Source organism: Podarcis erhardii, assembly GCF_964252035.2.
Source record: "Podarcis erhardii genome assembly, chromosome: 15".
Classification (NCBI taxonomy): Eukaryota; Metazoa; Chordata; class Lepidosauria; order Squamata; family Lacertidae; genus Podarcis; species Podarcis erhardii.
The window spans coordinates 197,018-266,582 of NC_138505.1; the positions used below are offsets into that span (position 1 = coordinate 197,018).

Sequence of the window (69,565 nt, forward strand, 5' to 3'; positions counted from 1 at the left end):
CCTGTCCCAGTGAGCAGCTTTTGCAGCAAGAGGCTGGCCAGGGAGCCTTGAGGAGGATGCTGAGCAGCTAGAGCTGAGCTGCCTGCCCCCATCTTAGGGGAGTGAAGAATGAAGAGAGAGGCAGGCATACAAGGGGGGGGGGGCAGGAGGAGGCCACATACCAGCTGGTGAAACTGAAGCACATTCTTTACCACTTTGAATGCTGACAGATGAGGGCCAGAGAGATACAGATGGCTGTTGCTGGTGAACTTTGTTCCCCAGGGAAGAAGAGAAGGGGAGCGAAAAGGCACCATGGAAGCTGGTGGGTTGGGGGGAATGGGGGTGGGGGTGGGGAGGACTCAGGGAATCTGTGGGGCAGGAAGGCGTTTGCCATGGAGCTGCACAGCAGGCGGGGCTTGCCCAGCAAGGCTGGATTGTCAGGAGGGGGCTGTGTGGCAGGAGTCACCTTGACCTGGACCCTGTTGCCACCATCTCTGCTCCTGGACGTGAGCTGGGGCCAGAGAGAGGGCAAGAACAACCCTCCTTGTGAGAAACTAAGAACTGCCTCCTGGATCAGGCCTAAGGGGGCCCATCCAGTTCAGCCTCTTGCTCTCACAGTGGAATCTAGACAGAGTGCCTTTGGAGCTGGAGGATTCATAAGAACATCCAAAGAGCATGCTGGATCAGGCCAATGGCCCATCTAGTCCAGCTTCCTGTTCTCACAGTGGCTGACCAGATGCTTCTTAGGAAAGCCCACAAGCAGAATCCAAGCACAAGAGCATTTTTCCCCTGCTGTGGTCAGAAACACTTCTGCCTCCAGCAGTGAGGGGCAGAGCCCAGTCATTGGCTGTGACTTTAAAAACTTGAGTAGGAGCTTGGTTTTTCCCTCCCTCTTCCTTGTGTGTCATGTCTTTTTGAGCTAGGGGCAGCAATCGCCTTGGAAATGATTTTTGTAGGCCTCCCAGAGAGCCATTGTGGTTTAATGGGTGAGGAATTCATGCTGTAAACAGGTAAATTATCTTAACATGCATTGATTGTATGTGGGCCACTCTGGGAGCTTCTTTGGCTGAAGCGCAAACGCTCTGAATAAATAAAAATAGTCTGCCTGCCTGAAGTCTGCCTGTTCCTCCATGCTAGGATATCACAAGGGAACAATCCAACTCCCGCTGGTCTGAGGGGAGGAGGCTAGATGGCAGCAGGAGGAGCTTTCTGTACCTGGACCCGGACCCAAAATGTACTAAGGATGAGGTTTCCTGGAAACAATGAGCCCCAAGGCCGCCCCCACCTTTTTTGGTCACAAGGAGCCACTGGAGCAAATGTAAGCCTCTTTCATGGGCCAGGACAGACGGTTGGGGATTGTTAAATGAAGCCGCTGGGGCACACTTAATCTAATTTGCAAGTGGGTGTGCATGTGTCTGCAGCAGAATTGTGGGATGCTTGAGGAAACAGTAAACACAGCACTGTGCAAATGTGCGCGGGGTGCGGACCACAACACAACCGCACTTAAGAAGTGCCGCACCTGACAGTCCTTCTCCTGATCTACAAAAGTGGTTTTGGAAACAGCTTAAAAACGGCACAAAGCCACCCTCAATGCAGTCCATAAATCCGTGACATTTCAACCTAGGGGAACGAGAACTCTGTGGTCCTGAAGTTCAAGGTGCAAAGTGGGCCATTTGTCACCCTCAGTTTGGCATTTCCAGTTTTGACGTCACAGAGAAACATGTGCTTTGCAGCCTGAGAGATTCTAATGAGGTGACTCCCAAGTTTTAAATGTCCTTATTTTAGCTTAGACACACAAAATCTACATAGCAAGAACAGTAAGCACCCAAACCTGGAGGGGCAGGAGTAAAATGGAGCATGGTCCAGGGAGTCATAATTCACTGTGTAGCTGCATCTCGCTAACACAACTTCTTTTTTGTTTTCATTGCTGCTCACATGAAGTAATACTGAAAGGAGGGAGATATCTAACCCAGAACAGCCACCTGTGGGAGTGGACCTTGATGGGAGAATCTGCCTGATTTGCACTTTCTGAAACAACTCAAGACTGAAACACAGACACCCTTCAAAATTTGCATGCAGTTCTCCAGTCAAGTAATGTGTGAAAAAGTGCATGTGCACATGTGAAGCATGAAGAATGACATACAAAGATGCATGATATCAGGCGGAATAGCCCTGCATAGATGGGTATGGGAAAGGCAAGATTGTGGTGGGCATGGGGAGGAATTTGCACAAAAGTGATGCTGAATTTTCATGAGGGCTCATCCTTTTAAAAAACCCTCAGTCCGATGTGGAGATGTGGGGAAATGAGAGAAAGCAAAATGCCCTTCTGTACTTCCAGGGGATCTTTGGCTGTGGCCTCCCTCCGAACCAAACCATCCACACCCCCTCCATCGTCCCACCCAAGGACAAGGCCACATCGCCATGGAAAATGGAGGGAAGCCTCCCTTTCCAGCAGGCAGGCGGCTGATGCCCCCCCCCTCTTGGCCCCAATCCAGACAATTAAGAGCTTTGTTTCCTGTGATGGCTGCTTCAATGGAGGCCCACACAAAGAAGCTCTGCAGGGGGAGGATGGGATGGGGATTGCGGGGGGGGGGGGGGAGGAGAGACGATGACCTCAGTGCAATGACCTCACTCAGCACAACTCCCCAAATCTGCAGGCCTTATAAGGCTAGATTTGGAGGAGGGGCAAGAAGGGAAGAAAAAGACACACACACACCCCACCACCAGTCCCCCCCATCCTTTGGGGCTTCTAAATATAAGTCTTTTTCTTTTCTTTTCTCTGGAATGAGTTTAACATCCTGCTATTTCGTCCAAGTCGTCTGTTTGCGTGAGATGTTCTGTTTATTAGCCAGGTCTTTCTTCTTTCTTTTCTTTCTTTCTTTCTTTCTTTCTTTCTTTCTTTCTTTCTTTCTTTCTTTCTTTCTCTCTCTCTCTCTCTCCCCCCCCCCCAATTCCTTGAAAAAGCCTCCCCCCCCCACTCATTCCCAAATAGGGACTCAACAATGGAGGCCCCTTTGTTTCAAGGGATGGGGCACTGGGGGAAGAGATGTGAGGAAGCGTCCCGGGCGGATTCCCTTCGGCCCCTGAGGAATGTCGAGGAGGAGGAGGAGGAGGGGGAGGAGGAGAGGAAAAAAATGAAGGGAAACGAAAAATGGTAAAGGACAACATTGTCTGGGTGGCTGGTTTGTTTTTCTCTTCTCCTCCCAACACCAAGACTGGCTGTTTGCTGCATACTGGTGAACAACTGTTCAGAGCACAGCCTGAGCTGCAGCAGGGAGCATGCATTGCATGGGATCTCCTGAGCATGTGGGGATTTCAGTCCCAAGAGCCGGAGTGATGCCAGGCTCTTAATGGAGCCAGGAGAATGAGGAGCCACAGCCCAGTCATGCCTCATCCCTAAAGAAAGAGCACACCAGAATATAAAAAGATCATAAGCATTTTGCAAATTCAGAGTGATATATATATATATTGTCACTGCTCTCCTTCTGCTGAGTCTCCCATTCATTCTCTCATTCATATATATATATATATATATATATATATATATATGAATGAGAGAATGAATGGGAGACTCAGCAGAAGGAGAGCAGTGACAATGAATGAGCTATCTGGGGAAAACCCACAGTATTGCACTTTCCCCGACTCAAATTATGACTTTGCAAAATGTGATAGCCTAGAAAACAGCAATTAATGTTTACCATTTTGAATTTTATTGTGCTATTATCTTCTTCGGTGGGTTGTGGAACGTCTGGAGAACGTTGCTCTTGGGTTTTTTAGGGGGCACTGGGAATGAGTTTCCAGAACCAAGGGACAGTGGTCCTGAAAAAGGTTCGGGAACCACTGGACTAGAGCTTTTGTTTACCATTTCCTCAGCAACTCTCATTCATTGGAGGTTTTTACGCAGACCTTAGGTGACCATCTATTAAGGATGTCATGGCTGCGATTCCTGTGTCACAGGGGGTGGGACTAGATGATCCTCAGGGACCCTTCCAACTCTACCATTCTAGTATTCTATGCTTCTACTGAACAGGAGTTTCTTTTCAGGCACTGATCATGATGAAGAAGCGAGGGAGGGTGGCTGTGTGAATCCCACCCTTGCCGTGTGGACTTTCCAGAGATGAGGGATCTCTCAGACAGCTTCCAGGCAGCCCACTTGGTCTGAGCAACAGTGAGGAGTGATAAATCAGGAGACAGCGATGGAGATTCTGGCCAGAGCCAGAAAAGGCAGGTTAGCTCAGCCTTTGCTCTCCCCTCTCTCTCCTAAAATAGGGCCTCCTTTGGAGCAGGGGGGCTTCCCATCCTCCAGTTGATCCCCTGGCAGCCCCTCCCTATCTGCAGCTGTTGCCAGCCCAAGGCCCCAGAAAAGTTGAAGAAGGAGGGGGGGTGAGGTTTATTATTTTTTTAAAAAAATATTAAGTGTCTAAACCCCAGAAAGCAAAAGATCACAAGAGGCCCCCTCACCTTTGACTGGACTCCATGGAGACGGATTAAAGCCCCTCAGCTGTGGGGAGGGGACGCTTTCTGGAATGCGCTTTCGGAGACATCCATCAGCAGCCCCCCAGGGGTGGGGGGAGAAGGGGGTCGAAGGAAGGGGAGCAATGGAGACTGACAGAGCTCTCCAGTTTCATGGAAACTGGGGGGGGGGGGGGAGATGGACCAGGCAGCAGATGTTGCTCCTCTGTTTGGAGACCCAGGCCCCTCTCTCGCACTCCAGATCAGGCAGGGGGAGGAATTGGGGAGGGGGGCACAATGGCGGGTCCTGCTGCTTCAGCTGCTCCAGTCGCTCAGAGGTAGCAGAACGGCTCACAGTGGAGAGTTTGCAGAATCCAGGATGGTCCAATAGTCCAATCCCCAGCAATGCAGGAATCTCAACTAAAGCATCCCTGACAGGCGGCCATCCGACCTCTGCTTAAAAGCCTCCAGGGAAGGAGAGTCCACAGTTTCCAGAGGGAGCCCATTCCACTGTCAAACTGTTCCTAGAACTGTAGAGTTGGAAGGGACCCCTTAAGGGCCATCTAGTCCAGCCCCCTGCTATCTTGGGTGCACCTTGCATGAGGAGCGGGGGGGGGGGGAGAGAGAGAGAGAGAGAGAGAGAGAGAGAGATGAGTCGATGTTGCTAAGAAGCTGCCACTGAGTCCTGTGTCTTCAGTCCACTGAGAGCTAGGAGACTGGTGGATTTTGGCAAACGTAAAACAAGAGGGCAAGATAAAAAGAAAGACCTTTCTGTGTACCTAAGCATCTTCTCAAAGCTCCTTCGTTGCCATCAGGAAACAGTAATTTCTTGAATAGTAGTAAACAACACACAGAATCTTAGTATGGTAGAGTTTGGAGGGATCCCCTGCAATGTTAGGAGTCAAAGCTAAAGCATCCTGGACAGGCGGCCGAAATGGCCCCCCAGCCTTTCTTTAAAAACTTTCCGGGAAGGGGAGTCTACCATGGTTTCCCTGTCATAGTTGGGCTCTGGGACCGAAGTCCTCCCAAGGGAAAGAGGAGGACAGAGGAGGGGGGGGGCAGAGGGCAACTAAGGTTCCTTTGAGGCAGTGGGCTCCTCAAAGCTCCACTGGGATGCCCAGAGGCTGCCCCCACTGAGAAGAAGGTCTGTGGGTGGATGGAGGCTTGTGTGTCTCCAGGCTCTTAAAAGATTTGGGACAAGAGTTCAAGGCCACAGAATCGCAGGTGCAAATTTACAGAGCCAAACTTTGGCTTCAATTTATTTACTGCATTTATTTCCCACCTTTTCCTTCAAGGAGCTCAAGGTGGCATTTAATCCCCACAACAACCCTGTGAGGTAGGCTAGGCTGAGGAATTGTGACCGGCCCTCAAGATAACACCCAGAGAACTTTCTGGCCAAGTGGGGGGATTTGAACCCTGGTCTCCCCCAGGTCCTCGTCTGCTGCTCTAACCACTAAGCAACATGGCCTCTCTAACTCAAATGCCAGAGAAGGCAAGCCAACCAACTTCCCATTTGCATTGCTCTGGCTAAATCATAGAATTGTAGAGTTGGGAGGGACACCAAGGGTCATCTAGTCCAAACTCCTGGAATGCAGGAATCACAACTAAAGCATCCCTTCTTAAAGTGATTCAAACTTCAGCCCAGTTCACTCCAAACCAGGTCCTTTAACTCTTTCCTCAAGAGAGCCTGCTCCAGACCAACCCACTTCCTTTCAGTTGCCTCCAACTGTTCATCTCCTCCCTAGGATCCAACCCCCCCCCCAATTCATCACACCCCCCCCAGAAATGTTTGAGGTCCCAGGGAAAGAGCCAGGCCCACTGCCCCCCCAGGGGGTTTGCCCCTCACAGAGCCCCTAGTGGTGAGAGAGGAGCACTCCTACCCCAACACCAGCACCCCTGCCCCAAAATTCTATTTCTGTCAGGGAGTGAGCTTGGGGAGGCCAGGAGGGCAGAAAGCAGCTGGCTCTCTGCTGCAGAGCAAAGATTAGACTGGAATGGCATCCCATCCCAGAATGCCTGGACTCTGGGGTGGGCTGCTCTGCTGCACCAGCAGCACACATGGCCCCCCACCCCATGGAGGGTAGAGAAGAGACTGGACTGCAGGGAGGCCTTTGCCCCAGGGAGCAGGTGCCAAGGGCCTTGTGGAGTATTTGCCAGCTGGCGCTTGACTCTGTTTGGGGGTCAGGGATGGGCTGACTGCTTCACACCAGCTGAGCCAGTCCCCAGTGAAGCTGCAAGTCAGCAGCAGGGGGAGACCCCCCCCCCCATATGGGGCCAGACACATACCATGACAACAGGCCCTCTTCGCTTTGTGGAAAGGGAAATCTAGTGTTCCTTGCCTCTGAAAATGTGGAAAGTGGTTCTGTGATTTAAAATTTGCTCAGTTAATCATTTCTCCTTTTTTACCCAAAAAGGAGGAGGGAGGGGAGAAAACTGGGGCAGCTTTCCTGCATTGTAGGGGTTGGACTAGATCTACCTTGTGGTCCCTTCCAATTCTAAGATTCTGGGATTTCAGGGCAGCCTTCCCAGATGAGATTTTGTTAAGGTCTCCTCCAGATTTGGGGGGGGTGGGGTGTGGTTTTTTTTTTTTGGAGGGGGGCACTGTACTCGGCCACTTGTTCTTGACACAATAAATGTGCATTAGTGGTGTATTTGTACTGGACAGTCCACACATCACTTTGCTTTGTTAGTGGTTCTGCTTTCCCTGATTCTTCTGCATTATTGCTGTTTGGAGGTGCAGCAGCACAAGAAAGCAGGGTAAGAATAAGCACAAGAATCCCAGGACATTTGTAGGACGAAAAGTTCCAGGATTTCAGCGGGAAGGGACAGGACGTGCCCTGATGGGCAACGAAGCAGGATGTTCATTTCAAACATTTCGCAGGTGTAAACAAGCGTTGGAAGCGAGATCATGGGTGATCACCCCGATAGCATCGTGGGCACAAATAATCTTGAATGCACAATAGGAGGCCTGGAGGGGCCCTCACTGGACATGGGAACCAGTAGCAGGAAAAGCTTGGCTGCCCCATTCATCCTAAAGCAGGACAAGGAGGAAGCCATTCTTGCACAAGTGGCAGCAGAGGGGATGAGTGAAGGTGAGGTCCACATTTTAGGTGGGGGGGGGGCTGTGGGGGTCCTGCAGGAGGCAATGACGGCCACCAACCTAGACGGCTTTAAAAGATTAGACAAATGAGTGGGAGATAAGTAGCTACCAGTGGCTACTTGCCATGATGGTTAGCTCATGATGGCTGGGTTAGGGTTCAGATGTTTTCTGGGTTAGTTAGATGACCCCAAACTCAGCCAAAAAAACAACCCCAAAGCCACTTGCTTTGAGAGGGTAATTGGGGCAGCTTGGTCTGATCATATCCCTTGTCATTGGCAAGGTTGGCTAGCCCAGCTGCAGATCGTAGAATTGCATTGGAAGGGACCCCAAGGGTCATCTAGCCCAACCCACTGCTGCAATGCAGGAATCACAGCTAAAGAATCTCCGACAGGTGGCCACCCAGCCTCTGTTAAGAAACATGCAGTGAAGGAGAGTCCAGAGAGAAAGCCAAGAAGCCTCCTTCCAAAGTATCACAAATCACAGAAGCTGCCCCCCTCCCCACCCCTGCAAAAGACACATGAGTGAGACTTCCAGCTGGTCAGCTCCACTGAGGAGAGACAGGGTTATTTTCACACCAGTTGGCTGCCAACTGTCTGGCTGGGTAGGGTTTCAGTTCTGGGCTTGTCGAGAAGTAGAGATGGATAAGCTTCTTTTGAGCAGGGTGGAAGCCGCGGTCAGGCTCAGAGCAGTTGGGCTCCTTTCCTGCTGCGAGATGGTTTTGCATCCCCAGAGATCTCTGGGGGTATTTGGGAAGGGGTCAGGGCTCGGCCCCACCTGCTGTCCCCCGGCAGGAAGGGGGCAGCCCTCTGCATGTGGTGCAGGATCCCTCTGTAGTGGCAGCTAGAAAATGGCAATAATGAAGAATTATTGGGGGTTTGCCAGAAGGAGATGTTTGCTGCAACACTGAACCGTAAAAGATTGTGAATGTTGATTTCAAGTTTTACTGTTGGGCAGTAATTATAGTGTTTTTGTGTAGGGCTAACCGCAAAGTGTTCCTTGATGAAGGGCAGTCTATAAAATGATTGTGATGGCAATCAGAAGACATTTTTCCCAGGTACCAGCTGCCCCGTGGATGCATTCTGGGTGGCAATTCTGTTTTCTTCATCACTGGAACCCAAGAAGAGCCTGTTGGATGAAGCCATTTGGCCTACCTAGTGCAGCTTCCTTTCCTCACTGCGGTTGAGCAGTTGCCTGTGGGAAACCAGTAAGCAGATTCTGAGTACAAGAGCACTTTCACCCTTCCTGCAGTTTCCAGCAACTGGTATTACTCAGAAGCATTACTGCAGCCAATGATCACCAGGCCATGTAGCCATCAAGAGTGCTCTCCTCCTCCACGAATTTGCCCAGTCCTCTTTTAAAGCCATCCAGGTTGGTAGTCCTCGCTGCCTCTTGTTGCAGACAGTTCCATAGTTTAACTATGTGTTGTGTGACGAAGGACTATCTTCTATCTGTCCTGAGTCTTCCAACATTCAGCTTCACTGGAAGTCCACAAGTTCCAATGTTAGGAGAGAGAAAAACTATTCTCTCTCCACTTTCTCCATGCCAGAGAGCTGCTTGATCTATCGCAGTTTGCACTACAGTCAGTTGACAGAAAATCAGGCGGGACGTTTATTTTGTGCTTTGTGGGGCTGGTCAGAGTCCCCCTGACCTGCTCTGTGTCTTTAGCAGGGTTTGTGGTCCTTTCCCTCTGAAGTGGACCCCTTATTTATGCCATTGTGTCTTCATGACCAGGGAGCTCAGTCTAGGCACTCTGTGTTTTCTGCCCACACACACTCTGGGACCCTTGTACATCAGTGTTTAGGGAACATAGATTCTGCCTTCTACCGAGTCAGAACATTGGCCCATCCAGCCCAGTACTGCCTACACTGATGGGCAGCAGCTCTCCAGAGTTTCAGGCAAGGAGTCCCTCCCAGCCCTACTGGGAGATGCTGCCAGTGGGGTCTGAGGCCGGGACCTTCTGCATGTCAAGCTCTACCACTGAGCTGCAGTCCTTCCTTGGGGGGTTCCAGTGGTCCTTCAGGCTGTAAACTGGATTCCAGGAGTCATTCATGGTAGTTTTGACTTAAGCCCCATAAAGAAAACCAGAAGAGCCCTGCCTTGCTGAACCAGGCCAAAGGGGGCCCAACTAGACTTCCGGGTTAGCGCGAACGGCTAATGGCGGATTCCCTCCGAGCTCCGGAGGGAATCGGCTCTGCTGAGGACGGGTCTTGCCGTGCCGGCGACACGGGGACCCTCAGAAACCGCAGGCGCGGAAGCCTGCGGACTTGGTGACTCGGTGGGCACCTTAAGCGCCCTCCCCGACCCACGAAGAGCCTTTTTAAAGGCTGCGGAGAGGGTACGGAGAGTGGCGTGGTGCTGAGAGTAGACCGCTACCTCAGTAGAGCGAAGCCGCAAGCCATGGCCGGAGAGCGCTGACTTTCTTCCCAAAATTTGGACTGGATAACAAAGGACCCGTGAGTAGTGGAATTTGGACTTTAAAAAATTTTATCCTGTGAATTCGGCACGATCGGGGGATGTGTTAAAGGGAAGTCCGCACCCCCTCTACTTATAGACGTTTTAAAGCAAGGAACGGAGAATTAAGGCGGAATGAATACTGTTTTGAGGATTTAAAAGTTTCTCACAAATTTGATAGAACAAGATTTTTGTGCTGGAGAGAAAGGGAATTTGGAACTTGTGTGTATCCCCGCCAAAAAAACCCGGGAGTGTCCTATTTGGGTCCCGGAGGAAGAAGTGAAAGGAGTTTGACAGCTGTCAAAGAAGCTGTCAAACGGGCGGACAAAGTAAAGAATTTTGCTATTTAATAACTCGTGGAATTAAAGCTGATACATTTGGACTGAGGCGATTGGAAATAAAGTATTGATAACAACAAAGTAACAGATTATTGGAAAAGGACTACTAAATAACTGAAAGCCCCCTAGGGGGAATTAGTGACATTACAATGGCTGCAGAGGGAAAATTACTGGCGGAGATAGAAAAAATGTTTTTTCTCGTGGGAATCCTGCAGGAGCAGAGTATGGCTCTGAGTAAAGTTTTTATGACCTTGAATCCTGAAACAAACAACTCTGCTGAATGCACAAAGGAGATGTACGATAAAAATTCTGCAGCTGAGCAGGAAGAGATGCCTTTGGAATTGACAGAGAAAAAAGAAGGAGTTCAGACACTACAAGTGGAAAATATCAACCAGAAATCTGCAGCGTTAGAGTATGAGCAAGAAGACCTCTGGATTACAGATCTGCGAAAGATGAGAAAGAAGAAGAGAGAAGCCCCTGGAGTACTTGGAATATTAAAACTAGAAAGAACAAAGCAATATGATTGGGACTTTTCTCTTGAGTATGGAAAACTAGATGGTCTTTCGCAGCAAACACTCTTCAACATTCTGAATGAAAGAAAATATGATCTGACTCTGACTGAACTTCTTCGGGGTCTTAGGACCATCAAAGAGGACTACCAATATAGCTGGCAGAGAGGGACTGACAGAGAATCAGACGCCTCGGACGTGAGGAATCCGGGCTAGAAATATTTTTTTGTTTGTTTTCTGGACATTTGTCTAGGAAGGGACAGAAACCGGGGCAGGGGGGGGAGAGAATAGAATTATAAAATGTTATGTTTTGTTTTACTTGGTCAATGTGACCTATAATTAATATAATAAAGGGAAAATTTGTGAAGGGGAAGTTAGATCGACCTTAAAAAAAAAGAAATTAATGATTATAAGAGAATTGGATAGTTGAATACAGATAAACAAAAGATTTTAATTTTTAAAAGCAATGTGAATATCTTTAAGAGGTTAGGTAAGAACTTGCTGAATTAATTTTGGAATTGGGATGTAAGAGGAGGGGGTGGGGGGAAGTCAATGAAAGTGGGTAAAGAAACTTAGGGTATGTAATTGTATCTGTGTGTTTGTTTGTCTTTGTCTTTGTGTGTGTGTCTGTTGTTATAAAATGTAAAAACCCAATAAAAATTATTTTAAAAAAAAAAAAACAAAGGGGGCCCAACTAGGTCAGCATTCTCTTCCCACAGTGGCCAACCAGATTCCTCTTCTGGAAAGTTCAGTCTGTACTGTGTCCCCTCTTAACTGCCTTTTCTCTGAACTGAAAAGCCCAAGATATTTCAGCCTTCCCCTTGATTGTGCAGGTTGCTCTTTTCTGAAACTTTTCCAGCTCTGCAATGCCATGAGGTGAGGAGGGCAGAACTGGACACAGGACTCCAAGCGTGATTGCTCTGAAGATTTGTATAATGTCACAAATGTCCCAAGCAGTCAGTCCTGCCTAGTTAGGAGAGTTTATGCTTAACTCAAGAGTTAAGTTCCAGCAGCAAGGGCAAAAGCAGCTGGCAAGGACCAAACCCCAAAGAGGAAATGTATCACCAGTGCGAAGCCAAGACTTGATCTCTCCCCCGACCCCCCCCCCTTCAGCCCTTTTCAGATAATGGGATGACATCAGACTCTGAGTAATGCTCTCTCAAAGGTCTGGAAATGCCTTTATCCTGAGAAGCAGCAAAGAAAGAAAAGGCAGCTTCTGGTTTAATTTGGACTCTTTCCTGTTTTCCACTTTTTGCTTGCAGGTGGAAACAACATAACCCCAAATACAAGGTTTATTTATTTTATTTTAAAAATGTACATTCTTATTCATAGAATCATAGAGTTGGAAGAGACCACAAGGGCCATCGAGTCCAACCCCGGGCCAAGCAGGAAACACCATCAGAGCACTCCTGACATATGGTTTTCAAGCCTCTGCTTAAAGACCTCCAAAGAAGGAGACTCCACCACACTCCTGGGCAGCAAATTCCACTGTCAAACAGCTCTTACTGTCAGGAAGTTCTTCCTAATGTTTAGGTGGAATCTTCTTTCTTGTAGTTTGGAACCATTGCTCCGTGTCCGCTTCTCTGGAGCAGCAGAAAACAACCTTTCTCCCTCCTCTATGTGACATCCTTTTATATATTTGAAAATGGCTATCATATCACCCCTTAACCTCCTCTTCTCCAGGCTAAACATGCCCAGCTCCCTTAGCCGTTCCTCATAAGGCATCGTTTCCAGGCCTTTGACCATTTTGGTTGCCCTCCTCTGGACACGTTCCAGTTTGTCAGTGTCCTTCTTGAACTGTGGTGCCCAGAACTGGACACAGTACTCCAGGTGAGGTCTGACCAGAGCAGAATACAGTGGCACTATTACTTCCCTTGATCTAGATGCTATACTCCTATTGATGCAGCCCAGAATTGCATTGGCTTTTTTAGCTGCCGCGTCACACTGTTGGCTCATGTCAAGTTTGTGGTCAACCAAAACTCCTAGATCCTTTTCACATGTACTGCTCTCAAGCCAGGTGTCACCCATCTTGTATTTGTGCCTCTCATTTTTTTTGCCCAAGTGCAATACTTTACATTTCTCCCTGTTAAAATTCATCTTGTTTGTTTTGGCCCAGTTCTCTAATCTGTCAAGGTCGTTTTGAAGTGTGATCCTGTCCTCTGGGGTGTTAGCCACCCCTCCCAGTTTGGTGTCATCCGCAAATTTGATCAGGATGCCCTTGAGTCCATCATCCAAGTCGTTGATAAAGATGTTGAATAAGACCGGGCCCAAGACAGAACCCTGTGGCATCCCACTAGTCACTCTTCTCCAGGATGAAGAGGAACCATTGATGAGCACCCTTTGGGTTCGGTCAGTCAGCCAGTTACAAATCCACTGAGTGGTAGCATAGTCAAGACCGCATTTTACCAGCTTCTTTACAAGAATATCATGGGGCACCTTGTCAAATGCCTTGCTGAAATCAAGGTAGGCTACATCCACTGCGTTCCCTTCATCTACCAGGCTTGTAATTCTGTCAAAAAACGAGATCAGGTTAGTCTGACATGACTTATTTTTCAGAAATCCATGCTGACTATTGGTGATCACAGCATTCCTTTCTAGGTGCTCACAGACTGTTTGCTTAATGATCTGCTCCAGAATCTTCCCTGGTATTGATGTCAGACTGACTGGGCGGTAATTATTTGGGTCCTCTCTTTTCCCCTTTTTGAAAACAGGGACAACATTTGCCCTCCTCCAGTCTGCCGGGACTTCGCCTGTTCTCCAGGAATTCTCAAAGATGACTGCCAGTGGTTCTGAGATCACATCTGCCAGTTCTTTTAATACTCTTGGATGCAGTTCATCTGGCCCTGGAGACTTGAATACATCTAAACTAGCCAAGTATTCTTGTACTATCTCCTTAGTTATTCTGGGCTGTGTTTCCTCTGCTGAATCATTTGCTCCAAATTCTTCAGGTCGGGCATTGTTTTATCTATCGGAGAAGACTGAGGCAAAGAAGGCATTGAGGAGTTCAGCCCTTTCTGTGTCCCCTGTTTGCATTTCACCAGCTTCTCCTCTGAGTGACCCCACTGTTTCTTTGTTCTTCCTTTTGCTACGAACATACCCATAAAAGCCTTTTTTGTTGCTTTTAACCTCTCTAGCAAGCCTGAGTTCATTCTGTGCTTTAGCTTTTCTGACTTTGTGTCTACACGTGCTGGCTATTTGTTTGAATTCCTCTTTGGTGGTTTCCCCCCTTTTCCATTTTTTGTACACATCCTTTTTTAATCTTAACTCAGTTAAAAGTTCTTTAGATAGCCACCCTGGCTTCTTTAGGCACCTTCCATGTTTCCGTCTCATTGGTATTGCCTGAAGTTGTGCTTTTACAAATCCTGCTTGTGGGTTTCCCACTGAGGCATCATTTTCACTGTGAGAAAAAGATGCTGGACTGGATGGGGGACCTTTTGGCTTGATCCAGCTGAAGGGCTCTTCTTATTTATCTTGTGGTTCTCTGGACAACATTCAGCCCTCTAACTCTTAACTTAACTCAGGTTCTAAAGAGCTTTTGGCATGGCACAGGCTAACACATCCTATTTAAAGGCAGGCATTTCAGAGTGTCTCAGGGCACACCAATGGTGAGAAAGACTTCTGCTCCCCAACAACTCAGACACCCAGCCCCTTTAATTACCGCTTTGTATGACGTGGTCCTAATATATTCTTTCTCCTAAAAAACAAAAACTCTTCTTTGAGGTGGCTCAATCCAGATTCTTCGGCCACAGCCCTTATCTGCCAGCAAAGTATTTTAAGCATCTCTGCCAATTTGACACAGCTGTCTGAGTGATGTAAAGCTGACAGCTGATTTAGAGGTGAGGAAGGGAGGAGGGTGCCGCCTAGTGGCTAACTCCAACTAGTTGAATGCACAAGGGCTTTTTAATTTGGGCCACTGCATGGTTGGAAAGCTTAAAAATTTTCTTCCCCGTGCTCAAGATTTTGGAGCAAAAAAAATAAAAATATTACAGTAAATGATGACAACTAAATGTTTACTTCACCAGGAGTACATGGACCTGCCACCAGGATATTCTGGTGGACTCTCCTTCATTTGCGGTGTTTAAACTGAAGTTGGATTGGCCAACTACCAGAGATGCTTTAGCTGTGATCCCTGCATTGCGGGGGATTAGACTAGATGACCCCCAGGGTCCCTTCTAGCTCTACCATTCTATGATTCTATAAAAAGCAAGTTTAAAGGCTTTCCAGAACTGTTGCATGAAGCATCTTACAAACCTTAAAATACAAATGCGAGTTGCTGGAAACCACAGGAAGGAACAATCTGCTCTTGAATCCTGCTTGCTGGCTTCCTACAGGCAACTGTTAGGCCACTGAACACCACATGTTGCTGATTGAACCCTGGACCTTCTGCTGCTGAGCTTACAGCCCTTCCCAGAAGGGCTGTGGTGGAGATGGAGTGTTTGTTCGAGGCAAGAAGCCCCTTTGGGATCCTAGGTAAGGGCGGCCAGCCTGAAGGTGACCCATCTTCTTGACACCCCATTGTCTTGTGAATCTTCTCAGCCGTTGGCTTCCAGGTGGCTCCAGGGGGCCTCTTCCACCCAGCGAGGGCTGCCAGGAGGTGATCAGAAAGGCATCTGTCTGGGTCTGCTCAGAAGCTGTTTGCAAAATGACAGGCCTCATCCTTTGCTGCCCGCCCAGCACCTGCCCTCCCTGACCCCCGTTGCCGTGGTCTTATTTGCTGGGGGAGAAGCAGCTCTCTCACGCCCGGTTGTTGCTTTTGAGAGCGAGCCAAGCTGCCATCTTGCACCACCTCCCCACTCAGTCCCTGGGCTGCACCCACTTTCCCAAGGGCTCTTTCTCCCCCACAACTTGATTACTGCCCTCTTAGGTCACCTTGCTCTCTTTGCCGTCTGCTACAAAAAAATTGCTTTCTTCAAAACTGGTTAGACACACAGAGGACTGGCTTCCAGGTCCTTAAAGGTACCAGGACACCACACATATCTGCATGCAATTTACATATGCTAATCTATATACACCGACGGCTGGGGCAAATTAAGATTGGGATAGGGCAGTAGCTCAGTGGTAGAGCATGCAGAAAGTCGCAGGTTCAATTTTAACATTTTGTATTACTGTGTCTTTGTCCATGGAGTTTTCTTGGCAGGGATACTGGAGTGGCTGGCCGGTTCCTGCTCCAGGTGGATCACGTTTAGTCAAAACTCTCCACTATGACCTGTCCATCTTGGGTGGCCCTGCACAGCATAGTTCATAACTTCTCTGAGTTATTCAAGCCCCTTCGCCACGGCCAGGCAGTGATCCATGAAGGGGATCGTATAGTTAAAGCCATGGTTTTCCCAGTAGTGATGTATGGAAGTGAAAGCTGGACCATCAAGAAGGCTGATCGTCGAAGAATTGATGCTTTTGAATTCTGGTGCTGGAGGAGATTCTTGAGAGTCCCGTGGACTGCAAGAAGATCCAACCTCTCCATTCTAAAGGAGTGGCTCATTAGAAGGACAGATCCTGAAGCTGAGGCTCCAATATTTTGGCCACCTAATGAGAACAGAAAACTCCCTGGAAAAGACCCTGATGTTGGGAAAGATGGAGGGCACAAGGAGAAGGGGACGACAGAGGACGAGATGGTGGGACAGTGTTCTTGAAGCTACAAACATGAGTCTGACCAAACTGCGGGAGGCCGTGGAAGACAGGAGTGCCTGGCGTGCTCTGGTCCAGGGGGTCACGAAGAGTTGGACACGACTAAACGACTAAACAACAACAACAACAACAACAAATTACTGTAATTTTTTTCTTGATTTTCTTGTTAACTTTTTGCAAACTTGATTGAGGTTACTGTTGTTGTTTTGCAATCAAGCAGCATATGAATTTTATGAAACAAATAATAAACAAACAAATCCTGACAGCATCTCCTGGTAGGCCTGGGGTCCCAAGCACCCACAAATTTCAGTGCCAGGGCCATGCATGCTGCATGGCACCCATGGCCCCAGGCCCCCATGGTCACAGGGCCAAGCTGGCATTCCTGATGGGACCCGTGTCATACTCTACACAAGGTGCTTCCTGCGTTCCTAAGGCAACAGTGGCTGGGTGCTGCCAGTCACCCTGTAAAGGAAAACCTTCTTGCTAAAATAAACACACTCTCTTTTAAAAGATTATGTAATCCATGGCAACAGTAGTGGGGTTCAGGCCCCCAACAGTAGTGGGGTTCAGGCCCCCAACAGCATCTGATCCAATCTGGACTCCTCCAGCAAAGGCTGGCTGGTCCAGAAGAAGGCAGGTGCTGCCCACAGTGGCCACATTCAGAACAACACCCAAGCCCAAATCCCCTAAATTAAAGAAGCAACAACACTGTACATTTAGCGTGCTCCCCCCCCCCCCGACCAAAGAAACCTGGTAAGCTGTATTTTGCCCCTCACAAAGCTGTAATGCCCAGCACCCTTAACAAGCTACAGCTCCCAGAGTTCTTTGTTTTGGGGTTGGTGAGGAAGTGCACCTTAAATGGATGCCATGTAAGCAGCACAGCATCCTACATTCCACTTCTGGATAATCTAAAATAAATCCAAACTGCAAGTGGACGAAAATATACTGATTGCTGTATTGTTGTTGTTGACACCTGTCTGTCTCGAGAGACACTGGAGTGTGCCTCTGGGGGTGAAGTCAAACCACTGGAGAATCACAGCACCTGCTTTGGCTGCAGACACTTGTATCTTCTGCCTCCTGCGTTGCTTTTGCTGCGTGGGCAGCATCAAAGTGACCTCTTCGGGGTGCAAGCCTGGGCTGCCCAGACTACAGGACTCACTGATGTGGTCCAAAGGAAAGCAGAGCAAAACAAAACATTTGGCATCAACTTGACTGCATGTTATGGCTGTGAAGGCAGATGAAAGCTTCAGCAAATAAGAATCTACCAGTTGACATGATACTCGTGCCATTGGAATAGAGCCTTACTGCTAAGGCTGCGCAACAGTCAGCATGCACTCATCTACACACATAAAACAAGTTCACGCACTGGCGTCTTCCAAAACCCCATCCCAAACCCAAAACAGTTCCATGGTTGGCAAATGGTAACGGGGGCAGGACCTTGAAATCTGGAAGTCATGAACCAGCACATGGGCGGTGGATATAGATTCAGTCACAGTGATTCAAGGAAAACATGGATCACTTCTAAACGTTATCTCCAACTCTTTGAAAGGTTCTATCAATGGTGTCTTGAAACATTTTACACATCACCTGGGAAGACAGGTGAACTAATGCTAGTGTACTGGAGGAAGCAAAGATCACCAGTGTTGAAGCAATGATTCTTCAGCATCAACTTTGTTGGACGGGTCATGTTGTGCAGATGCCTGATGATCGTCTTCTAAAGCAACTGTTGTTGTTTAGTCATGTCCACCTCTTCGTGAGCCCCTGGACCAGAGCCCGCCAGGCCCTCCTGTCTTCCACTGCCTCCCTCATGCTGGCAGCTTCGAGAACACTGTCCCACCATCTCGTCCTCCGTTGTCCCCTTCTCCTTGTGCCCTCCATCTTTCCCAACATCAGGGTCTTTTCCAGGGAGTCTTCTCTTCTCATGAGGTGGCCAAAGTATTGGAGCCTCAGCATCACGATATGTCCTTCCAGTGAGCACTCAGGGCTGATTTCCTTAAGAATGGATAGGTTTGATCTTCTTGCAGTCCATGGGACTCTCAAGAGTCTCCTCCAGCACCAGAATTCAAAAACATCAATTCTTCGGCGATCAGCCTTCTTGATGGTCCAGCTCTCACTTCCATATATCACTACTGGGAAAACCATAGCTTTAACTATAAGGACCTTTGTTGGCAAGATGCTGTCTAGGTCTTTGTCACTGCTTTTCTCCCAAGAAGCAAGCGTCTTTTAATTTCGTGACTGCTGTCACCATCTGCAGTGATCATGGAGCCCAAGAAAGTAAAATCTCTCACTGCCTCCATTTCTTCCCCTTCTATTTGCCAGGAGGTGATGGGACCAGTGGCCATGATCTTCATTTTTTGATGTTGAGCTTCAGATCATATTTTGCGCTCTCCTCTTTCATCCTCATTAAAAGGTTCTTTAATTCCGCCTTACTTTCTGCCCTCAAGGTTGTGTCATCTGCATATCTGAGGTTGTTGATATTTCTTCTGGCAATCTTAATTCCGTCTTGGGATTCATCCAGCCCAGCCTTTCGCATGGTGAATTCTGCATATAAGTTAAATAAGCAGGGAGACAATATACAGCCTTGTACACTTTCCCCAATTTTGAACCAATCAGTTGTTCCATATCCAGTTCTAACTGTAGCTTCTTGTCCCACAAAGAGATTTCTCAGGAGACAGATGAGGTGATCAGGTACTCCCATTTCTTTAAGAACTTGCCATAGTTTGCTGTGGTCGACACAGTCAAAGGCTTTTGGATAGTCAATGAAGCAGAAGTAGATGTCTCTCTGGAACTCTCTAGCTTTCTCCATAATCCAGTGCATGTTTGCAATTTGGTCTCTGGTTCCTCTGCCCCTTCGAAAGCCAGCTTGCACTTCTGGGAGTTCTTGGTCCACATACTGCTTAAGCCTGCCTTGTAGAATTTTAAGCATAGCCTTGCTAGCATGTGAAATGAGTCCAATTGTGCGGTAGTTGGAGCATTCTTTGGCACTGCCCTTCTTTGGGATTGGGGTGTAACCTGATCTTCTCCAATCCTCTGCTGAGTTTTCCAAATTTGCTGGCATATTGAGTGTAGCACCTTAACAGCATCATCTTTTAAAATTTTAAATAGTTCAGCTGGAATATCATCACTTCTACTGGTCTTGTTATGAGCACTGCTTTCTAAGGCCCATTTGACTTCACTCTCCACACTGCCTGGGGTGTATGAGACATCCATATCTTTCTGGTATAATTCCTCCGTGTATTCTTGCCATCTCTTCTTGATGTCTTCTGCCTCTGTTATAGGTCCTTACCACTTTGGTCCTTTATTATGGTAATCTTTGTACGAAATGTTCCTTTCATATCTCCAATTTTCTTGAACAGATCTCTGGTTTTTCCCATTCTGTTGTTTTCCTCTATTTCTTTCATTGCTCGTTTAAGAAGGCCTTCTTGTCTCTCCTTGCTATTTTTTGGAAATCTGCATTCAATTTCCTGTATCTTTCACTATCTCCCTCGCATTTTGCTTGCCTTCTCTCCCCCGCTATTTGTAAGGCTTTGATGGACAGCCACTTTGCTTTCTTGCATTTCCTTTTCATTGGGATGGTTTTTCTTGCTGCCTCCTGTATAATGTTGCGAGCCTCCATCCATAGTTCTTCAGGCACTCTGTCAACCAAATCTAAATCCTTAAACCTGTTCCTCACTTCCACTGTGTATTCATAAGGGATTTGATTTAGATTGTCTCTTACCGGCCCCGTAGTTTTTCCTACTTTCTTCAGTTTAAGCTTGAATTTTGCTATAAGAAGCTGGTGATCTGAGCCACAGTCAGCTCCAGGTCTTGTTTTTGCTGACTGTATACAGCTTCTCCATCTTTGGCTGCAGAGAATATAATCAATCTGATTTCGATGCTGCCCATCTGGTGATGTCCATGTGTAGTCGTCTCTTGTGTTGTTGGAAAAGAGTGTTTGTGATGCCCAACTTGTTCTCTTGGCAGAACTCTATTAGTCTTTGCCCTGCTTCGTTTTGAACTCCAAGGCCAAACTTGCCAGTTGTTCCTTTTATCTCTTGATTCCCTACTTTAGCATTCCAATCCCCTATAATGAGAAGAACATCCTTCTTTGGTGTCATTTCTAGAAGGTGTTGTAAGTCTTCATAGAATTGGTCAATTTCAGTTTCTTCAGCACCAGTAGTTGGTGCATAAATTTGGATTACTGTGATGTTAAAAGGTCTGCCTTGGATTCGTATTGAGATCATTCTATCATTTTTGAGATTGCATCCCAGTACAGCTTTTGCCACTCTTTTGTTGACTATGAGGGCCACTCCACAGTAGTAGATATGATGGTCATCTGAACTGAATTCGCCCATTCCTGTCCCTTTTAGTTCACTGATGCCCAGGATGTCAATATTTATTCTTACCATCTCATTTTTGACCACATCCAACTTACCAAGGTTTATGGTTCTTACATTCCAGGTTCCTATGCAATATTTTTCTTTACAGCATTGGACTTTCCTTTCGTTTCTAGGCATATCCGCAACTGAGCGACCTTTCGGCTTTAGCCCAGCCACTTCATCAGCTCTGAATCTACTTGTACTTGTCCTCCGCTCTTCCTCAATAGCATGTTGGATGCCTTCTGACCTGAGGGGCTCATCTTCCAGCGTCATAACTTTTATATGCCTGTTGCCTTTGTCCATGGAGTTTTCTTGGCAGGGATACTGGAGTGGCTTGCCGGTTCCTGCTCCAGGTGGATCACGTTTGGTCAAAACTCTCCACTATGACCTGTGCATCTTTGGTGGCCCTGCATGGCATGGCTCATAGCTTCTGTGAGTTATTCAAGCCCCTTCGCTACGGCCAGGCAGTGATCCATGAAGGGGAACAAAGCAACTACTCTATTCCAAACTTAAAAATGGAAAGCATAATGCTGGTGGTCAACAAAAGAGGTTTAAAGACTCTCTCAAGGCAAATCTAAAAAAAGTAGTACTGTATAAACATCCAGGACAAGTGGGAAACATTGGCCTGTGATCACCCTGAGAACAGCCTTTACCAAAGGTGTCATGCCTTTGAAGATGCTCAAACTCAGGCAGAAAAGGGAGAAACGTGTTAAGAGGAAGACACACCTGGCAAACCCTCACCATGATCAACTCCTGATCAGAAACCTCTGTCCCCACTGTGGAAGGACATGGTGTGGATCCAGAATTGGCCTCCCCAGGCACTTACAGGCACCCTGTTAAAGCCGTGTTCGTGGAAGACAATCATCCTTTTTTTAAAGAAAAGCAGGTGCTGGTACTCACCCTGCAGTGCCGCACTTGGAACATCTGGAAAAGGGGCCGGGAGTGAGTGCATGCTCTCCAGGAGGGAGGCCTGGATTCTCCCTCAGTGTTTGCTCCCGAAGGCTTCCTCACGAAAGAGTCGAGCTGCAAGGCAGGGGAGGTGGAGGGTGGGCCTTTGCCTTCTCCCCGCCTGCCCCGCCTTCCCTGCAGCCCCCCAGGAGACCCACCCCGGCCTGGCTGCCTGGCCTGGTCTGGATCCGCAGCCCGGCCCGCCCTGGCCCGCCGGCCTCCTCCTCCGCCGCAGGGGGCGCTTCCAGCCGCCTCTTTTGCTGCAGGGCTTCCTTGCTGGGACAGCCGCGCTCTCTCCTTTCAGTTACAGATAGGTAGCCGTGTTGGTCTGCCATAGTCAAAACAAAATAAAAAAATTCCTTCCAGTAGCACCTTAAAGACCAACTGAGTTAGTTCTAGGTATGAGCTTTCGTGTGCATGCACACTTCTTCAGATACACACTCCTTTCAGATACACTAGAAAATGCCGCGAAGGCTCTCCTTGGATCACCCCCGGGTCCCTTCCCAAAAAGAAATATTTACCAAAATAGTAATAATCAATACAATATATGTGGATATCCTGGTTCTGGGTGCCAGAATGGGAGGGCGCAAGTCTCCCTGGATTTTGGGGTTCAGGCCAGGTTAGGCTTCCTCCCGCTTCGGCCCGACGGCGCTTCTCCCCACAGCCCGGCCTGAGGCTGAGGCGCATGCGCGGGAGAAAAAGGCGGGAGTTTCAGCGCTCCCCCCCCTCCCGCGCCCAACCGCCGCCTCCTGACAGGAAACCGGCGACAAGTTCCCGCTCTTCTCGCTCAAACCGAAGGTCGCCCGTTCAGTGGCCGCCGTGCGGCTGACGAGCGTGGAGCGCAGCCAATCGAGAGCCGCAGAGGAGGCCCGGCCGCTCTCGCCGCCGGCCAATCGCGGGGCTCGGAGGCGTGGCCTCTCCGGGCGCGAGGGAAGGAAAACAACCAACCCTCGAAGAGCTTCTCTCCCTTTCTCCGAGGGAAGGGGCGGGGCTTCCTCGGGAGGGCGGAGCCTTGGCTGCATCCGCCGGCCAATGGGCGCCGAGCGGGGCGGGGCGGGGCGGGGCGGCGCTTCCAGAGAGTTCCTCGCGAGGAAGGAAGCGGTCGGAGCGCCGGAGGGTGAGCGAGCGGGGCGGGGGGGGGGGGGGCGGGAAGCTCCTCGGACGCCGGGGTCCCTTTCCCTCTTCTCCCTCGCCACGCCTGGGTCCTCTGGTGGGGGGGGCGGGGGCGGGGGCGGGGGGGGGCTCCTCGGACGCCGGGGTCCCTTTCCCTCTTCTCCCCCGCCACACCTGGGTCCTCTGGTGGGGGGGGCGGGGGGGGGGCTCCTCGGACGCCTGGGTCCTTTTCCCTCTTCTCCCTCGCCACGCCTGGGTCCTCTGGTGGGGGGGCGGGGGCGGGGGCGGGGGGGGGGCTCCTCGGACGCCGGGGTTCTTCCCCTCCTGCGCTCACCCAGCAGCCGCTGCTGTGCAAAACTCCCTTCTTGGGCCCTGGCTGGCTAGCTTGACGCCTCCCTCGATTTAGTGTCTTTCTTTCTTTCGTAAAATGTACACACCGCCAGAGTGTAAAACAACCACCCTCAAAGAAATAAGTCAAGGATAAATAAATCAAGAGTCTCCTTCTTTGGAGGTCTTGAAGCAGAGGCTTGACCACCAGATGTCAGGAGGGCTCTGATGGGGTTTCCTGCTTGGCAGGGGGTTGGACTCGATGGCCCTTGGGGTCTCTTCCTACTCTAGGATTCTATGAAGAAAAATATACGATGGTACTTTAAAACATACGAAAAGTCAAAATATTAAAACAGATTCTAAGGATCTGGTTGGACTTACCTAAACAAGAATGTATTTAGCATTTTTAAAAATGTATTTTTAAAGAGGGTTTTTTTGTTTCTGTTTTCTTTTTCTTTTTTAGCTATGGGTTTTTATTGCTTTCCTTATTGTGTTCTCGCTGTTTAATCGTTGTGAAGTTTATTTTGTTGTGCCTTTTTAATTCTTAATTTCTTACTGTATAAGCCGCTGTTAAATATTTCACTGGGGGAGGTTGAGGATTTAGGGGGCAAAAACGCAAGCGAGGCCCTTCTGGTGGTTGCCCCTTAGAGGCTCCCACTCGTGTGGTTTTTCCTTCTTCATTAGAGACGTTGAATAAACTTCCTTTATCATCTGATGAGAAACTAGGGCCCAGGAAATCTCCTGTAAATGCCATAATAAACTTTGTTCGGTCTTTTAAGCTGGAGCTGCAAAAATCTTGCCTTGATTTCTGTTGCAACTTTGGCTACTTTTGAGCGAGTCCTAGTTGGAGAGAGAAGGTCACACATAGAAGAGAAAGCAAACAAGACGTCCTGTTGTTGTCCCTGCCTGATAAGAGTCTTCCTTTCCTCTCCCAGACTCCTCCTCCTCGTGCCTCTGGAAGGGAGCCCAGCGGACCTCAGGGGGACTTGCTCCCAGCTCAGTGCGCACAGGATTGCAGCCTGGGTCCTTCAGTATAGGGCTACGAGCCATGATGTTTCAGCAGCATATTTTTAAAATGACTTGTTGCAGATGAAGCTGGAGCAAAATAGGCTCTGCCCGTGGGCAGCGTACAACTTCCTGTCTCCGCTTTAATTGTGTTGTTCCTCCATGCATCTTTCTTGGGCTTGGACAAGATGACCCTTGGCTTCCCTTCCAATTCTATGATTCTGTTGCTGAAGTAACCTTAACACTGTTAACGGAGAAATCTGAGGGCTCCCTTGGACAAAATACAAGGACACCAGCCAGGAATACCAGAGCAAAACAGCAGTCAGGAGGCTTGGTCTTGATTGAAGACTGTCACGACAGGACTCCCACCTGCCACAAGGTGGAACAAGATGGAAGCCCCGAACAAAAGAGAACCCAAACTTTTATTAGCTGCTAATCCCTATGTTAGGGACACGGGTGGCACTGTGGGTTAAACCACAGAGCCTAGGACTTGCCGATCAGAAGGTCGGCTGTTCGAATCCCCGCGACAGGGTGAGCTCCCGTTGCTTGGTTCCTGCTCCTGCCAACCTAGCAGTTCGAAAGCACGTGAGAATGCAAGTAGATAAATAGGTACCGCTCCAGCGGGAAGGTAAACAGCGTTTCCGTGCGCTGCTCTGGTTCGCCAGAAGCGGCTTAGTCATGCTGGCCACATGACCCGGAAGCTGTACGCCAGCTCCCTCGGCCAGTAAAGCAAGATGAGCGCCGTAAACCCAGAGTGGGCCACAACTGGACCTAATGGTCAGGTGTCCCTTCACCTTTTAATCCCCATGTTACACTCCATCACGGTTACATCCTGAAAGGGGAGGTCTGGTGGCCGTAATCTGGACCCTGCTCCATGGTTTTCCTTGCCCTCCACCAAACACCCATCAAGTGAAACAAAAGAGATATTTACCAGTACATGTTTCTCAGCCAGGTTAATCACACCCTTTTGTCTTCATCTGGGTTTGTTATTTCTGGAATGGCTACATGTCTGGCACTCAGGTACCAGGATGCCAGAATTATCCCTCAGGCAGAGGGGCTGCTGAGTAGCTGAGCTCACATTTCTGTATGAATTTCTGAAGTTTTCCTAGTGAGCCAGTACACAGATACATTGATGAGTGAATTCTTACATTTGGTATCGTGCAGCAAAGGCCCTTTGAATAGATAGGAAGAAACTTTGACGAAGTGTTTTGTGGGGACAAATCACAGAAGTCCCAAAAGTGATTGTGCTGATTCTGGTAGTGGGCTGCATGTGCATGAGATCTGCCGGAGGGGCAAACCTCCCCCCCCAACCTATACATAAATTCTTGCAACAATACACTGTCACTCTTTATACACCAGTTTTCCAAGGATGATTCAGGTTCCTTTTCAGCCTTGACCTTCTGCATGGCGGGCCAAAAAAGACTGACACCCAGGTCCAAAGTCAGATGGGAGCAATGCTTCTGAATCCCAGTTGCTGGAAACCACAGGAGGGAAGCAGGTCCTTGTGCTTGGATCCTGCTTGCTGGTTTCCCACACAACTGGTGGACATCCCAGGAAGCTGCAGGTTGAAGATTCAGGACAGATGAAAGGAAGCCCTTGTTTACACAGCATGTATTAAACTGTGGAACTGGCTCCTGCAGGTGGCAGTGAGGACTACCAGCTTGGATGGCTTTGAAAGAGAATTATACAAATTCATGAGAGCGGGTATTTATGGCTACTAGCAGTGATGGCCATGCTCTGCCTCCTGAATAAGAGCTGCTGGGAACTGCAGGAGTGGGGGGGGGCCCTACTTGTGGGGTTCCTACAATAAGCATCTGGTTGGCCATTCTGGTTAGCCCCCTCCCTTTGGCCTGATCCAGCAGCCAGGCTCTCCTTAGGTTCTTAGGGAACCTCCAGTTCCAGAGGCAGTCTATCTTGGTCCCTAGATTCTTTGGACTATTTGGCCACTGTGAGAACAGGAGGCTGGACTAAATGGGTCATTGGCCTGATCCAGCAGGTTCTTTGAGTGCTCTTGTCCTCTGTACACTTGGCCCAGCCTCTGTGCAGATGCAGCATTTGAGGAAGGGACAAAGCTTTGTGGCAGAACATCTGAGAGTCGGGGGTTCAGTTCCTGCTGGCGTCTCCAGGTGGGGCTCTGAAAGCAGCCTTGGAAAGAGCCACTGCTGCCAGCTAGTGTAGACAGTCCTGATCTGGATGAACCAGCGGTCTGACTCAGTATAAGTCAGCTTCCTTATTTGTTGGGGTGCAGCTGAGGTGTCACTTGCCGGCCCTGATCCTGTTGCTTTAGGGTGCTGACTGAGCAAACAGGATGCAGCCTGGCTGGGAGGCGGACGATCGTCCTGGGAGTCTTGCTCTCCTGCTTGCTCAGTCGGTCTTGACTTGAGCAAGAACCGAAGCTGACTGCAGCGGATTGCAGCAGCTGATCAAAGTTCTGAGGAAATCTACTGCACCTGCTTTTAAGAATAGGGCAACCCCAGGCACATTTCCTAGAATTGTAGAAGAGTCAGAAGGGACCTTCAGAGTCATCTAGTCCAACCCAGTGCAGGAATCATCTGGCAAGGGGCCACCCAGCAGGCAGTTGTGCATTGAAAAGCAACCACAGGTGCCCCTACCTGGGCCTCCATCGCACAGCCGTGCCGAGAGCTTGTTGCAGGGATGCAGGGAGGTGCTGATGGCGCCTCAGACGCTCACTCCGCAGCCACAGTCTCCGCGTGGCGTGCTGGTCACGCTTGTGGCAGCCTGTGGTGGCGCCTGGGCTCTTTCTGGGTGCAGCTGCAAGCGCCCAGAGAACCTGTTTGGTTGGATGCCGGCCGGGGTAGGCCAAGGAGGGAAGGAGAGGAGTGGAAGTGGCAGCTCCACAAACCTGCCCCTAGAAAGCTGTTTCTGCACGCAGCCGCTGAGAGGCAGTGCGTTCCTCTTTAAATCGACCATTTATTCAGAACCATGAGGACTGGAATCTTGCTTTATTTTAAAAGGGAGGACTCCAGCTGAATGCTCTGTTAGAAATTTGCCAGGTGCATTTTGTCACGGGTCCAGTGGGGGCCACGTGGAGATCTCAGGAAGCCAGGCTGGAGGCTGGGGAAAGTAAAATGTTACTTAGAGAAGGATCTGAAATCCTTTCCTTGAAGGTGGAATTTGTCTTTATTCTGGATTGCTTTATTTGACGCTTTAATGTGCTGTAAACCGCTTTGAGATTTGTTCTTCAAAATATAAAGCGGTATAGAAATAACAACAACACTAATACATTTCCTTGGGTGGAAAAGGCACAAGACATTCCGTTCTGGCCACCGTAACCCAGGTCTGAAGCCCTGGAGAGCTGCTGCCAGTCTGGGTAGATGATACCAAGAGCAGCTTTGTATGTCCTCGGATGGATGGGGACATAGGAGGCGGCCTCATATTGAGCCAGGCCATTGGCCCATCGAGCTCAGGATTGCCTGCCCTGACTGGCAGCAGCGGCTCTCCAGGGTTTCAGACCAGGATTCAGCCCTCGATGGAGAAGCCATTTGGAAGCTGAAGCTGCCTGGCTGCCTGGCACCTTTTCTCCCTCCCAACTGGAGGGTGGGTGGGGTTCAGATGTGGAGCGGATGCCCGGCTCTCCTGCCCAGTCCTTGGGTTTCCCCAGAGCGAGGTAGCCTGGCCTCTTTTGGCCGAGAGTGCAAAGCTGTGCCCGTCAAGGCCAGGAGGGCTCCTCCCACGTTTCCTTTGAGGCCTGCTTTGAAGCAGGCACTGAACTTGTAGAGAATTCCTTTGCACTTTGAATGTAAGAGCCTGGCTGCTGCTGGATCAGGCCCGGGGGGGGGGGGACTCTAGTCCAGCCTCCTGTTCTCATGGTGGCCAACCAGATGCCCCTTATGGGACACCTGCAAGCAGGGTCCAAGCGCAAGAGCAACTCTCCCAGCACCTGGGATTCAGGAGCATGGCTGCCTCTCCGCTCTGGAGGCAGAGCACAGTCATGGGGACTAGCAGCCCTCCATAGCCCTCTCCTCCAGCCTTCCAAGTTGGTGGCCCTGGCTGCCTCCTGCAGGAGGGAGTTCCACAGTTGAATTCTGTGCTGCATGAAGAAGTCCTCCTTTTTCTCTGTCCTTTATCCTCCAACATTCAGCTTCACTGGGGGCCCACCAGTTCTGGTGTCATGAGAGGGAGAAAACCTTTTCTCCAGGCACGGGGCTGAGTTTGCCTCTGCCTGCTTTTCTCTCGCCGTGCATAATCTTATAAACTTACAGCATGTTGTCTGTCCTGTCGGATTTGTTTTAGCTCATTCACAAGTGGAGCGTGGAAGTCGGACAGGGTGTTGCATTTGGTTGAAAGGCTTTCAGGAACAAGGCTTTCAAGTGCTGAAGTTGAAAAGCTTTAAGGAACAAACAAATCCCTGTCTTGCATTTGCGTTGGCTTTGTTGTGGGGCAGGATCAGACCCTGAAATCTGCCGTCCCAAAGCTTTTCCTTGCCGACTCCCTTGTGCGCTGCTTCCAGTGTGGGGCAGCCTTTTTTGCCCACGGAGGAGCTTTTCTGCCCTTGAGCAGGAGCCTCAGGTGGGGCAGCCCTGCACACCCAGCTTTGTCTGGGAGATCAAAGGCCCAGCGTGGCCTCTGTGCGCCTCAGAAGTGGCTCTCTGAGTTCATGGTTTCTTGCTTGTTCAGGGTAATCTGGGAAGTCGTCCCGGGAAGAAGAGTTTTTCCCAGGCTCCCTCCCCGAGACTCCCCGTCTGGGATGCGGCTTGGCTTTTCTTGCTAAGCATTACATGTGGACTCCTGGCAGCCCTCCCATTCATAGGATCATAGACTTGTAGCGTTGGAAGGGGTCCCAGGGGTCTTCCAGGCCACCCCCTGCATTTGCTCACCTGGAATCTCAGGAAGCTCCCTTAGACCGAATCATCTTACACTGGCTGGCAGCAGTGGCTCTCCAGAGTTTCGGAAGCAGGACGCTCCCAGCCCTACTCAGAGATGCCTGCTCTGCCCATTGAGCTGTGGTGCTCCTTCCCCAAACCTCACCCAGGCAGGCCAGGATAAGTGAATGGGCTTGCAGCCCTCTTCACCTATTTATTTAAGAGATTTCTTACCCGCCCTTCACTGTAAGGTCCCAGGACGGGTTGCAGTGACATAATCATTACACTCAAAACAAGAGAGCTAGGGCAGTTAGTGGAAAGAAAGGCAAGGACTCTTGAGCATAAACAGCAACGCGGGAGGGCTGAGCCCCACACAGAAGTGCTGCCCCAGGGCAGGTGCACAGGTGTGTCTGCCACCCCTGGTGGGACCCGACTCAGGGTGGTGCCAGACGCTGCTCTGTGGGGCGAGAGGGTCACCGCTTAGGGGCAGTGACAGAGAATGCCCCCGACCATCATTCCCTCCACTTCTGCAGCAGACTGGATGGCCAAGAGGGCCCCCGACTTACAGCAGGGACCCCAAGTGACTTGCCCAGATATCTGCCCTCTGGCAGGACCATGCTAAGCAGCCCCTGTTTCTTGGCACAAAAACCGCTTCCATCTTCCACCATGCAAAAGGGCAAGAGGGGCTCAGCATCTGAGTACCCCAGGAACCCAAGAAAACCCTCCTGAATCAGGCCCCCTCCCATCTCCCAGTTCCACAAGCAGGATTTGAGAACAAGACCGCTCTCCCCATTTGTGGTTTCCAGCAACTGGTGCTCAGAAGCCTTGCTGCCTCCAACAATGGAGGCAGACCATAGCCATTGTGGCTAGTAGCCCCTGAGCCGGAAGCCCTGGAGAGCTGCTGCCAGCCAGGGCGGACATTACTCAGCTGAATGGACCAGTGCTCTGACTGGGTGACAGAACGCAGCTTCCTCCGTGTTGGATGATATCCAGCCCTTCTGTCAGCTGAGTTGACGTTTAGCGTTCCATCAACAGTGGAGCAGCCTACTCTCCTCTTTTAGAGGCTTTTAAAATCAAGATTAATCAGGGATCCTTTAGCTGCGGTTCCTGCAGTGCAGCGGGGGTTGGACTAGATGACCCTTGGGTGCCTCCCAGCTCTACAGCTCTATGCTTCCATCAGGGCTGGGCAGCATCTGTGGCCCTCCAGGACTTGTGGGGACGACACTGTCATGGCTGAGCCTGGCTGCTGGGAGTCCAGCACCTCCTGGAGGTGGCGGCACCCAAGTTTGCCAGAGGGCTTTGCATAATCAGGCTCTTCTCCCCTTGCAACCTGTGGCTGCTTGGCTCCTCTTGGGCAAGGCCTTCACAAGGGAGTTTTTCTGCTGACTCGGTGCTGCCAAAAGGGCTGAGGGAAGCAGGGCACCCAGAGACCCTCCTCCAGCTGTTTGGAGGAGCTTTGGGCAGAGAAGAGGGGCAGCCCCTTGGCCCTCCAGCAGCCCACCTGGACTACAATCCTCTGCCCGTGTGTGCTTCCAAGGGCTGGAGCGTGGCCCTTTGGGGCAGGCCCATCGTGATTTAAATTGATCTGATTTAAATCAGATCCACCCTGCTGAGCTGGATGGGCCAGTGGTCAGATTCAGTCGAAGGTAGCATCCTCTGTTCCTAGGTGGTCTGACTCTGTCTGAGGAAGAGGCCCTTGTTCCCAGATGAGGACTAGAATCTTACTTTATTACCAGGGGAAGAGAGTGGCAGGCGGCCCTGGCCAAAGTGTGCCGCAGGCGGGCGGGGCCAGGCTGCTTCGTTAGCAAGTGGCAATTAAGGCCTTAAAGGAGGGTTTGGTGCGCTGGGTTGCGCAGCGGACGGAGAGGAAAGTAGGGCAGGGGAATCTTGCTTGGTCTGGGCTTTTTTTTGGTGCTGCTGCTGCAGCTCCTGTCCCACGCCCTCCGGGGCTCAGGAGGCATTCACGCTCGCCCTGTGAGGCGGGCCAGGTAATCAGCACCTTTGGGATCTGACGCACTCAGCCCCGCCACGCCCTCCTGCTTCCTCCAACCGGTCCGTCCGCACAGGGAAGGGAGAGAGGAGGAGGAGGAGGCACTCTTAATTGGGAAGCCGCAGCAGCAGGGCATTGGCAGCCCCACCTGCCTGACAGGTGTCTGTTTGGGGGAAGAAGGCCAGCAAGACTCTCTGGGAGCCAGCCCAGCCATTATCCTTTTACTGTCCTTTTCCCTCTCGGATCTTTTGACAGCCAGCATCCTGGGGCTTTCACAAGAGCTGCTTCTGTTTTCCTGAATGACCCCCAGGTCCTCTCTCTAGGGCAAGGGCTCGCTCTGGGCTTGGACGGGTGAGGCCGGGGGGACTTGACGCTGCGCGACGCTGAGCCGCCTCGAGGAAGATGGTGAAGGAAACCGGGTACTACGATGTGCTGGGGGTCAAGCCCTGCGCCACGATGGAGGAGATCAAGCGCGCTTACCGGCGCCTGGCGCTGAGGTACCACCCAGACAAGAACCCCAGTGAGGGGGACAGGGTAGGTGCCGGGGGGGGGCTGGGCTGGGCGGGCTGGACTACATGGCCTCTGGGGGTCCCTTCCGGCTCTCCCGTCCTCTCATTCGACACCTTCTCTCCCTCCCCAGTTCAAGCAGATTTCCCAGGCCTACGAGGTGCTGTCGGACCCCCACAAGAGGTCGATGTACGACCGCGGGGGGGAGCGGGCCATGAAGGAAGGCGGCAGGGGCGGCTTCGGGCCCCCCATGGACATCTTTGACCTGTTTTTCGGAGGTGGGCCCCGCACCCACGGTCCCCGCGTGGAGAGGAGAGGTACCTGGGGGCAAGGGGGGCTGGCCTGGCGGGGGGGGGGGGGCTTTGCTTCCTCTGGGAGACAGGCTCTTGCTGAGAAGGCTGTGCTTGGAGGAGCAGAGTCAGGCTCCATTGCCATTTATTTATTGAATCTTCCACTTTCCTGCTCAAGAAGCTCTCACCCAGACGCCTTTGAGTCCTAAATTTATTTGCTGTTTTTAAGTGTTTTGAATAATCTTTGGTGTCGCCTTGAGATGGTTGTATAGAATGAATCGTGAAAATGGAAAAACAGAAATGAATCTTGTGGCCACCTGCCCTTTGGGAAGGCAGTTTGTGGTTCACGGGCCATAAGGGAGAAGTGGGGTGTGGGAACGGGGCCCCCACTGAGGGATGGCAGCAGCACCCTGAAACTTGGCTGCTTGGTAGTTCGGAGGGAGGGGACTCTTTCTTAAGCCAGGTGTGGGGATCCCCAAAGGCACACTTCCCACCCCTTCACCACTGACCTGTTCCACATCAATATTTCAGTGTGGCAGCCCCTGCTCTGTGGAACTCCCTGCCTCTTGACGTCAGGCAGGCACCGTCACTGCATTTTTTATGGCACCTGCCCAAAAACCACATTTGTTTAGACAAACCTGTATCCAGACATGTAGAACATTGGTGTATGCTTGTTTTTAGTTTATTCCTGATTTTAGTTTTGAATGTTTCAAATGGTTGTTTTTGATGATAAATTTTATTCCTTTCTTTGTAAACCTCCTGAGGCTTTTCTTTGAGGGCAAATTTTGTGAAATAGATGTGATGCCTCCCCGTGGGCCCCGCTAGCTGCTTGGGCTGGTGGCAGTTGGGCTTCAACAACGTCTTGGAGTTCCGCAGATCCCCCATCCCTGGCCAAAACAAATCCCTGAGAGCCGATGATCTGGTCTGGCCTTCCTGAGGTCCATTGACACGGATAGGCTCACTGAGGCCCATTGATTCCCAGGGTGCAACTGAGTTGGACCCCTGCCATCACAGAGCAAGGAGGGATGTGTCGCTGAGCTTGTTTTGGATTGAACTGTTGTTGTTGTTGTAATGGATGGATGTTTTTGCATGGTGCGTAGAATCAGGCCATCCAGCCCAACCCCGTGTAGTGCAGGAATCACAACCATAGCCGTCAACGTTTCTCTTTTTTTTAAGGGAAATTCCCTTATTCCAAATAGGATTCCTCGCAAGAAAAGGGAAAAGTTGACAGCTATGATCACAACTAAATACCCACATGGCGTATGCTGCTGGAGAGAGGTTCTCAAAGATCTGAAAAGACGTTTAGAAACGCCTTTGTATTATTACTATACGTATTCCTATTCTGCCTGGGATTCAAGGCGGCTTCTGACATTTAACAACATCATTCTAGAATACAGAGTAATAAAAGCAAGCAATAGTTAGAACACAGATAGAGCCCGTCATTAAGCTGCAGCGATTTGCCCAGCGGATCTGCATCGCCTGCCCCAAAGGCCTGTCTGGACAGGAAGGTCTCAGCCTCTGGCGGCAGGATAACAAAGAGGGAGCCAGTTTCGCTTCTCTCCGGAGGGAACTCCACAGTAGTCATAAGGAGGATAAGCACCAGTCCCTTGATTTCAGTGGGTCTCCTCTGAGTAGGCCTTGGTGGCTAGATGTAACCCGTAGGGTGGGGGGCTGTGCTGGTGCCCCCTTTAGACTGGCCGAGGCTGTCCTTCTGGTCCTCCTCTTCCTGCCAGGGTGAAGGGTGTGACTCTCCTCCTCCTCCTCCCCCCCCCATCCAAGCTCCCAGTAATTGCATCCTGTTCCCCTTGGATCTCTGGGAAGGCTTTGCCGGCTGCCTAATTGCCCTGAGTAACCCTCTCAGAAATGCTGCCTTCCTGCCGACAGGGAGCTTTGCAGCTTCAGGACGGCTGCCATGTGGCCCTGGGGACTTCTCAGCAGCCTACAGGTGGGGGCGTTGGGTGGGCAAAGGGGGGGTGATATCGCATAGGCCCCTCTGCTGCTCCGTACAGGCCCCTCTGTGAGAGCCAGACTTGCTGAGAGTGTCAGCCTTGGGCCTGGGGGGACCTGGGTTCAAATCCTCCCCATGAAGCTCTCGCTGGGTGTGACCTTGGGATAGTCCCCACCTCTCTCACAGGGTTGTTGCTGTGGGGATTAAATGAGATTGGGCAGAGCCATATTGTTATAACACCTATTTATATCCCACTGAGGGTGATTCAGGGCTGCTTACAGCTAAAATAGAAACAGGTAAAAGCATTGAGGGGTGGGAAGCAATAATTAAAAAAACCCCAATTAAACGTTTAGACATATAAATAAAATACCTGATCTGTTAAAACATACGGATCATTACAATAAAAATATACAAGCCACCTGGAGCTCCTGGGAGCAAAACGTGGGACACAGATGCCAATAAATGAATCAATCCGCCCTAGTGGGGATTCCCTAGAGAGTGGGACCCAAAGCAGTAGACTCAAATGACAAGCAAAGAGATTCCGACTAATCACCAGGAAGAACTTTCTGAGAGTGCAAGCTGTTCCACAGTAGAAAGGACTTTCTCAGAAGGTGGTGGACTCTTCTACCTTGCAGGTTTTAAAGCAGAGCTTAGGTGGCCACCTGTCAGTGATTCTTAAGTTTATTTACTTTATTTCATAAAATTTACACACCATTTGATTGTTAAAAGCCTTCGATTGTTAAGTGACTTAAGACAGTAAAATCAAGAAAAAAAACTACCACCCTACTTTAAAACAGACAAAAGTTAAAATACTGAAACAGAATAAAATTAACTCAACTTTCATTCTAGGAACAACTGTTTAGAAATTGGTGCCTGGGTTTTGAGTTTTCCTCCTCCCTCCCTCCTCCCTCCCTCCCTTTTCCCTTGCGTGCCGTGGTGGGTTTTCTTTCCAAACAAGACTGTAAGCCTGCAAGGAGGAATGGTCTTGCTTTGCTTGTATGTCAGCCGTTCCGGGAGCCTTTTGGGATGAAGCGCAGGACACAAAAGGCCCCAAATAAACAAACGGTAGCTCCTGGGTGAACAGCAAGAGGTTTCTGATGCTTTGGCCTCCTTGTTTCAGGGAAGACGGCCGTCCACCAGCTGTCGGTGACCTTGGAGGACCTGTACAATGGTGCCACGCGGAAACTCTCCCTGCAGAAGTCCGTCATCTGCAAGAGCTGCAACGGTGAGTGACGAGGAGGCAGGAGTGTGTGGCGGGGGCTCCTTTGGGTGATGGAACTCCCTCCCGCAGGAGGCGGTGAGGATCGTCAATGTGGACGGCTTTAAAAGAGGATTAGAAGACAAATTCATAGAAGAGGAGAGGGCTTCAAGGGCTACTAGTCAGAGGGAGCAATGATTCTGAATCCCAGGGGCTGGAACTGCAGGAAGGGAGAGTTGCTTAGGAGTTTCCCATTAGGGCACCTGGGGGGGGGGGACGACAGGATGTTGGGTTAGTCGAATCCCCCTTGGCGTGATCCGGCAGCCAGGCTCTGCTTAGATTTTTGTAGAGCCTCCAGGTCCAGAGGCAGTCTATCTGGATTCCTAGCTTCTTAAGGGCATTTGGCTGCTGAGAAGAGGAGGCTGGACTGGAAGGGCCCCCTTGGGCCTGATCCAGCTGCAGGGCTCTCCTGATGTTCTTGAGACTGTCAGATCAGGGGCGGTTTCCTCCCACGCCAAGCCGTTTCTGTTTCCTTCCCAGGCCGTGGAAGCAGGGAAGGGCTGGACACGCGGTGCCCCAAGTGCCACGGCTCTGGCGTGGAGGTCATCGTCCACCAGCTGGGGCCCAACATGGTCCACCACATCCAGACGATGTGCTCGCAGTGCAAGGGCCAGGGGGAGTGGCTGAGGGCGCTGGACCGCTGCCTGGCCTGCAACGGCAGGAAGGTCATCCGAGAAAAGAAGATCCTCAACGTCCACCTGGACAAAGGTGAGGGAGCCCCGCAGGGTCCTCTCCGCAGGGCTGGCAGCAGCAAGGCAGGGGCAGAGCCTGTCCGCCCAGCAGTGGCAGCGTGGGGCAAACGGGGGGGTCAGCTGGTTCCTCGGGGTTTGTTGTATCTCTCTTGATGCCAGGAAGTGAGAAGCTGGCCTGCACCTTTTGGGATTGGGCATTGTCTGCCAGGATGGAAAGGGAGCAGAATTAATAGGGTCTAAAGAGATTTGGTTACAAGAAAAACCCGCTTTCCTTTTTTAAAGCAGAAAACGGAGCCACGTTTGGCCCATCAGAAAAGCGAGGCCTCCCAAACTTCGTTCGTTTGTTGGGTTTCTATCACACCTTTCCTCCAAGGAGCTCCAGGTGGCAGACACAGGTCTCCCTCTCCTCAGTTAACCCCCACAACAGCCCTGCAAGGCAGGCCAGGCTGAGAGCGGGTGACTGGCCCAAAGGCAGCCAGTGGAAGCTTTGTGGCCGGGTCGGGATTCGAACCCTGACCTCTTCCAGGTCCTGGTCCTACCTCTAGTCACTGGGCCACCACTTTTTCTCTCAAAATGGCTTCACCAACCAAAACGTCACAAAACTGCAGCAAGCTGCTGAAGTCTTTTTTAAAAATGGATGTTTTAATTGAATTTTGTTCTCCAGAACTCTTTGTCAGGCAGAATTAGGGGGTGGGGAGGGAAGAACATAAGAGCTCATAGAAGGACAGAGAGTAGGCTGGATTTTTGTGTAGGCTTGGCTCCACGGTGGGGGGGGGGGTGGCCGGCTGAATCAGTCCCTCCCAAGCCCTGCAGAAGCCTGGTTGCCTCTGCCTGGGATGAAGAGTCCCCATCTGGTCACACCCCCGCCTGGCACAAAACCATCTCTGAGAAATGGAAGATTGACTTGTCACGCAGCCCTGAAATGCTGTTCAGAGAGGGGCCTCAAAAGCACACTTGAGCAGGGAAGCTTCTGTTGTCGTTTTCATTTGTGGGAAGGGGCCTGTTTTATGAGATGCCCTGTGCCACAGATTGGCTCCCGGCCTTTATAAAACGTAAGCCCAAGCCCCAATTATTTATTGATTTTGTTTATAAGCCTGGCATACCTTCACCCAGAGATCATAGGGTGGTTTACATCATAGAAACACAAAATGCATAGCATAAAAATTAAAGTATATTTTCCTACCAACACTTTCAAACGGCCATATACGGTTTAATCGGCTGAAGACCTGCTTGAAGAGGAACTTTTTCACTAAGGGCCTAAAGGTTTATAAGGAAGTCGCCAGGGGAGCATCCCACAAATAGGGAGCCACTGCAGAAAAGGCCCTGTTCTCGTTTTGCCGCCCTCTGGACTTCTCATGGAGGAGGTGTACAGAGAAGGGCCTCAGATAACAATTGCAGGGTCCAGGCTGTTTCATATGGGAAGAGGCGATCCCTGAGGTATTGCAGGTCTGAGCCATTTAAGGCTTTATAGGTCAAAACCAGCACTTTGAATTGGGCCTGGAAACTAATTGGCAGCTAGTGCAACCGGGCCAGGGTTGGGGTTATATGCTCAGACCACCTTGTATCTGTGAGCAGCCGGGCCGCTGAATTCTGCCCCGAGTTCACAGTACAGTGTAAAAGCACATAAAATGTCCTAATCGTTTAAGTGTCTGCTTTGTAACAATGCCAAGAGCCCAGCAAGCCAGTGCAGAAGGAGACTGAGAGATAGAAGGCAGCCGGGTCAGGGGTGGTGGTTTTCTGGCATCCGTGCAGCTCTCTCCTCCCTCCTGCAGGGATGGCTGACCGGCAGAAGATCACTTTCCACCAGGAAGGCGACCAGATGCCCGGCTTTGAGCCTGGCGACGTGGTCATCGTCCTGGACCAGAAGATGCACCCCATCTTCCAGCGCCAGGGCAGCGACCTCATTATCAAGAGGGAGGTGAGCCTGGTGGACGCCCTGTGCGGCTGCCGGCAGATCATCCACACCCTGGACAACAGGAAGCTGCTGGTCTCCTCGCGGCCAGGTGAGCGCAGGCGGGGAGAGGGGATCCGGGCCTGTGGGGGGAGAAGGAGCCACGTCTGCCCATGAGAGTGGAATGGAGAAACAGCCCTTTGCTTTAAGCAGGGCCTGAAATGCTGGGAGGGGGCTTCTGAGTCACAAAGGGGCTGCCAGGCTTTAGGAGGGATGTGTTTGGCATCTGCCTGCCAGGTCTGTGGACTTTCCTGCCCTGGCCTTGGTTCCTCTGAGGGCGCCCAAGTGAGGCTCTGAGAGGTGGAGAAGAAGTTTGCGTCGGGCTCTTCCTCCTCCTCCAGGCCTGGGAACATCAGAAAGGAGGAGGAACATCAGCCCCAGCTGGTCCAGCATCCTGTTTGCACAGTAGCTGACCAGATGCCCATTATGGAGCAGGACCTGAGCAGAAGAGCTCTGTCTCCCCTCCTGCCATTTCCAGCAACTGCTTTCCTGAAGCAAGGCTGCCTCTGACTCCTGGCTAGGAGCCATCAAGGGCCCTCTCCTCCTCTGTGAAGTTGTCCCATCCTCTTTTACAGCCGTCCAGGTTGGTGGCCGTGCTGCCTCCTGTGGCAGGGAGTTCCAGAGCCACGTGAAGTGTAGTAATTATACCTGTCAGAGTAGTGCAGAAGTTGCCCCGGGTCGTTTGACCCTTTTTAATAGTTCTCTTTTTCTCTCCTAGAAAAGACTGCGCAAGATAGAGTTTAAAAATAATGTGACTTTTACTTGGTATGCTGAAACATATTTACATGAATTGTGTGTTTGTGTGTGTGTGTGAATGTGGCTGACTAACATTTACAGACTGATTCTGAGGCACAGAGCAGCATAACACCTTCTACTCCCTCTCTAGACAGACAATTGATGGCGGACCTCACTGAAAACACTTCCGCCTGTGGTTGTGGCATCAAGGGATTCTGTGCTAATCCCCCAGCATCCACTCTCAATGGATGCCCACCACTTCCAGTGTCATGAGAGAGGGAGGAAACCTTTTTCCTGTCCACAAATGTGTACTTTCAGAAGCTTCCCTCCTGTCCCCTCTTCTTGGCCTTTCCTGTGAATGAAGAAGCTCCAGGGGCAGCAGCAGACTTTTCTGCTTGGGGGAGCCTCTCCACCCCCTTGATGATTTTGGCGGCCCTTTCCTGCCCCTTTCCCCAACTCTGCCCTCTCTCTGCCCCTCAGGGACCATCATCAAACCTGGGGAGGCCAAGTGCATCCCCAACGAAGGGATGCCCATCTACCGAAATCCAACGCAGAGGGGGAAGCTGATCATTCAGTTCCAGGTACTGGGGGGGGGGGCAGGGGGGCATTCAGGCTTAATCCAGAGCGAGAGGGACAGGGGGCTGGGAGGGAGGGCTTGCTACAAACCAGTCATCCTCCATTCTTAATGGAATTGTAGTTGGGGTGGGTCTGTTCCAACCCCTTTGCAATTCAGGGATCTTGTGCCCAACTTGGGGCTCAAACCCAGTACCCTCAGATTAAGAGTCTCATGCTCTTCCCATCTTATCATTCCGTATCCTCTAAGGAAGAGCTTTCTGAGGGAAAGACTGGGGGGGGGGCGGATTCCCTGCAAAGGAGGTGGGCCCTCTTTCGTGGGAGGTTTTTAGGCAGAGGTCTGTCAGGGATACCTTGGCTGAGATTTCTGCACCCCTTGGGGTCCCTTCCAGCTCTACCGTTCCCTGATTCCCCCCTCTCTTGCCCAGGTGAAGTTCCCGGACCCCGGCTGGCTGCCCCCTCACCAGCTGCGCCAGCTGCAGTCCTTCTTCCCTCCCCGCGAAGAGGTGATGGCCACAGAAGACACCGAGGAGGTGGAGCTGCGGGAGCTCTTCACGCAGCCCCACTTCCAGGAGAGGGGCTTCCACCACGAGGACGACTTTGAGGACCCCATGCGCCACAATGTCCAGTGCCACACGTCGTAGCGCCGCAGACTGAGCCCTGCAGGGCTTTGGGGGGGCTGGCGAGAGGCCTGGAGGAGCCCCCGTCACAGCGCCTGCCAGCCAGGGACAGGCCAGCCCCACTCCTGCCCCTCCCTTTCCCTGCTGGATGTGCCTTCAGCCTGAGTTGAGGGGGGCCCCCGGGACCCCTCCTGGCAAAGGGCCCCTCCCTGGCCTCCGGCGCCATGGACTTCGCCATCATTCCTGACTCCGTTGCCTTGTTTCCCCCGTTCTGGAAGGGGCAAAGTCTGGACAGTTTTTCAAAGCGGTTGGTGAGCCCCAGAGCCCTCCAGGAGCCCCTAGGGGGTGTGGGGTGGTAGAGTAGCCTGGGGGTGGGGGTCTTTCCTGGGATGCTGGGCTAGGAGGCCAGAAATATCTCCTGTTTCTCCCCACCCCCACCCCGGTTGGTGCGGCCGCAGAACTCCCTCCCTTCCAGGGCACCTGGAATTCAGAATCCCAGAGGGAAGGAAGGAAGGGCTGCTGGCACTCCTGACTCTGCATCTCTTTGCCTCCTTGACAGGTTTCTTTTGGTGCTGGGCCTTGGTGCGTAGAATGAGGGGCGTCTGCAGTGGGGGGGGGGCAGGCAGCAGGCCTTGTGGGTGACTCTGGGAAGAGGTTGGGGGCAAACCACGCCCAGTCTCCTTTGCTTTCTGAACCTGTTTGGAGACACCATTTGCACCCTTCTCTGGGGGTTTGGTGCTCCCGTTTTCATCACAGGGCTGGGCTTCCTTGAAGGTGGCGGGGTCCCACTCTGGCCACTTCTGGGCCCTCCAAACAGTCATGCCCTCCTCCTTCCACCTGCTGCTGTCCTGCAGAGGGTTGGCACCTCTCTGCCCAGTCACCCAACAGAAGCAGGTGAGGGTCAGGTTGGCGGTGGCCAAGCCCCACATCCCCCCTGGGCTGGGACTCCTTTCTGAGGCTGCCCCCCACTCCGGCTCCCGGACTGGCTGGAGTGGGACCCCCCTTTGGGGGAGTAGCAACTATTCCCTGTGGGATAATTTTGTGGGTTTCCTTACTCCGAATAACGTGTGTGTAATTTCAAGCACCCGAAAGGTCTCAGGATGGCAGCTCATCCTTGCCACCGTCCTGAGACGCAAGAGACTCCATTTTACATGCGGGAAACTGAGGCTGGGGAGAAAAGGCTCATGGGAAGTCTCTGCAGAAGGATTAGGCTGTATGTATGTGAGGGGAAAGGCGGATTTGGGGGTCTGTGCCCCCATGATTGGAAGAGGCTGGGGGCAAAGGGGTGGGGATCATGGAGGGCTTCTGGAATATCTCGCTGAATGGTGAACGATAGAGCGCAGGCTGGGTACTGAGGGTCTAAATCCGCAGGCAAGCAGCTCATCAGGAACTCGGAACTACCTGAAAACAAGTTAGGTCTGTATCTCAGTCTTTCTTTCTGTGTCCTGTCGTAGAATAAAGAGGCAAGATGGATATTCACAGTGTGGTGAGTGAGGAGAGTTTCAGAAAGCCTGGTTTAGCCCAGCTGGACAGGGGGATCCCACTCCCCAAAAACTGGGACAGAGCAGCTCTGAAGGGACAGTTTTTGTCAGCGGGGGACGAAAAGCTTTATGTTCTCCCTCCTCCTGCATTGAAGAGGGTTGGACTGGATGACCCTTGGGGTTCCCTCCAGCTAAACTATTCTGTGATTCTTCCCCCCCACCTTGGTTCTCCTAACTCTCGGACCTCCCACCACTCATTCGGTGTTATTTTTAAGCACATTAATTGAAAAAGGGCTCCTGGCTGTGCTCTGCCGTCAGAGCTGGAGGCACCGATGCTTCTCAAGATGCTTCTCAGTTGCTGGAAACCACTGGAGGGCCGAGGGATCTCGTGCTCTGGTCCTGCTTGCAGATTTTGAGGATGCTGGACTAGATCCAGCAGGGATCTCGCGTTCTTATGCTCCCTTTCCCTGGGAAGCGCTTCTGTGTGGCAGCAGATGCCAGGAGAAGCAATATGGCCAGAGGCATGGCTTGCCTGGCCCCCTATTCCTTGGGGTGGGGGCTTGCCCCCTGCAATAGCAGTGAGGTCTCAAGTGCCGTAGGACTTCTCGGGATCAGAGAGAGGCCTCAAAGGGCAAGGAACCCGACATCTCTGGTGATACAGGCCAGCCTGGGAAAATGGAGCCACACTCCTGCCTTCAGTCCTGCTCAGAAAAAGTGGGAAGCGCAAAGGCAGCCGGGTATTCCCAGGGGGAGAGGGGACCCCAGAGAAGCCCAGCGGCCTGCGATGGCCCTGCAGTGCCAGCCGTGGCCTCCAGAGGACAATGTTGGCTCAGCAAAGATCCTGGCTCGCTTGCAGGTGCTTTGGGAAGGAAGAGGATGCTGGGCCAGGAATAGTCCGGCTTTGCTTCTGCTCCAGGGAAGATGGAGGCGGCTTTTCGGCTACCCCAGAGGAGATGATGGCAACCAATGGGTTCCATTGACCAGAAAGGCTGTTCTGACTGAACCCTAGGGAGGGTTTTCTGAGAGCAGGAGCTGTGCTTCCCCTGAAGGTGGTGGTCTCCTTCCTTGGAGGGCTCTAAAAGGTGCTTCAGCTGCCTTTCCTGCATTGCAGGGGGTTGAGCTGGATGGCCCTTGGGGGCACCTCCCAACTCCTATGGTTCCCCAACCTGGTGCCCTCTGGGAGTTGCTGGGCTGCGGCTGCTCAGGGGTAGTGGCAGCTGCAGTCCAGCAGCTTCCGGGGGGCACTGAGATGGAGAAGGCCGCTTTGCCCGCATTTGCATTCTAGAACATGGGTTGGGGGGGGCAGAGAGGGGCAAAGCGGGGGGGGGGGAGGGCGTTCTTGGGAACTGCCTGAGCTGCTAATTCTATGGGGGGCCGGCAGCCAGCAGGAAGGAGCCCATTTGCACTTGGGCGGGGGGGGGGGGAGCGAGGTGGAAGGCAGTTGTTTCTGGTCTGGGCCCAGAGGCAGGGGGGCTCTAGGAGCAAGCGGGGTCTAACCCTTCCTCCAGCAGCTTACAGCTATTCCAGGTCTAAATACCCAGCAGCAGACCCGGCACTGTGGGGCGCATGTTCTGAAACCTCTTGGCTGGCCTAGGGTTGCGCCTGAGCGCCGCTTGCTGGCCAGGCACTCTTTGCATGCGCAGAGGCGAATTGTTACCAGATGGAGAGGAGTTAGCGCCCCCTTGCAGCAAAAACGGCAGCGGGCCGGCCCCGCCCTCCGAGCTGAGGACAGGAGAAACGAGACAGAAAAGTCTCTGCGAGGGGGGGGGCGCATTTCAGTCCCGTCCCCTGCAGGGACTCTGCAGCCGACCTTTAGACGGCCCATTGGAGAAAAGCGGGGGGGCCTTGAATTGCAGGAAGATATGTTTTTTAACCCTGCCATGTGCGTGGATGGGCTTACCAATGCCAAGAATTCTGTGTTATCAACCACCACTGGACTCTGCACCCCTCCCGCCAGTAAACTCTCGCTGCTACTAAGGCAATGGCCACTTTTTGTTCTGTTTCCCCCGTCTCCTTTCCTTCTCACCTGTTCTCCCCCTTCTCTGCGGTGACGAAGAAGGTTGTATTGCAGGGGGTTGAGCTAGATGACCCCCGGATCCCAATGTCTTCCGTGAACTCCCAGGGAGAGACTCTTAGAGGCCACGGCAGCTCCTTGCCCAATAAACGGCGTCGCCTTCAAGGTGCCACAGGACTCTGCTGCTGCTGCTATGCGCAGGTGGGGCGGGGAAGGTCGGGGGTGGGTTTTGTGATCCTCGCCAAGTGATGGCAACCAGCGGCCGGGGAGGGGAGAGGGGTTAACAAGCGGAGGCGCCCCCCGCGGGTAACCCGGGACAAGCCTGGGCCAGCAGCCCTGTTCGGAGAAGCGCGGGAGCGGGGACCCCCGGCCTGGGGCTGCAGGGGGCGTCGGCCTGGGGGTGGGGAGAGGAGGGAGAAGCCGCAGCTGGCCCAGGGGAACTTCGGGCTGCTCAGCCGCTGGCCAGCTTCCCCGGCCCGTCATGGCTTCCGCGGGCCGGCTGTCCTTTCGCATCGGGGCCGCTTGGGAAGAGGGCGCTGCGGTCTCCTCATTCGGGCATCATCGGAAGGTCGTGCAGCCTCGCCAGGGCCCGACTACGTGCCTCCAGGGAGCCCCCGACCCCGGGAGGGAAAGATCCCGCGGGCACCACGTTGGAGACCCCGGACAGGCGGAAGATCGGTGTGCCTGCGCAAAGGAAAGCAGCAACCTGCCTCTTTCATGCCCCTACGACACTCTTTTGCCCTCCCCCCGACAATGTATTTGGGGGGCATGGAAAGGTTTCAAGCAGGGACCTCGGAAGAACAAAGGCAGCCCCCTTAATTTGGGGGGCACACCTGAATGGCTCTTGCTGCCTCCCTCCCTGACAGGCCATCCATCTCTTTCAGAAGTGGGGGGCGGCCGGGGGTGGCAGCTGCTCTGCCTCGCAGCCCCCGAGTCAGGGGCGAGGAGGGGATGAGCTGGGTATTCAGAGCCCGGGCGACCCTCTTCGGTGGCCTCTGACCTGCCCGGGCGCCTGAATGGGGCGGGGGGAGGGTTGGCATTCCCACCGCACGGAGACAAAAGAGGGGCTGAGGGAGGTCGCTCTTTGTCTTGGGGGATGAAAGGGCGCCCGGGGAGGGGAGGGGGCTTGCCGAGACCCTCGCTTTCTCTGCCGGCCTGGACTTGCTCAAAGGAGACAGGAAAAGAGAATTATTATTCGGACGGGGCTTGTTGGGAAACGTTTTCTCCTGCGCCTCGTCTGCGCCATCCCTTTAAAGCGCTCTGGTCCCACTTTCAGCAGGCATGGCTCTGCTGTCCCATCCCCCCGATTTTTGGGAACTGTAGTTCGGGGCGCTTAGAGTTGAGATTCCCCCATTGCGCAAGACTGAGCTACAATGCCTAGCGTTCCCTAGGAAGACGGTCTGGTTTATAAACCGCTCTGGGAATTGTAGTGGCAGGAGGAACACGGTTCTCCGTAGGCTTCTCAACAGCACTCTGAACGAACTACAATTCCCAGGACTCTTCTAGGGTAGCCCTGCCTGCTTTTCAGCAGTATGAAGCCGCCTTCTTGACAGTGAGACCCACTCCTGGTCTCGTCCGCTGGAGCCTTTCTTCACGTGCTGGGGAGGTCTCTCCATCAAAAGAGGATCTAACCCGTTCCTTGCTGGGGGGGGGGGGCAGCGGCTCTGGCTGTGTGTGTGTCAGGAGCCCCCCTCCCTGCCCTGACCTTGCATTAAGCAAAGCTAGCAGCCCATCCATCTCCCTATTCTCAGCTGCCACAGTGGCCTCTGGGTGCCCCCGGAGCCCAAACCACTTTTTCAGGTGGAAATGTACCCGGAGAAAGAGCAGGCAGGCAGGCAAGCAGCACCCCCCCCCCTTTGTACCTCTGCAGACAGCCATGTGGGAGGGGGAGAGAAAGCAGGACACGTGAGAAAGCGGAATATTCTCTTGCACAGACACAGAAAGGGAATCTGCTGCCTGAAATTAACCTGTCTGACATATTTTACTTCTCAGAGTATCAATGCACAGGTAAATCCCGGAAAATTCCTAGGTAGAAGCAAAGAATCCAAGCCGGTTAAGCAGGAAATTGTTCTTAAGTAGATTGACAAAAGGCTTGATTATTTCGGGGTGAGGTTGTTTTGGTAACTTAACCTTGAGAATGGGGGGGGGGGTGTCTATGGCAGATCAGAGATAAAAAAATAAATCACATAAGAGGAGTCCCTCTGCTGGATTAGGCCAAAGGGGCCCCTCTTTTCTCAGTGTTCACATATACCTAGGATAGACTGCCTCTGGACCTGGAGGCTCCACAAGAGCACCAGAAGAACCTGGCTGCTGCTAGACCAGGCCAAAGGGGACCAGCAGGTCCAGCCGCCTCTTTTCACAGTGAGCAAGCGGACACCACAAGCGGACTCTGACCCCAGCAGAAGCAGCAACACTCTCCCAGTCTGGGACTCAGAAGCATCACTGCCTCCCAGTTTGGGTAGAACACAGACACCCTGGCTAGTAGCCCCTGGAGAACATGCAGGGCTCAGAAACGCCACTAGCAGATTTGTTTCAAAAACGAGGGTCTCTCTTCCCAACACTTTCTGAGTGAAACATGTCAGGAGTCTGACTCTTTCCTGGATTTTGAGGGTGCAACTGAGCCGTTTATGTGCATGGCCTTTTTGTGTGGGGGGGGGGGGACATCTTTGGAAGCAAAAGATCAAGAGGAAGAAAAAAGGGCAAGGCAGACAAAAATGTAGACACTTTTTTAATGAGACATTTATTAGGAAGGAAGGCAAACATCAAAGAGGTGGCTTTTGAACAGGAGACCCCAGTGCTCACACAGGGAGGTGGGGGTGGGGTTTGTTTTGGGGGAGGGAGGAAGTGGTTATATCCTTTTTCTTCTTCTTTTGTTAGTACAAGGGTAGCAAATAAATAGTTTTTTACAATCCTTTCAATTAACACAGAAGGTCCAGAGGTAAGGCATCTCAATTTGGTGGGTGACACTCAGCTAAATTACACCTTTGACGCTAACAAGATCCGGTGGCCCAGAGGGGCAGGGCTGGCCTTCAAGATGCTCGGCATGAAATGAAATGGAAACCTGGACAGCCTGTTTGGTTTTAGTTCCCTTTCCCAAGATGCTGAGCAAGAGGGGGCTCAGAATGCAGGGGTTGCGTCAGGGGGCCCAGGAAAATGGCAGCCTGGGATAACAGAAGAGTAGAGGTGGAAGGGGCTCCAAGGGGTCATCCAGACCAACCCCCAGCAATGCAGGGATTTCCTTGGGAGGTGCAGGGGTGGGGAGAATTGGTTGTGCCCCCCTCATCCCATCTAGTGCCCACAGGAGGGAGGAAAAGAGAGGTCAGTGCTAGGGGTACTCTGGCACACACACACCTCCCCCCAGTCTGATCCCAAATCCCACGACTGGATTCTGAAACAAACAAGGGGATTCTCTGTCTGCAATGCCGAGGGCGGCAGGGTGGCAGGGGTGGGGGTCACGGACCCTTAGCAGACAAAAGGGAGGCTGGACCCCAGAAGAGAATGGGGGGGGGAGGCTGCTCTGATGGGGCGGGGGGGCATCACAAGGACAGAGCCTGCTTTATCCGCCCCCTGCCCCCTCTCAGGCCGGAGGGAATGTGATGAAGAGCCAGCTGCTCTGCTTAAGTCTTTCTGCATGTAGCACCCTCTGAGCATGGGCAGAGAGCGAAAGGGTGATGGGGAGGGCAGGCACGGGGGGGAGGGCTGCTGTAACCCAGAGTGGAAGATCCCTGCCCATTGGACCCTGCTGCCCCTGCCTCCCCAAATCCAACCGCCACCCCACAAGCAGGCCTCGCTCACTCCCGGACGTAAATCCTTGTGCAGACGACATCGTCGGCCATCATGGTCTGGAAAAACAAAGAAAGAGGAAATCAATGAGAGGAAAAACGGGCACACCAGAGAGAAGGGGGGGTGTCCCACCAACGATCCTCCTTAAGGTGTTGGCAGGGAGATGGCAAAACGGGGGAAAGGTGTTCCGCCCCCATCCTGACCCCTCCACCCCACCTGAAACAGACTGTGTGCCTCACTCTGGGTGGGGAGGAGAGGCAGCACACCCGGTTCTCAGTTCTGGAAACCAAATTCCTGGGCTGAGGAAGACTTGCAGGGGCCTCGTTCCGCATTTCCTAATGTCTAAGAGTAAGTCTGCTCCCACTTCTAAGTCAAAGGAGGCACAAGGGGGTCTAGCCCAGGGACGGAGCCCCTGCTTGGCATGCAGAAGGCCCTGGCTCCATCCTCACCGACAGGATCTCCCAATAAACCTTGCCAGGAAGTGTCAAGAAAATGGAGCCAAGGACTTTCCTGTTTCCCTGCTCAAGTGTCCTAAACTGCAAGGAGGGGGGGTGTGGACCTGGGGGTGGGAGGGAGGCTCCCTTACCAGAATGAGCTCCCCGTCGTTGGTCATCTCCCTGGACCAGCCTGTCTTGGGGCCCTCGCCTTTCAGCAATCGCTGCTCACAGACCATCTTGTTGTTGCTTTCCCACTTGGCCAAACTCTGTGGAGAGAACAAAGGGGGGGAGAGCCCCCCCAGCCAGTGAGATGTGGAGCCTGCCAGCAGCCAACAAAGGGCTGACCCCCTCCCTATCAAAACCCCCACCTCTGCCCCCAAAAGGCGCTCATTTGTCACTCGGCAGGCAGCCGGAGCTGGAGGAGGGCAACTGGCTCCCCCCACCCAATTTAGGCTGACAGCTCCATCCATCATCTCCAAAGGGCTGGCCAGGAAGGGGGAAGGGGGAAAAAGGGAGCCGGCAGCCGGCAGCCCCCAAGTCCTTTGGGGATCTAAATCATCTCCGTCATGGTCCTCAGCATTTATTATCGATAAAGGGGAGCCGACCTGCTGCCTTGGGAGCCCTGATGAAAATGAGCGGGGGCTCAAGAGGGAATTGCTCCGAGGTCAGAATATCGTCTTCCTTCCCTCTGGCAAAAAAATAAATAAATGGAGAGGTGCCTGTAAGAGCTGTTGCCAAGGAGAACAGGACATACTGGTTAGAGGAATCGCAGAATTGTAGAGTTGGGAGGGACCCCCAGGGGTCATCTAGCCAACCCCCTGCAATGCAGAAATCTCAGCTCAAGCACATGGGAGAGGCGCCACCCAACATCTGCTTAAAAACCTCAGACAAAGGAAAGTCTGCCACCTTCCAAGGTTGTATCCATTCCGCTGCCAAATGGATCTCACCACCAGATGGTTCTTCCCAGGTTTTAGTCAGAATTTACTCAGAATTTCTTTTCTTGCCATTTGAATCTGTTGCTTCAGTTCCAGCCCAGCAGAGCAGCAGAAAACAAGTTTGCTCCAAGGCAACTGGGCCAGAAGTGCAGAGGAGGCCTGGCCAGCTCAGAGCCCAGCAAGGCTGCTCAGACCCAAGCTGGTTTTCAGGACGAAGAAGAAGAGTTTGGACACGATATCTCGCCTTTCACTCCCTTAAGGTCAAATCCCCACAACCGGGTGAGCTCCCGTTCCTCAGTCCCTGCTCCCTAGCAGTTCAAAAGCACCTCAAAGTGCAAGTAGATAAATAGGTACCGCTCCGGCGGGAAGGTAAACGGCGTTTCCGTGCGCTGCTCTGGTTTGCCAGAAGCGGCTTAGTCATGCTGGCCACATGACCTGGAAGCTGTACGCCGGCTCCCTCGGCCAATAAAGCGAGATGAGCGCCGCAACCCCAGAGTCGGCCACAACTGGACCTGATGGTCAGGGGTCCCTTTACCTTTTAAGGAGTCTCAAAGCGGCTCACAATCTCCTTTCCCTTCCTCCCCCACAGCAAACACTCTGTGAGGTGAGTGGGGCTGAGAGACTGAGTGTGACTAGCCGAAGGTCACCCAGCAGCTGCATGTGGAGGAGCGGGGAAGCGAACCCGGTTCACCAGATTATGAGTCCCCCGCTCTGAACCACACTGGGACGAAATGCATCAATGTGCCTAACAGTTGAGGGAGTTTGGAGTGCCTGGCGTGACAAACAGGAGCGGAAGAGGGGATCTCACGGCCATCTTCAAATATATAAAAGGCCGTGATGTTTGTTTTCTGCTGCTCCAGCAGTGAGGACTTGAACCCGTGGCTTCAAATAGCAAGAAAGGCGATTCCAGCTAAAGAACGGGGAGAACTTTTTGGGGTAAGAGCTGCTTGACTGTGGGGTGGTCTGCCTGGGAAGGCGGTGGTCTCTCCTTCGCTGGAGACTTTGAAGCAGAGGTCAGCTGGGCCTCTGCCAGGGAAGCTTCAGCTGATACTTAGCCCTGCCATTCTGTGATTCTTTGTAGTATTTCGTAAGGAATGATGGGGTGGGTGTGGATTGTGGCTAAGATCTGCAGAGGCTCCTTCCCAAAGGAGAGGTGGGGGGCACACGCGTGCAGATGGTAGGGCCAGGGATTTAGGGGAGAGAGTGAAAAAAACCTTCTCTCTCTCCCCCCTCTCCATGCCAGAAATAATGTTATAAATTTCTATCAGGCTGCCTCTCACACCTTTTCACCAAACTAAAAAGGTTCCCCAAATTAGAAAGTCCCAAATGCTGCAGCCTTCCTTCACAGGAACCCTCGATCATTGCTCTTGCCCTTTTCTGAACCTTTTCCAATTGTGCAATATCCTTTTTGAGGTGAGCAGCACAGCTTTCCAAATGTGGTCCCACTGGAGATTTGTGTAATGGCATTACGATGCTGACAGTTTTGCTTTCAGTTCCTCCCGTAAGGATCCCTAAGGAGCTCCCTTGCTGAAGGAATCTCCAAGGGCATTGCTCAAAGGGGCCAGAGGACAGGACCACAAAGGACCCTACCGGACCCCCATGGGGGAAATGCAGCAACTGGGGGAGGGGGAGGGGGGCTCCTCCCCCTTGCTTTGTGCAGCAAAGTTCAGGGCCCTCCTCCCTCCATTCCCAGGCCAAAGCCCAGCTGGGAAGAAAAGGCTTGCTGAGAAATATTGGACACGGGAGTTAGGGGAGCCCCAAAGACCCCCCCTTGCAAAGCCAGGATCCATCCAAGAGGGGGCAGGATGGGGATTTGGGCGTCCAAGAGGCAAAGGAGGAGCGTTATAGCTCAGAGACAGAATCCCTACTTTGCTGGCAGAAGATCCTGTGTTCAGTCCCAGATGGTGTTTGCAGGGGGGGGGGGAGGGAAATATCCCAAGACTGAAACCATAGGGAGCTGCTGCCAGCCAGTGCTGAGCTACATGAGCCAATGGTACAATGCAGTTTCAGAGACTCATGGGATTGTCAAGTTGGGAGGGACCCCAAGGGTCATCTGGTCCAGCCCCCTGCAACACGGCTAAAGAATCGCTGACAGGTGGCATCCAACTTAAAAACCTTCAAGGATGGGGAGCCCACCACCTTCCAAGGGAGTCTGTTCTCATACCCTCAGAAAGTTCTCCTCGTGGCCCCAAATGTAATCCATCCTGAACCAGGAGGACTGGAATTTGGTTTTGTTTGTAGACAACACACTGTAGCTCATTTGGAGAGTCCCTGCTTTGCCAGGTCCCAGGTTCCAACTCCACTGGCAGCGTCTCCAGGGAGGTTTGGGGGGGAAAGCCTCTTCCTCAAACCTTGGACAGCTGCTGCCGGCCAGTGTAGACAACACTGAGCTAAATGTACCCAAAGTGACGTGGCAAAAGGGAGCTTCCTGCACTTCTGGTATCAGCTGCTGAGGCCCAAAGGCCGACATCAAGCAAAGCAGCTGGAGAGAAGCAGATCCAGCCCAGTTTTGACCCACCAAGGAAGAGAATTGATGCTCACCTCCCCCCCCCCCCCCGCTTGAGATCTCTGTCTTAAGTTCCGTTTCTCCCTTGGGCAACAGAGGGTGGGCTGCAGGCCTGGAGCGCAGGATCACTAGACCCCCCTGGACCCCCTCTCCCCTCCCTGCCCCTCACCTTGCAGGGTCTCCCGTCCACCGTCTGCTCCTCGAACTCTTCCCCAATCTTGAAGCTGATCTCGGTGGTGCGGACGGTGGTCGAGGTCTTGATGTAGAAGGACTCTCCGTCCTGCTTGATCTCCACAGCCGGCTTGGAGGCGGCAGCCACAGCGATCTTGCGGAGCATGACATTGACGCCTGGAACGAGACACGGCAACAGGGAGTGAGGAGAAGGCAGGTGGAGGCAGAACATAAGGAGAGCCTGACAGATGGATCAGCCCAAAGGGGGCCCACCTGGTCCAGCCTCCTCTTCTCACCAGCAGCCCAATGAACCTAGGAACTCAGATAGACTGCCTCTGCACTTGGAGGTTCCACAAGAACGTCAGAAGAGCCCTGCAGCTGGATCAAGCCGGGGGGGGGGAGCACCCAAGACAGGAGAGTCGGAAACTCAACAGAATGGACGGAAAGGGACCTCACCCACCCCCTTGCTTTCCGTTTTTCCTTTCTCCCCATTGAATTTCAGGGGGAACCCCTCCTTGGGGGGCTATGGGAAAGAGCAGCACTCAGCGCCTTGTCGGTGCAGAATCAGAAGGAGGTAGACAGGCAGACCCTCCTGAAAAACACACAATTTGGCCATGTCTGGGGAAGGCAGACTCAACTGACATTTATTGTATTTTGGGTGCGCCTGTTTCTTCCGTGACCTTGCTGGATCAGAATGAGTCACTGGGAAGTCAGTTTTGCACCCACAGCCATGTCTCATCGCAACAGCTTTCCAGAGAGAGAGAGAGAGAGAGAGAGAGAGAGAGAGACGCATGCAGAGGCAGCATTGACACAACAACCTTGCACAAGTGTGCAATTGTGCAACAGACGGGTGAGGAAGGAGATGGCTCAGCAGTGTAAGCGCCGTGGGAAAAAGAGGCTCCATCAGCTTACACTGGCGTAGCCCACTGAAACCCCATGGGGCTACTCTACCCACGGTACAGCACCTGCAATTGGTGGAAAACTGGCAGATGAGGGCGCTTGTCTGAATTAATGGATCATTCAGAGTTTTGCTCCGATTGTCAAATTCAGCCTCTTGGAAAAAAATGAGCCAAAGTCAGTCCTTTGTTTTCCTGGTTCTGCCTGCAGAGGTGGCGCAGCTGTAGGAAAACTCACCCTTTCAGGGAGAGAGAGAGAGAGAGAGAGAGAGAGAGAGAGAGAGAGAGAGAGAGAGATGGGAGCCATCTCCCTGCCTGCCTCTGGGAACAATTATTGCAAAGGGAAATATTATTGCACAGCCCAGAGGCGTTCCAGGGTCCAGGTGGTGCCAAATTTCCCTTTTCGAAGACTGATTACAAGATGTGAACAGAGATTGTAATTTTATTAGGGGAGTGGCAAGGGTAAGGCCCTCATGAAGGGAGAGGGGGAGAGAGAGACTGCCTGATGTTAGAAAGGATTTTTTAAAAAGGAAAATAAATTGGCATGTGGGGTTGCCAGGCCTGGAGTGCATAGAGGAAAGTTTTCTCACGGAGAGAGCGGAGGGATAAAAGTTTTCCGCTCTCTCTCCTCATGCTAGAATGGGTGAACATGCAGTGGTGCTGAATGTTGGGAGGCACCAGGCAGAGAAAAGAAAGTCCTTTGTCACACATTGCAGAGTTGATCTATGGAACTCCCTCCTGCAGGAGGCATAGATGGGCACCAACTGGGACGGTTAGACAAATCTGAGGAGAATAAGGCAATTGACAGCTGCCAGCCAGAATGGCTCTGTTCTGCCCTCCACCGTTGGAGCAGCAATGCTTCTCAGCCTCTCGTCCTCCAATCCTGCTTGCAGGTTTCCCAGGAGAGGCATCTGTTGAATGGTTTCTTTAAATGTAAAGGTTCATCATTGTTCCACCTAATGTGTATGTCTTTAAGGGGCCAGAGCAAGGGCCAGAGCAAGATAACGAGACCCAGCTTTACAGCTGTGAAACATAGCAGGTGCTGCTGAGTTGCATTGATTAAGGTGTGTCAGCATTTGCATGTAGTATATAAGGAGCAGCACCTAGCTCTCCCATTACCCTGGGGGTTGGGTTGGTGGTTGGGTCTGGTTTGTTGTTAATGTATTTAGTGTATAAGGAGTTTTTGTTTTTTGTAATTAAAACCTTGTTTAAGTTATTTTTGAGTCCCTTTTTAATGCATGGTCTCCCCAGCAAGCTCTCTGCAGCGCTACCATACTGCAAATAGCCAACAGCATCTGCTTGGCCACCGTGAGAAGAGGAGGCAAGAATAGATGGGCCCCCTTTCTCCTGATAAAGCAGCTGGGCTCTTGTGATCTTGCAGCCACTGGCAGGCCATTGTGCAACTGGTGAGGTTGGTAGGGAAGAGAAACCTTTGCCCAGCTCCAATAAAAACCAGCTTTAAAGGACCTGGAGCCCTGCCTCTCCGTGAGCCTCATATGACTGAGGGTTAGAGGACGGCCGTCCGCCAGGGATGCTTTAGTTGTGACTCTTGCATTGCAGGGGGTTGGACTGGATGACCCCCTGGGGTCCCAACTCTACAATTCCATGGCCCTCTCAAAGCAGTGAGAAAGAGAATGAGGGGGGGGGGAGAGAGAGCAGCCCCCCTCTTTGTGCTGCTAAAATGCCCATAAAACGCAGCTCGGAGGTGGAGAACCATGGCCCATTACTCCGTGGGGAAAAAGAGAGTGAGATTTAACAATGCTTTGGCAGCCAAGGTCTCCCCTCCCCAAATCGGTTTCCTCATTCCAGCCCCCTCCCCAGGCCGGCTGATTCCCGCTTCCCCCTCCCCAACATCTGAGCCTTTCTGCCCGAATAATTCAGATATGGGGGAAAGGGGCGGCTGAGTGCAGGGGGGCGGGCGGGCGGGCGGGCTGAGGAGTGAACTATAAGCATGTGATAATTATCCCAAAGTATGTTGCACAAGCCCCCTAACCTGGAAAGTATTTGCTGTGACCAGCGCAGGGAGATCGGAGGGGAGGGAAAGGAGGTTTTCCTGGCGAGAAAACGAAAAAAGGAAAAATACTAATAAATTGGTGGATTGGAATTCGCCTCCCTCGCAGGGTGGGGGGTGGGGAGAGGTGTTGCCCCACTTTCTTCCCCTCGATTCTGAGGGCCTCGTGTCCCCCCCCCCCCAAGTCCTGCTCAGAGCATTGCATGCCAAGCGGGTTTCAGTTACGGGGCCTCAAGGTGGTCTCTGGAGTTCGGAAAGGAGGGAGCGAGGCAGATCCATTCCCCCCCCCCATTGTTCCCGGAGAAAGAGGCTGGGGGCGGAAAGGGAATCTCTGCGCTAATGCAGCCGGAGGGATTTTCCAAGAGAGGTAGGATGGCATCAGCCAGAGCGAGATGGAAAGATTTAAACTCTTCACTCATTCACGCCTGCCAAGATTGAAGCCCACGCTTTAGATGCAATTCAGGTCAGTTGTTGGCACACGAACACACAGGCTCTCCTTTCTAAAGGTTTCTAGGCCTCGTGGATGCGAGGGAGGCACACCCAAGCTAGGCCTCTAAGCCGAGGTGGGGTGGCCGTCTGTCAGGGATGCTTCAGCTGCGATTCCTGCATTGCAGGGGGTTGGGCTGGATGACCCCATGGGGTCCCTTCCAACTCACCCCTTCTATGATTCTGTGCATTGCTACCCAGAGCTCCCAGGAGCACAGCTGAGCATCCCCACCACAGCCTGTGCCTCCCCTCCACCCCCGGACTGGCAGCAACTCTCCAGGGTCTTGGGCAGGGGTGGAAAATGGAGGGGGTTGAACCCAGGACCTTCTGCATGCCAAGCAGCCACCCCACCGCTGCGTCACAAGAGCCCTTCCCTGTTCCCAGCTGGGCTGCCTTGGCTCAGCTGGGAGAAGGTTGCAGAGAGGCAGAAGGGGAGGGGGCAGGGAAGGCCTTGGATCTGCTGTCCTGTGGAGTCAGGGGCCAGGTAGGAGCCCCCAGCCCCCCTCCTTAAGGTGCCTCCCTGGGCTGGATCCCAGGGGGCTGCTTCAAAAGACAAACACACCCAGGCTCCTCCAACTCGCCTGTCGCCACCTCCCCACCCCCCAGCGGTGTGCGCAACCTCCTGCCCGGCAGATGGCAGGGAGCGCCAGGGGTCAGCAGTCGCGGCCCCTTCGTCATGCCTGGCCCCCATCGGGCATTATTATTAGGAGAGCGGCAGGAGGGGAGGCCAAGCCTGCCCCGCTCCTCCTTCTCCGCTGGGGTGGAGAGAGGTTATTTCAGGAGGAATTTGTCATTGCGGAGCCCAGAGCCAAAGGCCAGGGAACCCAGCAGTGTGCAGGCCTCCATCGCAGGCGGGATGCAAGAGCGGCCTGCCCCGGGGCCAGCTCAGAGCACGGGCCACTCCTGGCACATGGCCTGGATGAGGCCCTCCACCAACTCCTCGGGAGCAGACCGATCCGGTCGCAGGAGCAAAGGAAACAGAGTCGTACGAAATCAGCCCATCCAGCTCAGCACTGTCTACACTGGCTGGCAGCAGCGGGTGTCCAGGGTTTCGGGAAGAGTTTATTCTCCCCAGGCCTTTCTGAGGTTGAACCCGGGGCCGCCTGCAAAGAAAGCGGGTGCCCTGCCACTAAGAAATGAAGGTCCTTGTTCTTATGGTTCCAGATCATTATGTTCCATTTTAAATGGGGGCATAAGAAGCTATATTGAAGTCACGCCATCTAGGCTGCTATTGCCTGCACAGACTGGCAGCAGCAGTGCCTTCTCTGCAGGTTCTTAGGCAGGTCCCCAGCCCTACCTGGAGATGCTGCCAGCGAAAGTTGCACCCAGGACCCCCTTCTGTTGGAAATGCTGGGGTGCAGCTCAGCTTACAGGAGGGGTCAGCAACCTTTTTCAGCAGGGGGCCAGTCCACCGTCCCTCAGACCATGTGGTGGGCTGGACTATATTTTTTGGGGGAAATGAACGAATTCCTATGCCCCACAAATAACCCAGAGATGCATTTTAAATAAAAGACACATTCTACTCATGTAAAAACACGCTGATTACCAGACTGTCTGCGGGCCGGACTGAAAAGGCGACTGGGTCAGATCCAGCCTCTGGGCCTTAGTTTGCCTACCCATGTCTTACACTAAGCCATGGGGAGAAAGAATCATAGAATTATGGAGCTGGAAGGGACTCCTGAGGGTCATCCAGCCCACCCCCTGCAAAGGAGATGGGGGGGGGGGGAGAGAGAGAGAGAGAGAGAGAGAGAAAGAAGAACCTCCAAGCTTCTGAGACCATCTTTCTGACCTGTCCTCAAACACTAGACAGATACACCTGGGGCTGATTCCCATCCTGGGAGGAGATCCCTCTCCTTTGTCTGTTTCTCCTGCAGAGACAAAGTGGATTTCTGAATCTCCAACTCACTGGGACAGAACTAGGAATTCTTTCCTATCCAACTCCCATTTCTCATGATGATCTTGGCTTCCTTGCTTCCGGCTTCAGAGCACTGGCTTCCAGGGACCTGTGTGTTCCCCCGGGGATTTGGGGGCACAGCTCAAGCTCCTGCTGAGGTGTAGAGACTCCAACCTCCTCAACCGGCCAAAAGCAGCTCCTTGCCCTCTCCATAGGATGGCTATGTTCTGTAATGCTTCTGAATAATCCCAGTTGGAAGGAACTACTTGCCGATTTCCCACAGGCAACTTTTCAGCCCCTGTGAGGGCAGCAATCTGGGCTAGAGGGACCAGGGGCCTGATCCAGCAAGCTGTTCTTATGTTCACAGCAACCTTTGTGTTTTCAGGAGCTGCACTCTAAAGGGGATACAACATGCCTTTTGTGGGGGTGGGGGGCAGGGGGAAGCCACCCATGAGAAGGTGTATTGGCCAGAACTGCCCTGCCCCACTGTGGATCCTGTCCAGCAGGAGACTGGCTGGGTAGTGGGGTCTTCACAATTCTGCAAGGTTGCAATCCTGCCACGAGGCGCCCAGAAGACCCAGATGGCTCTCAGGCAATGCCAAAAGGGCTGAGCCCTTTGCACACACAACCGCTTCCAGGGATCTGCCATTTTCCCCCTCTGAGTCCTGAGTTTCCCTCCTGGCTCTGAATGTGGCTTCCAAACCCTTCCAGAGGCATCCAGGTGGTGACTCAGCCAGCCACGTCAGAGGACAGGCAAAATGGGATTATGAGGATTTTATGGGGGGGGGCAGGGGTGGAATCCTAGGAAAGGCCCAGACGGTCAGTTCGCCTGAACCCACCAAATTAAAATCTCATTTTTAAATAAAACAAATGGCTGGTCAGCCTTAAGAACAAACAAACATGGATTGTGAAATTCCTGCTGCAAAACTTAAACAAGTGCTGAGATGGTGGGGGCAGGGAGGAGCCGTGCTAAAAAAAAGGGGGGGCTCATTTAGCCCAGCATCCTGCTTGCCCTGCCTGCTGCTTTGGATTAGCAGTCTGAGGTAGACTGCTCCTGACCATGGGGGCTCCACCAGAGCTATCAAGACTAATGGCAGTGGATGGATGCCTCTCCCCTCAATTCTCTATACAAAAGGGTAATATATGGGTCTCCTGCAGAGCCATTGTCGAAAAGGAAAGACCTACCATGGTTACACAGTGGGAGGGGGCAGCAGCGCTAAAAAAAGCCCCTTTCTCTAATAGAATTGCCCAGAGGGGCGGGGGTGCGCTTTCTAGCCTGGTGTCTCATGGGTCCCCAAATGGCAAACTCCTCCGGAGTGGCAATGCAAATTCTCAGCCGCGCTTCCCTCCCTCGCGGGGCTGTCGTGAGGATAAACCGGGATTGCCGTTACTGTGAGAGACACAGTCGAGGAGGGGACCTCCTGCCTCCCGCCACGCCCCCCCCCCGCTAAGTGGGGTTCAATTCCACTGGGTCGAAGCCCACCAGCGCTCCCGGCTCCATCCGCCTAGGCTGGCAGGAGAGGAGCCGCCCTCCGCCTGACCCACCAGGGTGGTCCTTACAGCTGTTCACACGTTACAAAATCCGGTGGCTTCTCCTCCCCGCAAGAAGCGGAACCCCAGACGCCCCCGCAGGGCGATCGCTCCAGTCGCAAACTTTGCTTCTGGGGTGACGGCGCGGGACACGGAGGCGGAGGCGGGTGCGTTCTTCTAAACACGCGTGAACACGCTGAAACTCCGAAATGGGAAGACGCGGGTCTGCAGGTTCTCCCCCTGCATGCAAATTAAGGCTCCCAACTGCACCCCCTTCTCTTCCCCACCCCAATAATATTCTCCAAGGCTGCACATTGGGAACCTCAGGCGCCCGACCCCAAACAGCCCCACATCCTTCAGAAAGCAGGAGTCACGGGTGCGCCCGACCTCTTCTATCTCTCCAGCTTATGTTCCCCCCCCCCCGGTTATCGAAAAACAGCAGGTTTTAAGGTTGCAGAGCTGGAAGGGACCCCTAGGGTCATCTAGTCCAGCCCGCTGAGATGCAGGAATCCAGAAGGCGGCTCCCACTCCACATATGCCCGGATCCAAATATTGGAGCCATCCGGAAAGCCCCATTCTGTTAAAGGAGGGGGAGCCCTCCTCCCAGGGTGGCCTCCGCGCGCCCCCCCTGCCGGGGGGGGGGACGCATCCAGACAGGGGTCTAAATATAGAGGAAAAATAGAGCCGCTTTCGCAGGAGCAGCGGCGGCGGCGGCGGCAGCGCTGCGTCATGGGCTATTTCTTAGGCGCTGGACTCAGCCCTTCCCAGAAATAAGCCTCCTCCTCGGGCGCCAGACTCACCCAGAGCCTTCAGCAGCTCCTCGAAGTTCTCCGAGCTCTTCATCTTCCAGTTGCCGGAGAAGTTGGACATTTTGTCCGGCGGCGGGAGCGGCAGCAGCGTCGGGAGACCGGCCGGCGGGCGGAGACGGAGGCGCTGCGCGCAGCTGGGACCCTCGGCTCCCTCGGAGGAAGCGAGCAGCCTCCGGAGCCAAAAGCAAGGGCGCTGCTGCTGCTGCTGCGTCGCCTCTCCTGCGGATCGAGGCCCTCCCGCAGAGAAAGGATGAAGGGATGGTGCGAATGCAAGAGAGCGATGGGGGTCCTGTGCTGCTCGGTCTCTCTCGCTTCCCCTTCGGAGCCTTTTCTCCCTCCTCTGCTCTGCCTGGTCCCTCCCTCTCTGCCCCAACCATGCCTAGGGGAGGGGGAGCCGGAGCAACATGATCCCACCCCCTCAACTGCCCCGCCCCTTCCCAGACCCACCTGGGTCCCGCTGACTGACCCTGCCCCAGAGCAGGAGGGGAACAGCCCTCCCCAAAGCCCGGCTTCCCCCTTCTCTTTGGCCGGGGCTGCAGAAGCCCCCGGGGCTGCTGGGCTGCTACCTGGCTGCCTGCGAGTTCTCTCCCTAGGAAGCTGGAGGGCGAGGCTGGACCAGGACTAGCCCCCTGCCTCCGCCTTCTGAACTTTAGCGAACTCTCTGCGCTCCACACCCTCGGCATCTGCTTCCAGAAGAAATAGCGTCTAAGTCATCTGTTTTGACGGGGCCTGTTTCTGGAAAAGGAAGATGGCTGCTGCGATTTCTGCACTGCAGGGGTTGGACTAGATGGCCCTTGGGGGTCCCTGCCAAGTGCCAACTCTGCAGTTCTACGATGCTACGACCATGGCCCGGTTGGCGTTGGCCCCTGCTGGCAAAGTGGATCTAGTCTCGTGGGTGGAGAGGGGAAGACCACGGAATGAAGCCAGGACAAAGGGGCGGGGGTCCACGTGGCTGCAAATCTGGAGCAGGTCCTCCGGGGGCGCCATAGAATTGTAGGAGTGGAAGGGACCTCGTGAGTCATCTAGTCCACCCCCTGAAATGCAGGGATCACAGATCAAGGTGCTGAAATCGTATCTCTTTATGGATTAAACTACAGTCTCTGTGATTCTTTGCTGGGGGGGGGGGGAACTGTGCTTTAACTGTATGGTGCATACGCAGCCAAAGAAAGCGAATAAATAGTGCCCAAGTTTCCTTTTCCTCCTTCCTCCAAATCCCTTTTCCTTTTCTGCCATGGCTTCTTAGAATGTAAATCCATAGGGCAGCAACTTTCTTACCAACCACATTTGTCAGCTGCTCTGGGATATGCACATCCGATTTAGGCTCAGATGCACTTCCTCTTCAGGAAGCCCATCTGCAGGGAGACCCAGGGTGGGGCAATGGCTAGAGGGTCAGAATAGGACCTGGGAGACAGGGGTTCAAATCTCCACTTGGTGTGACCTTGAGCCCCACGGTCCCTGCCTCTCGGTCTAACTTACCTCACAGGGTTGTTGCGATGAGTTAAATGAGGAGGCAGGAAACCATGGACTTCTGGGCGAGAACAGTAGAATATATGTGCAAGAGCAATTAAAATCAAAATCTATAAGGGCCAGCTCCCCCTCCCCATTTCAGAAAAAGCAGAAATCTTCTCAGTTGCTTTGCACATGATAAAAGTGCAAACATCTGGCATCAATCCACATATTTGCGCAACCTGCGGAGGGTCCTTCCAATGGGAAACGGGAAATTAATGGGGGAAAGAAAGAAAACTGGTTTTCATACTCCCCCCCCCCTTCCGTTGATAGATCTTGAAATCCCGAATGTTCAGTGGAGGTGATAGTGTGTCGCTTCCCCCAAAGCTGTGCCATCTATTGATTACACACACATGCAAACTACATACCCATGAAAAAAAAAAAAAGATTTCTGTGCCAGGAGTGAGGAATTAATTTAGATGCAACAATTAATCTAACTGTTGCTCATTCAGCAAAGTGCCCCCGCCCCAAATTTAAAGCAATTAACGAACGTTGAACATTACATTAAGGGAAGTCAAATTAACCCAAGCAATGAATCAGAAAGCAGACTTGCTGAGACTACAAAATTCAGGTTGCAGAAGGGTTGACTCCTGGACTCGTGCCTGAGGCCCAGGAACTCCGTGCTAAACTCCCAGACACAATGGTGGGAGGGGCTTCTGTTTAGGATTGGGACATTTCCACATTATAAGGAATGGGAATTATTTCAGCTTCAGGTCTGGGTACACCTGGGATTAAAAATCTGAGGAAGTCACAGGGTGGATATGAGACCTGTGTGAAATCAGGCCTCCCCCTTTTTTAAAAATAACTTTTATCATAAGAAAAGCAAGAAATAATCTTCCAAAATGACATATACAGCATTGATGGAACCAAACACATTGCCCATGCATTATGATACAGAATTTCTGGGACAGGTGAGGAGGAACGGGTTTCTGTTTGGGGCCTCTGCCATTTAGGTAGCTCAGTCCTTTAGAATAAAAGAATTGCAGAGTTGGAAGAGACACCGAGGGTCACTGAGTCCAACCCCTGCAATTGCAGGAATCTCAACCAGATCACCCAGGACAGATGGCCCTCCAAGCTCTGCTTAAAAACCTCCAGGGAGGGAGAGTCCACCGCCTTCTGAAGAAATGCATTCCCCTTTTGAACTGCTCCAACCGCCAGAAAGTTCTTCCTGATGTTTGGTTGGAATCTCCTTCCTTATCATTTGATTATACACACACACACACACACACACACACACACACATTTTTATTAGTTTCTTTTTAGCATATCATTTCCAACAATCTTATAACATAACTTCTTATACAATATTTTAGACTTCCGTCAACACTTCTGATGATTTTCCATTCTTTATCACTTATTCTGCATTTCTTGATTTCTCTATTACCCTTCATTAACTAATAGTTCTCCTCATAGTCTTTCTTGCAATATTTCAAATAGTCCTCCTTACAAAATCTCTTGCAATCCTACTAGCATAATCTGTTCATTACAATTGGAACAGCCATTTTAGATCTGGTCCTAACCAATGTTGATGACCTGGTTAGTGGGGTAGAAGTGGAAGGATCATTAGGCGCGAGTGATCATGCTCTTCTGAAGTTTACTATACAGCGGAAAGGAGCAGCCAAGCATACTAGGACTCAATTTCTTGACTTTAAGAAAGCCGACTTCATAAAACTTAGGGAAGTGCTGGGTGAGATCCCATGGACAGTAATACTAAAAGGAAAGGGAGTTCATGATGGCTGGGAGTTTGTTAAGAGGGAGATTGTAAAAGCACAACTTCAGGCAATACCAATGAGACGGAAACATGGAAGGTGCCTAAAGAAGCCAGGGTGGCTATCTAAAGAACGTTTAACTGAGTTAAGATTAAAAAAGGATGTATACAAAAAATGGAAAAGGAGGGAAACCACCAAAGAGGAATTCAAACAAATAGCCAGCACGTGTAGACACAAAGTCAGAAAAGCTAAAGCACAGAATGAACTCAGGCTTGCTAGAGAGGTTAAAAGCAACAGAAAAGAGCCTATGCAGACGATCTTATGTTATCTCTGAAAGACCCACATGAGTGCATGGGCAGAGCGTTGGAGGTCATAGAGGAATATAGCAGATTTGCTGGCTTTAAATTGAACAAACTGAAAACAAAAATGCTGACAAAGAATCTGGGTAACGACATAAAAGGGAATTTAGAGAGACAATGAATTAAAGCGGCCAAAAAAGTAAAATATCTAGGAATATGGCTCTCACCGAAAAACATAAATCTAATTGGAGATAACTATTCGGCAACCTGGAACCAAATCAAAAAAGATTTGGATGTTTGGAATAGGGTCAACCTTTCGTGGCTGGGCAGGATGGAGGCTATAAAAATGAATATACTTCCCAAGATGTTGTTCTTGTTTCAAAATATTCCTGTGATCAGAGGTCCCAAAATTTTTAAAGACTGGCAGAAAACTCTGTCAAAGTTTATATGGCAGGGAAGAAGACCAAGGATCAGGTTTAAATTACTCACGGACCGGAAGGAGAGAGGAGGGCTTGCAGTCCCCAACTTAAAATTGTACTACGAAGCTGCTTGTCTATGTTGGGTGAAAGAGTGGATCACTTTGGAGAACACGGATTTGCTAGACCTCGAAGGGGCAGACAATAGGTTTGGCTGGCACGCCTACCTTTGGGCTAACAAAGCGAAGGTCCATAAAGGATTTTCGAATCATATTATTAGGGGCCCATTGTATGAGGTCTGGGAAAGAAATAGGAAATTGCTAGAAGAGAAAACACCTTGGTGGGTATCCCCAACAAATATCTTAACCATCAAAAAAGTAAATCAAGAAGACCAAAGAGTGACATATGAAGATCTATTAGTAAGAGCCCAAGACAGTTGGAAATTGAGACCATATGAGGAACTAAAAGGGAAGCTGACCGGCTGGATCCAATATCACCAGGTTAATGCAATATGGACGGAGGACAAAAAAATAGGAATGAACGAAAAGAAATCCAAATTCCAGATTGAAATTATCGAAAGCAAATCCAAATTGTTATCTAAAATGTACAATATATTATTGGAATGGGACACAAAAGATGAGGAAATTAAAGAAGTGATGGTTAAATGGGCGATAGATCTGGGGCATAATATAGAATTGGAAAAATGGTCAAAATTGTGGAATGAGGGCCTAAAATTTACTGCAAGCGCTGCAATAAGAGAAAACTTAGAAAAGATGATATACCGATGGTACCTAACACCAGAAAAATTAAACAGGATGTATAAGAGCGGTGATAAGGCCTGCTGGAGATGTAAAACAAATGTAGGTAATTTTATACACATGTGGTGGGCATGTGAGGAAATAAAAAAATTCTGGAACCAAATTTATGATGAACTAAAAAAGATACTCAGATACACATTCCCAAAAAAACCGGAGGCCTTTCTATTAGGGATCGTCGGAGACGAGATTAAGAAAGCAGATAAAACTTTATTTCAGTATTCAACAGCAGCGGCTAGAATGCTAATCGCCCAAAATTGGAAAAATACAAACATACCATCGGTGAAGGATTGGCAAACGAAATTATATGACTTTCTGGAATTGGCAAAAATGACGCAAAGAATCAGGTACCAAAAAAATACAAAGCTAAATGAGGATTGGATTAAATTTATGAACTATATTGAAGGTAATTTCAAAAACCTACCAACTATAGCAGGTTGGCTTTAAAACTTCCGATGTATAAATACAAATCTAGACTAACACCAGCTGTTAAAGGGAAATTGTTAAATTGGAATCCGGAATCAGTAGGGAAGGAGGTCAGGTGACATGTTCTATCTGTAACATGCACCATATTTTTTGTTCGTCTTTTTTTTTTTTTTCTCTTCTTTTTTCCTTTGATGTATTCTCTCGGCTTTTCTTTTTCTCTTCAGTGCTTTTTTTCTTTTTTTTCGTTTCTTTACTTAACTCGCTCGCTATCGGATGAAGTGAGTAGTTACATTTATTTTGTGATGTATTTTCAATCACTTTTTGGTGTTGTATTTTTTCCTTTTCTTTTTTATGCTTGTAATACACTGAAAGAAACTCAATAAAAAAAAATTAAAAAAAAAAAAAAAAAGCAACAGAAAAGGCTTTGATGGGTATGTTCGTAGCAAAAGGAAGAACAAAGAAACAGTGGGGTCACTCAGAGGAGAAGCTGGTGAAATGCAAACAGGGGACACAGAAAGGGCTGAACTCCTCAATGCCTTCTTTGCCTCAGTCTTCTCCAATAAAGAAAACAATGCCCGACCTGAAGAATTTGGAGCAAATGATTCAGCAGAGGAAACACAGCCCAGAATAACTAAGGAGATAGTACAAGAATACTTGGCTAGTTTAGATGTATTCAAGTCTCCAGGGCCAGATGAACTGCATCCAAGAGTATTAAAAGAACTGGCAGATGTGATCTCAGAACCACTGGCAGTCATCTTTGAGAATTCCTGGAGAACAGGCGAAGTCCCGGCAGACTGGAGGAGGGCAAATGTTGTCCCTATTTTCAAAAAGGGGAAAAGAGAGGACCCAAATAATTACCGCCCAGTCAGTCTGACATCAATACCAGGGAAGATTCTGGAGCAGATCATTAAGCAAACAGTCTGTGAGCACCTAGAAAGGAATACTGTGATCACCAATAGTCAGCATGGATTTCTGAAAAATAAGTCATGTCAGACGAACCTGATCTCGTTTTTTGACAGAATTACAAGCCTGGTAGATGAAGGGAACGCAGTGGATGTAGCCTACCTTGATTTCAGCAAGGCATTTGACAAGGTGCCCCATGATATTCTTGTAAAGAAGCTGGTAAAATGCGGTCTTGACTATGCTACCACTCAGTGGATTTGTAACTGGCTGACTGACCGAACCCAAAGGGTGCTCATCAATGGTTCCTCTTCATCCTGGAGAAGAGTGACTAGTGGGGTGCCACAGGGTTCTGTCTTGGGCCCGGTCTTATTCAACATCTTTATCAACGACTTGGATGATGGACTCAAGGGCATCCTGATCAAATTTGCAGATGACACCAAACTGGGAGGGGTGGCTAACACCCCAGAGGACAGGATCACACTTCAAAACGACCTTGACAGATTAGAGAACTGGGCCAAAACAAACAAGATGAATTTTAACAGGGAGAAATGTAAAGTATTGCACTTGGGCAAAAAAAATATGAGAGGCACAAATACAAGATGGGTGACATCTGGCTTGAGAGCAGTACATGTGAAAAGGATCTAGGAGTCTTGGTTGACCACAAACTTGACATGAGCCAACAGTGTGACGCGGCAGCTAAAAAAGCCAATGCAATTCTGGGCTGCATCAATAGGAGTATAGCATCTAGATCAAGGGAAGTAATAGTGCCCCTGTATTCTGCTCTGGTCAGACCTCACCTGGAGTACTGTGTCCAGTTCTGGGCACCACAGTTCAAGAAGGACACTGACAAACTGGAACGTGTCCAGAGGAGGGCAACCAAAATGGTCAAAGGCCTGGAAACGATGCCTTATGAGGAACGGCTAAGGGAGCTGGGGATGTTTAGCCTGGAGAAGAGGAGGTTAAGGGGTGATATGATAGCCATGTTCAAATATATAAAAGGATGTCACATAGAGGAGGGAGAAAAGTTGTTTTCTGCTGCTCCAGAGAAGCGGACACGGAGCAATGGTTCCAAACTACAAGAAAGAAGATTCCACCTAAACATTAGGAAGAACTTCCTGACAGTAAGAGCTGTTCGACAGTGGAATTTGCTGCCAAGGAGTGTGGTGGAGTCTCCTTCTTTGGAGGTCTTTAAGCAGAGGCTTGACAACCATATGTCAGGAGTGCTCTGATGGTGTTTCCTGCTTGGCAGGGGGTTGGACTCGATGGCCCTTGTGGTCTCTTCCAACGCTATGATTCTATGAATTACTTTTCAAATAGTTCATATATTTACTCCAGTCTTCTAAGAATCTCTGGTCCAGCAGGTTTCGAATCCTTCTTGTTAATTTATCCAGTTCTGCATAGTCCATCCATTTCATCCACCATTCTTCTTTCGTCAGTAATTCTTCTTGCTTCCATTTTTGTGCCAATAATATTCTTGCTGCTGGTCATTTGATTCCATTGGTTTGGGTCGTCCCCCCTGGAGCAGCAGAAAAGAATCTTCTTCCTTGGGGCAGCCCTTGAGATATTTGAAAGCGGCTACCCTGTCACTTCTCTTCTCCAGGCTAAACACCCACAACGGCTCCTCGCATCTCTTGCCTTCCAGACCCTTGATCATCTCAGCCTCCCTCCCTCCTTCCAGCTCCCATGCCCTTCTTCCACTGGGGGGCCCAGAACTGGACCCGGGATTTCAGCTGGGGTCTGACCAAGGCAGAAGAGAGAGGGACTATTCCTTCCCCTCATCTAGACACTTTCTCCTTAAAGTCATGGCCCCCAACTCTAGGTGAATGTTGTGATGTCTTTGAAGGAAACTTTTATAGGTCCCCTACGTGGGCACACCTGGTTGCTATGCGTGTCTCATCATCTCCATAATTAATAAAAGAGATACATTCACAAGGATACATTCCTTGCTGACAAGGAGTTTGCCACGACCGGGTTTCCTTGCTGCCTTAAGGGGAGTGTGTCAGTCTCTCCGTTACACTGCCAGGTCCCAAAGTTTAGCACACACCAGTTCTGGATATTGAGTCCCAAGGCAATTTTCCAGCACAATGGAAACACTTTGTGCTGCCAGGAAGATGAACCTCATCAAGCCCTGAAAGGGTGCTTCTCCCGCACTGAGAAGAGTCTGGCTGCTGCTGGATCAGGCCAAAGGGAGCCCATCGAGCCCAGCAGCCTCATCTCACAGCGGTTAAATGCACCTAAGAATCTAGGATTGAGATAGACTGCCTCTGGACCTGGAGGTTCCACAAGAACATAAGCAGAACCCGGCTGCTGGATCAGGCCAAAGGGGACCAAATGCTCATGGAAACCTGCAAGCAGGATTCAAGCACAAGAGCAACTCTCCCCTCCTGCATGTTTCAGCAACTGGTATTCAGATGTATTGCTGCCTCTGACATGGTTTGCCTCCATGACTCTGTCCAGCCCTCTTCACAGACACCCAAGCTGGTGGCCCTCACTGCCTCCAGTGGGAGGGAGTTCCACAGTTTAAGGATGGGCTGCATGAAGAAGGATTTCCTTTTATCCATCCTGAATCTGCCAACATTTGGGGTCATTGGATGTCCAGCAGTTCTAGTGACCATCTTGGCCATCGTGGAGTTTGGAAGACCCTCTCCCTCCTTGCAGGCCTTTTCCCACCTGGCTTGTAAGGACGGGGCCCGGACTGACTCCAGCTGCAAATGCTGAGGCTGCTGAACATACACGTTGCCATTATCAATCTTAATCCTTGTATCTTTATCTTAGATCTTATGATGATTTATGTGGAAATTGTTATTTAATTGAGCACGTTTGATGTTTCGTTTATTGTTTATGACTACCTTTATTATGCATGTAAGCAGCCTTGAGCATGGGCTGAATTATGGCAGGCGGGATACAAATAAAGTTATGCATGCATGCAGAGGGGAGGGGAAACTTCTCTACCCGCCTTCTCCACGCCAGGGCCCCTTGCCGCTCGAAAAGGGAGGCAGCAAGAGCCAGCCAGGGCCCTCTGCCACAGGAGAAGGAGACTTGGACAAGGCCGGTGGCTTTGATTTTAAGGGTAAACTCACCTTTAGGAAACCTTTGAAGCAGCCAGGTGCCTCCTCCTCCTTGTCTCTCAGCCTGGCTGCCTGCCTGGGCTGCTCAGCTTCCTCGCAGAGGGCAGCCTGTTTCCACATGCCCAAGTAGATCACCAGGTGAGCTGCCGTAAGAAAAGTTTGTCTGTCTGGTGGATTTAATAATCCCGCTCTGGGCTAGGCGGGGAGATAAGCCGTTTTCTCTCTCCAACTTTCCCAGGGGGATGACGGAGCCTGAAGGAGTTAATAATAATAATAGGAACAATAATAGGAATAATCTACAGAGGAGAGAATGCAGGGCTGACCACAAGGGTGTCTGAGTAATGCTGGCAGGGGTTTTGCTGCTGTCTCCGGAGTCCTGGGAGATCATCTCCACAAAAGCAGATGGAGGAGCAGCCTGGAAAGGGCACAAGAATCTGCAGTGACATCAGAGCTTCCACAGCCCAGCGCAGGCGACACAGGGAGGGAGGGAGGGGGCCATCAGATCACAGCTGTCCCTGTGGCCCCGGGTGCAACCCGAGATTCATCTGGCACCCAGAGACTCATGACACGCACACACACCTTGCTTCCTCTTAATAATCTTAGGATTGTAGAGTTGGAAGGGACCCCCAAATGCCATCTAGTCCAGCCCTCTGCAATACATGTACCACAACTCAAGAATCCCTGACAGATGACAGACTACCAGGAAGGGCGGTTTTGTTTTTTAAATTCTCTGTCCTCCCTCCAGTTTCTTCTTTTCCCTCCCTCTCTCCCATTTTTCGTTTTGCTTCACGGTTACCCTGACCTGTGATGAATCCAGCAACTTCCTCACTGCCTCCTTTCAAATTGCTATTAAATCTGAATTTGGAAGAGTTGTGCACAGTTAGGAAAGCAATCAAACAGCTAAACAAGGGCAACAGAGCGTTCGCTGTCCATGACGATGTTGCTACATTAAGTTGACAGAGAAACAGCATATTAAAAAGGATATATGGCTTTCAGCTTCTGCAGAGAGACCTGGGATTAATGCCCTGGATCCCTGCGGTCCCACTGCTGCCAGTGGTGGTGGGGAACAGCAGGGAAGATAGATGGATCCGTGGTCTGACTCTGATTCAGGAAGCTTCCCGCATTCCTCCTTAAACCAGGTCTTTAATCAGAACCACGAGGACTGGACTCTTCTTACTTTACCTCAAGGGGGAGGGCCAGAGCTCAGCTTGGCATGCAAAATGCCCCCATTTTAACCCTGGACATCTCCAAGCAGAGCTGGGGAAAATCCCCAGGGAGACACTGCCAATCAGTGCAGTTGATACTGAGCTGGCTGGACCCATCCTCTGGCTCTCTAAAGAACTTAATAGCTAAGAAGAGGCTGCAGAATCAAATTAATTAATTAAACCTCCTACAATGCAGGAGTATGGGAAGTGGGTGGCGCTGTGGGTTAAACCACAGAGCCTAGGACTTGGTGATCAGAAGGTCGGTGGTTTGAATCTCCATGACGGGGTGAGCTCCCATTGCTCAGTCCCTGCTCCTGCCAACCTAGCAGTTCGAAAGCCCATCAAAGCGCAAGTAGATAAATAGGTACCACTCTGGCAGGAAGGTAAATGGCGTTTCCGTGCGCTGCTCTGCTTCACCAGAAGTGGCTTAGTCCTGCTGGCCACATGACCCGGAAGCTGTACCCCGGCTCCCTCAGCCAGTAAAGCGAGATGAGCGCCACAACCCCAGAGTCGGCCACGACTGGACCTAGTGGTCAGGGGTCCCTTGACCTTTACCTTACAATGCAGGAATCTTCCTCAAGAGATTGCACCACCCTGGCAATCCTCTCCTCCACACATTTTTCACCCCTCTGTGGGCATTCCCCATACTCTCCAACATTTCTCTGATGAAAAT

The 69,565-nt window shown here is 51.5% G+C and overlaps 2 protein-coding genes and 1 long non-coding RNA gene across 3 annotated transcripts; 2 read left to right on the forward strand and 1 right to left on the reverse strand.

Moving 5' to 3' along the window:
- The first annotated feature begins 31,180 nt into the window (after positions 1-31,180).
- Positions 31,181-41,067, forward strand: LOC309329928 (dnaJ homolog subfamily A member 1-like). The gene is made up of 7 exons (XM_081841169.1): positions 31,181-31,552; positions 31,659-31,842; positions 34,884-34,988; positions 35,502-35,729; positions 37,486-37,716; positions 38,880-38,980; positions 39,401-41,067. Exons 1-7 carry the CDS (start codon positions 31,421-31,423, stop codon positions 39,614-39,616), a joined length of 1,197 nt encoding a protein of 398 aa, XP_081697295.1. The 5' UTR covers positions 31,181-31,420; the 3' UTR covers positions 39,617-41,067.
- Positions 41,068-42,505: 1,438 nt separating this feature from the next.
- Positions 42,506-43,256, forward strand: LOC309331059. Its single transcript, XR_014151713.1, has 2 exons — positions 42,506-43,029; positions 43,154-43,256. It is a non-coding gene; the product is annotated as an uncharacterized lncRNA (long non-coding RNA).
- Positions 43,257-45,802: 2,546 nt separating this feature from the next.
- Positions 45,803-58,938, reverse strand: CRABP2 (cellular retinoic acid binding protein 2). Its single transcript, XM_081841465.1, has 4 exons — positions 58,537-58,938; positions 50,918-51,096; positions 47,457-47,573; positions 45,803-46,929 (listed from the first exon to the last, which is right to left on the reverse strand). The coding sequence occupies exons 1-4, from the start codon at positions 58,604-58,606 to the stop codon at positions 46,879-46,881; spliced, it is 417 nt and encodes a 138-aa protein (XP_081697591.1). The 5' UTR covers positions 58,607-58,938; the 3' UTR covers positions 45,803-46,878.
- Between the last annotated feature and the right edge of the window lie 10,627 nt (positions 58,939-69,565).

Bases quoted from the DNA above. Each gene is read 5' to 3' on its own strand.
- LOC309329928 (XM_081841169.1), top strand. From the start codon at position 31,421: ATGGTGAAGGAAACCGGGTACTACGATGTGCTGGGGGTCAAGCCCTGC. The intron at 31,843-34,883 runs GTACCTGGGGGC...TCCTTGTTTCAG, and splicing joins TCCCCGCGTGGAGAGGAGAG to GGAAGACGGCCGTCCACCAG. The intron at 35,730-37,485 runs GTGAGGGAGCCC...TCCCTCCTGCAG, and splicing joins CAACGTCCACCTGGACAAAG to GGATGGCTGACCGGCAGAAG.
- CRABP2 (XM_081841465.1), bottom strand. From the start codon at position 58,606: ATGTCCAACTTCTCCGGCAACTGGAAGATGAAGAGCTCGGAGAACTTC. The intron at 47,574-50,917 runs GTGAGGGGCAGG...TTCTCTCCACAG, and splicing joins TGGACGGGAGACCCTGCAAG to AGTTTGGCCAAGTGGGAAAG. The intron at 46,930-47,456 runs GTAAGGGAGCCT...TTGTTTTTCCAG, and splicing joins ACGACGGGGAGCTCATTCTG to ACCATGATGGCCGACGATGT.